The sequence below is a fragment of the Aegilops tauschii genome, chromosome 4 (genome assembly GCF_002575655.3).
Source record: "Aegilops tauschii subsp. strangulata cultivar AL8/78 chromosome 4, Aet v6.0, whole genome shotgun sequence".
Taxonomy (NCBI): domain Eukaryota; kingdom Viridiplantae; phylum Streptophyta; class Magnoliopsida; order Poales; family Poaceae; genus Aegilops; species Aegilops tauschii.
In genome coordinates this window covers 403349483-403421571 of record NC_053038.3, presented here as the reverse complement: position 1 = coordinate 403421571, position 72089 = coordinate 403349483, and positions in this window count along the sequence as shown.

Below are 72089 nucleotides of genomic sequence, written 5' to 3'. Positions count from 1 at the left end.
TCGATCCGAGCCGGATGTGCACCAAGGACATGCCGCACGAGGAGGTTGCCTATATGGTGAACTACCTCGCGAACTGCAAACTCTCCGAAGAGTGGCAGTTCGGCAAGGAGCCATATAGCCGAGCCAATCCGCCGCCCACGGTATGTTCTCCTTGTCCCTTCTTTTTCTCTTAGCTTTGTCGCCGAGTTCCTTTGGCCGACTCTGACTAGACGGCTTGTCTTCGACAGAGTCCTCTTCTTCGGCCTGCCAGCGGGTCGGATGCGGAGCGCCGATTTGTCCCCGACCGGACGCAGCACGACCTGGAGGACCCCGACTTGGGGGCGGCCGCTATGGACGACAACACCGAGCCGGGTGGTGGCCAAGCCGGCGGCGAAGCAGGCGGCTCCGGGCATGGAGTCACCTTCGACGACTGGCCAGACGGCGATGAGGCCGTAGTCGTCCCGCGCCGCCGGCCGGCATCTGGACGTGGCGCGGGTTCCTCCGCTGCACCGCCTGCTCGGGGCGGCGGGCAAAAGCGTCGCGCCGCCCAGGGTTTGTTCGGCAGTCAGACGAAGAAGCCCAGGGGCGGGGCGGCGGCGACTAGGCGGGAGGAGGCGGCCGCGAAGGCGGCTCGCTTCCGCAAGACGGTGAAGCAACCACAGACGGTGTCGGCGTAAGTTCGAACTCTTTTGTGTACTCTTTTTTCTCTTTCTTTTCTTTGGTGGTTCCTGAATCCTTGTCTTTTTCTCCAAACAACCAGAGCTCCATTGTCGCTTGAGCGGGCGGCTGCCGCATCCGTCGTCGAGTCGCCGAGGGGGTCTGGGAGCACCACTCGCCGCGTGGACCCCCGTGCCGACCTTCAGGAGGCGACGGAACGGAACGCGCGGGAGGCGCGGGAGGAGCGGGAGGCGGAGGCACGGAAGGCGGCGGCCGCCCAGGCGGCGCAGGAGGAGGAGGCGGCGAAGGTGCGCGCTGACGCCGCAGCCAAGGCCCAAGCGGAGGCTACAGCTGCGGCAACGGTAGAGGGGGCCTTGTTGGTCACCCCATTGCGCGTCGCGGCGCCTGGGGCCCCGGAGCCCTCGCCAGAAGGAGCCGGCGGCGACCAGCCAGGGCTGGAGAGGGACGACGACGTCGTCATCCTGGAGAGGGCGCCGGTGCTGACCCCTCCGACTGGGGCGCCTCAAGGCGGCCGGCCTGATCTGCCGCCTGCGCAGTCGGCGGGGGGCGAGCCGGCCGCGAGGACTGAGCTGGCGTTCCGGATGCCGCCGAGCCGGCGCACGGGGAAGGCTGCGTCGGAGCCACAGAAGGCCGCGTCGGAGCCGCAGCCGGCCGCGGGCTCCAGCTCGTCGGCCCAGGATGTGGAGGTGGCCAGCGCTACCTCGGGGTGGACGCCGGGAGGAGGGACGGCCGTGATGAACGTGGCCGCGCAGGACGTCCGGACCAGGCTCCAGGCCCAGGCTACGGCGCTGAGGCAGTACACCGACGAGTTCCTTGCGACGCGGGTGGCCATCCGGGTTAGTCTTCTTATCTTGCTTCTTCTTGATCTTGATTTCTTCTGTGGGGGCGCATCAGCGCACCCACTGGGTGTAGTCCCCGAGTTCCGAGTCGGCTGCTAAGCAGGCGGCTTGGAACGTCTTAGTGGATTTGGCTTTGCTATTCTTGTTCTTACTTCGATCTTCTGTCTATCTTGCAGGACTACCACAATTTTTGTGCGGCCGCCTTCAGCTCCCAGGCTCGGGAGCTGACCCAGAAGACCGCCGACCTTACTGAGAGCCGGGGTACGTGCTTTGTTCTTTATCTCACGTGGGGGCGCGTCAGCGCACCCACTGGGTGTAGTCCTCGAGATTCGGGCCGACTGCTGAGCAGTCGGGTCGGATCTTCCTTGACGACTTCCTCTTACTGTTCCTTCTTTTTCTGTCGTCTCTGCAGCGGCCAACGCCGGTCTGAGGGCACAGCTGGGAGAGTCTCAGACTGCCCTTCGTGCCAAGGATGCCAAGCTCGCCGCCTTGGTGCAGGAACGCGACCGCCTGGCCAAGATTTTGGCCGACCAGGAGGAGGGCCACAAGGCAGCTCTGAAGGCGGTGCAGGACCGCGAAGCTGCCCTCCAGGCCGAGTACGAGACAGAGGCGGCTGGCTGGGCTGAAGCAAGGCAAACTCTGATCACTGGCTATGGTCAGATCGAGGATCTGGTTGACGGTAAGCCGCCTACTTCTTCGTCCTTTCTAGCCATCTGCCGTTTTTGGCTCGTTTTCTGACTTAGTGTTCTACTCTTCTTTCTTTTTCTTTCATGCACAGAGTATTTCCCTGGCTATTCTACCGCCGGCAACCAGATCATCGAGGCCCGCCGCCAAGCGCGAAGGCAGGCTGGCTTCGAGATTTCGCCAACCGCTGGCCGTTCGCTGGAGGAGCAGCTCTTGGCGATCCAGGCCCGTCTCCAGCCGGCTCACCGACTGCTCCGCCGTCTTCAGCGCGCCGGGGCACAAGTATTGGCCGCCCTCTGGCCCGGCCAAGTGGTTCCTCGCACCCCCAGTCGGACTGCCGACTGGCTGGAGGTGGCAGTCGGCCGCTTCGAAGCCTGGAAGGCCTCGGCGGCTCGGTCTGGCGCCAGGCGGGTGCTGGAGTTCGTCAAGGCCTGGTATCCCGGCCTGAGCCTGGATCAGCTGGCTACCTGGCGGCAGCAAGCCGACACGGAGCTGGAGCCGACGCGGCCGGCTATCATCCGGCGGGCTTCGGCGATCGTCGACTACACCGACACCAGCGTCTTCGCCCCTGAGGTAGATGACAACGGTGTCGCCCAGCCGGAGGAGTGGTTCGGGCTGAACCCGGCAGACGGTGAAGACTCGGCGGAGGAGATCGACTCCAGCGACGAGGGCAAAGAGGAGGAGGAGGAGGGTGAAGACGCCGAGCCGGCTGGTGGAGCAGCCGACCAGCCTCAGCCTGACCGCACCTCCAGCACCACGTCACGCGCGAGTGCGTCGCCTGCCACTGGTGGTGACCAAGCCGAGACCTGCTAGGCGGCAACTCCTTCAGCCGGCGACGCCATCTCCACCGACCAGCTCGGCTCCCGCACCGCGCCCTAGTTTAGTCTGCCATCTTTTGTTTTCCTGTCTTGTCACTTTTGGAACAATATTCTGTTAAGTCTGAACAATTCCACCCACTGGGGGTGTATTCGAACTTATGTCCGTTGCCAGCCTGTTGGGGGCTTTATATGTATATATAACTTATGCATGCATTTGGCTTTTCCTCGTACTTTGCTTTTTATCCTTCTGCTGTTTCCTTTGCCGCCCTCCCTTGGTTGCCGCCTCCCCAGTCAAACAGTTGCTCTGCAATCTGTAGCTGGAGTAGTGCTTGGCCAATTGGGGGGGGGGGAAGTACTCTAGCTTTGCTGGACTAGAGCTAAGTGTTTAGGAAGCCAGCCAGCCGGCTGTTCTGACAGCCGGCAAGCGTGGTTGGAGGCCGTCTTTTTGCTATATAAGTTCGTTGGTCCTTACCCGTTTTTCGTGTGGGCATCCTTTCTGCCTTGCCTCTTGCTAGTCGGACAGTCGGTTCTTCGAACTGCGACTTTCAGCAAGAGAGGACTCGGGAGCCGGCACACTACTTGTCTGACTTCGGGTAGAACTTTTAATATAGCTCAAGGCGGCCAGTCCCCGGGCCGACTAGTCGAACCCGGTGCCCAACAAGAAATCAAATGTAATAATACATTCATGGGTATGACACTCGTCATTCATAGATAAATAAAGGCAGTCCCCGAGTACTGTTCGGGGGGCCTGTTGGTTCGTACTTAATACAAAAGGGTAGCATGATACATACTGCTTTCAACTGTAAAATCTTCTCAGGAGGTTCGCGTTCCATGGTCGCTCCGACTCCTTGCCGGAGTCGTCTCTCTTGCGTGCTCTTGGTTTTTGCGCGTCGATCAGGTAGTAGGAGTCGTTGCCTAGGGCCTTGCTGATGACGAAAAGGCCTTCCTAAGGGGCCGAGAGCTTGTGCTGGCCGGCTGTTCGCTGGATCAGCCGGAGCACAAGGTCGCCCTCTTGGAAGGATCTTGGCTTGACCTTGCAGTTGTGGTAGCGGCGCAGCCCTTGCTGGTAGATGGCGGACCGGCTGAGTGCTAACAGCCGGCCTTCTTCCAGTAGGTCGACGCCGTCTTCTCTTGCTTCCTTGGCCTCTGCCACCGTGTACATGGTGATCTGAGGCGAGTCGACCTCGATGTCTGTTGGGATGATAGCCTCGGCACCATATACAAGGAAGAATGGAGTAAAGCCGGTTGACTTGTTGGGTGTAGTGCGCAGACTCCAGAGGACAGCCGGCAGCTCATCAAGCCATCAGCCGGCCGATCGCTCTAGTGGTACAACCAGTCGGGGCTTGATGCCGGAGAGGATGAGTCCATTTGCTTGCTCGACCTGGCGGTTTGACTGCGGGTGGGAAATAGACGCTAAGTCCAGTCGGATGCCCTGCGTCGCGCAGAAACGTGCCAGTGCTCCTTTGGCAAAGTTCGTGCAGTTGTCGGTGATGATGCTGTGCAGCACGCCGTACCGAGTAGTGATGTCAGTGATGAATGTCACGGCAGTCGGCTCGTTCAGCTTCTTGATCGGCTTTGCTTCGATCCACTTTGTGAACTTGTCCACAGCGACAAGTAGATGCGTCAAGCCGCCGCGGGCTGTCTTGAAAGGGCCCACCATGTCCAGTCCCCAGACGGCAAAAGGCCAGGTGAGGGGAATGGTCTTGAGTGCAGAAGCCGGCAGGTGTTGCTTGGAACTAAAAACTTGGCATCCTCTGCAGCTCTTGACTATCTCTTTAGCATCTTCCAAGGCAGTCGGCCAAAAGAAACCATGGCGGAAAGCCTTGGCCACAAGTGATCTTGAGGCTGCGTGGTGGCCGCATTCGCCTTGGTGGATATCCTTGAGGATTGCCACTCCTTTTTCTGGCTTGACACAACGCTGGAAGACTCCAGTGACGCTGCGCTTCACAAGCTCTCTGTTGATTATTGCATATGCTGCGGCTCGTCGTTGCACTAGTCTTGCTGAGATCTCATCAGCCGGCAGCTCTCTGCTGACTAGGAACTTGAGGATGGGCTGGGCCCATGATGGAGCTGTGACTTCTTCTTCTGTTAGTGTAGCCACCATGACTCGGGTGGGTGGGTTGGGTGGTGTGGAATTGGAGTCGGCCACCGCTTCTTGTGTCGTTGCAGTCCCCGGGCCGACTGCTGCAGTCCTCGGGCCGGGTTCTGAAGTCCCCGGGCCGGGTGCGACTACGGCATTCCCCGGGCCAGTTGTCGAAGTCCCCGTGCCACCTGCGGGGTTCCTCCAGTCGGATCCGGCTGCATCTGGCGCAGGCGGTACGAAGATAGAGTCCGACTCTGGAGACGGCTTGATGGACGGCTTGAGGAGGCGCTGGAGGGAGATGCCAGTCGGTATGGCTTGTCGGGTGGAGCCGATCCGTGCTAGGGCATCTGCTTGGTCGTTGTCGGCCCTTGGCACGTGAAGGAACTCGCACCCTTCGAAGTATCCGCTGATCTGTTGGACGAGGAATCAATAGCTCGCCATGTTCGCGTCCTTGGCGTCCCAGTCGCCAGACGACTGCTGGACCACCAAGTCTGAGTCGCCGTAACACAGGATCCGGCGTATGCCGAGCTCTTTGGCTAGCCGGAGCCCATGTACGAGCGCCTCGTACTCGGCCACGTTGTTGGAGGCGGCGAAGTGGATCTGCAGCGTGTACTTGAGCTTGTCGCCTTTGGGAGAGGTGAGGACGATGCCGGCTCCCAAGCCGGTGCGCATCTTGGACCCGTCAAAGTGCATCCGCCAATGGGTAGAGTCGGGAGCCGGCGGTAGGTACTGGGTCTCGGTCCAGTCGACAAGGAAGTCGGCCAATGCTTGGGACTTGATGGCGGTGCGGGGTTGGTAGAAGATCGTGTAGGGCGCCAGTGCAATGGCCCATTTGGCCACCCGGCCGGATGCATCCCGGCTGCCTATGATCTCGGCAAGCGGGGCGGTGCACACGACCGTGATGGGGTGCTCTTGGAAGTAGGGCTTCAGTTTCTTGGCGGCGAAGTATACCCCATAGCACATCTTCTGGTAGTTGCGGGTAGTTCTGCTTTGAGCTGGATAGCACTTCGCTTAGGTAGTACACCGGCCTCTGGACTAGCTGGGCTCGGCCTTCTTCCTGGCGCTGGACCACACCAACAGTACTGACTACTCGGCTGGTCGCGGCAATGTAGAGGAGCATGGGCTCCTTCTCAGTCGGCGCTGCCAGGACAGGCGGAGTGGTCAGCATCTTCTTCAACTCATGGAAGGCTTGGTCGGCTTGGCCATTCCACTCGAAGTGAGTGGACTTCTTCATGAGTCGGTACAGGGGGAGAGCCTTCTCTCCTAGTCGGCTGATAAAACGATTCAGGGAGGCCAAGCAGCCGGTGAACTTCTGCACATCTCGCATTTTGGTGGGAATCTCCATCCTCTCGATGGCCTTGATCTTGACGGGGTTGCACTCGATGCTGCATCCGGCTATGGAGTCTATCATTTGGTCAATCCGTGGCAGAGCAAACGGATCCTTTGGGCATGCCTTGTTCAGGCTGGTGTAGTCTATACACATACGCCACTTGTTATTCTTCTTCAGAACCAGAATTGGGTTGGCAAGCCACTCTGGAAAGAACACTTCCATGATAAAGCCAGCGGCAAGGAGCCGGGCTATCTCTTCTCCCACGATTCTTCACTTCTCTTCTGACAGTCGGCGAAGGGGTTGCTTGACCGACTTTGCGTCGGCGCGGACAATTAATTTGTGCTCGGCGAAATCCTTCGGGACACCCGGCATGTCCTTTGGGGACCATGCAAAAATGTCTCGATTCTCACGGAGGAAGTCGACGAGCTCGCCTTCCTATTATCTGTCCAAGTTCGCCCCAATGACAGCGAACCTCTTCGGGTTCTCCGGGTCCAGAGGTATCTTCTTTGTTTCTTTGGCAGGCTGGAAGGAGCCCTGCACGTCACAACCTTTGGGGTTGGGGGATAGGGCCGGCTGCTTGCCGGCCATGGCCACAACCCGCTCCAGCATCTTCTTCTCTTCTGCCACCACGAGGGACTCGGCCAGCCGGCTGCTGGCCATGGCACACTCGATGGACTTCTTGTAATCGCCGGCTACCATGATGATCCCCTTTGAGCTCGGCATCTTCATCTTCAGGTAGGCGTAGTGGGGCACAGCCATAAACTTGGCCAGAGCAGGTCGGCCAAGCAAAGCATGATAGGGGCTCTCCAAATCCACTACCTCGAACCAGATCGCTTCCCGGCGAAAATGATCTTTATCTCCAAAGAGAACATCCATTTTAATCTTGCCGATTGGGGAGCAAGACAAGCCGGGAACGATACCATGAAACACGGTCCGGCTCGGCATAAGCTGCTTCGCCTTGATGTTCAGCTTCTCCATGGTATCGCGGTACAGTATGTTGATACTGCTTGCGCCATCTATCAGGACGCGGGAGAATCGGGCAGCTCGCCTCTCCGTTGCGAGGGTGACATCCAAGACCATTGCATAGGAGCCAGGAGAGGGCATCACCTCTGGGTGGTCGGCCTGGCTCCAGCTGATTGGCTTCTCTGACCAGTGCATGAACTCGGGGGCACTAGAGGCGACTGCATTGACTTCTTGATGCTGATGGCGCCGACTGCGCTTGTCGTCGGCTTGACTAGTGAAGACGACGTAGGCGGCGTGCTCTTCAGGGAATTCGTCTTGGATGGCGCCGACCGCCGGTCGAGCCGCCGGCTACTGGGGGGCTGGAGGCGGCGGATCGGGAGGCGGAGGCGGCAACAACCCCTTGCCCTTGGAGATTCGCGTGAGCCAGTGGCATTTTCGGGTCGTGTGGTTAGACAGCTTCGCGCCGCTGTGGAACTTCCAGGGGGCGTCAAGAGCCTGCTCGTAAGAAAAGGCCGGCTGCCAAGCCGGCCTGCCGCCCTTCTTCTTGGGAGCGGGCCGTTCTTCGGGCTGCTCATCTTCTACCGTGGCCACCTGCCGACTGGTGGAAGTCGGCATGGGGGCGTTGCGCTTGTGATCATTTTGGTAGGGGCGCCGATTGGGGTCGCCAGCCGGCGTCTTGGGAGCCGGAGCAATCACCTTCCCCGAGGCGTCTACTCGAAGCTCGGTCTTCATCGAGGAGTCGGCCGTGGCGTACTTGTCCGCGATGACCAGCACCTCGTCGAGGGTAGCCGGCTCGTCGCAGAGGAGTCGGTGCTTGAGGAGGGTGCCCTCTCGGCACCCGGCGGTGAAGTACTCGATGGCCTGAACCTCGTGCACCCCCTTGCAGGAGTTGCGGAGCTCGGCCCACCGCGTGAGGTAGTCGCGGGTCGACTCGTTGGGCCCTTGGACGCAGAGGGAGAGCTGGCGAGGCTTGGAAGGCTGCTTGTAGGTGCTGGTGAAGTTGCGGACGAAGACTTCCGTGAAGTCCAGCCAACTATTGATGCTGTAGGGCTTGAGGCTGTTGAACCATGTGCGTGCCGTGCCTTGCAGCATGAGGGGGACGTACTTCACGGCGACGCGCCGATTGCCGTTGGCTATGCTGACAGCCGTGGAGTAGTCGATGAGCCAATCTTCCGGCTTCACTGAGCCGTTGTACTTGGGCGTGTCTCTGGGGAGCGAGAACCCTTTGGGGAAGGGCTCGTCGCGGATGCGGGGGCCAAAGCATGGCGGGCCGACATCGTCTTCTTCTTCTAACCCCAAGGATCGAGCAAGGCGGTCGATCCAGTGGCGGGCGTCGTTCTCGCCGACTGCTTCTCGGCGGCCGAGTCGGTCGCCAAGAGTCGGGTGCGTGATAGGCGGTGGGGTGAGAGGTCTTTCTCTTCGAGGCGGGGGAGGAGGCAGATTTCCTTGGTGCTCCACCGCTCGCGGGCGGCCTTCGGCGTCGCGCTCGATGGTGATGCGAGTCCGGCTGCGGCTAGCAGCCGGCTCCTTGTCTTTCTTCTGGCGGGCGCCGCTCGCAGTCGGCGAGCGGGATGTCGCGGCGTGCTCCCGGCGCGGGGGATGACTATCAGCACGGGCGCCGGCTTCGTGCCGTTCTGCAGCAGCGTCGATCAGCTGCTGGATCCGTCTTGTCATGTAGGGGAGCTCATCGGCTCCCAGCCCACTGAGCTCTTCTGCGGCCGCCTGAGCGGCTCGCAGATTCTCGAGCGGGGTGGCGTAGACAGGGCGATCTGCCCCCAGCATGCTGGCGATGGCCGCGCCGCGCTTCTGGACGAAGCCGGCTCGGCTCGGGCCGCTAGGCGGCGGCGTACCGAAGGCGGCGCGATCGACTTCGTGCTGGTGGGCCTTGGTGAGGCGTCTCATGGAGGCTATCTTCTGGCCTTCCGCGATGAGGGCGAGGCGGCGTGCCTCCAGGGTCTCGGCGTCGGCATCGGCCGGGATGGGGACGGAGAGGTCGTGCATCGCCGCTTGCAGGGCGTCGTGGGCGTTCTCGCCCGAGTTGGCGACATGGCTGATGACCAACACCTCGGTGACAGCGCTGCTGCCGCTGTCAGCTCGAGGGAGAGGATCGTCGAAGACCACCACATCGGAGGGGTAGGCGTCGAGCGATGCCGTGTCGAAGTCGACGAGCATCGGGTCGGTGGAGCCGACCGACTCCAAGTCTGCAGCAGGCTCGCTGGAAACGTGAAGCTGGTCGAGGAGGCTGACGAGGCGGCTCTCGGGGTAGTCCGTGCCTGCGTCGGAAGCAGGCTCGTCGGAGATGCGAGTCTTGCCGAGAAGATCGGCGAGGCGGCTCGCTGCGCAAGCATCGTCGACGCCTTGCAGCGCGTCGAGGCAAGCGCCATCGGGCGCAGCAGGCTGGCTGCGCTCATGGGGGAGGAAGAGGGTTCCCGTCCAGAACAGGTCTCCGGACGACGGTGCACCTGGCCCCACGGTGGGCGCCAAATGTCAGGTGGTAGGTGCGACATATGCCAACAGGTGGCTTATCATTGTGGGTGCCAATAAGACGTCGCCGGTGCCTAGAAACGGGATGAGGCGAAGACATGCACGCCGGCGAATCTTACCCAGGTTCAGGGCTCTCCGAGGAGATAACACCCCTAGTCCTGCTCTGCGGGGTCTCCGCATGATCACTAAATCAGGAAGTGTGGTTACAATCACTCCTAGAGCTGTTGGGTTCAAGGGAGAAGAAGAACAAGGCTAGCTCTTGCTTCTCTCTCTCTATGGTGTGTGTGTAATGCTAAGAAGCCAACCCTTTGCATGGGTGCCCCGGGGGGTTTATATAGGCCTACCCCCCGGGGGTACAATTGTAATCCGGCTGGGCACTGGTCCCAGCCATCAGTGTCTACGCTCGCCGGCTTCTCCGTCGGCTGTTGGGGCCCGCCGACTGGTGGGTCCCGCCGGCTGCCGGCCTCTTGGTCGACAGACCGGCCCCAGCGCCTAGGGTCTGGTCGGCGGCTGCTTACTGTAGCCTCGCCCCTGATGACGAGGGCTTCGTTGAGGTAAGCGTGGCTACAGTGGGCCGCCTCGAGGGCTCTCACTGTAGCCTTACCTCGTCTTGTCTACTTAATGTGGCACATGCTTCGAGGGAGGGGGTAGCCGGCTTCTGGGGGCCGGCTACGCCCCTGGCCGACTGGGGGAGGCCGGGCCGCCTTCGCGCCTCTCTCTGGCTGAAGGGGCCCGCCGCCCGTGGGCCGTACTGGTGTCTGCCATGGGTAACGTCGAGGCTAGCATGGCTACAGTGCCCAGCCGGAAGGGAGATGGCCGTCCCGTACGGCGTCCTGTGGCCATGCCTGCCTCGGGCTTCGGGGGTAGTGGGCCGCACTGTGGCCACACCCCGTCTTGTCACCGTTATGTGGCGTAGCTTTGGTGGTTGCGGTCTTGGCCGGCTTCTTGAAGTCGGCGCTCTTCGAGGCCGGCTTCCTGGAGTCGGGCACCCCGTGGTTATCCTGGGGGGAGGTTGCTGAGGCTGGGCCACCTTCCGTGAGTCGGCTTCAGAGGTAGCCGGCCAGGGAAGGCGGTCCAATGCTTGGAGTGCTTGAAGGCCCAAAGGCCTAATAATTTTTTGGAAGAGCCAGGGGCAGTCGGTTAGGCTACCCGTGGCCATTTACTCCGACACACAGCATCTGGGATGAATGGCTTGCCCGACACCTCGGCCAAGAAAAGCCGAAGTCCATGGCAGCCCTTACGGCACTCATAACCTGCTTTTGCGCGGGCGAAGATAGCTGGCTAGCCCATAGCAATAACAATCCAAGCGAACCTGGCACTGCGGAAACCAGAAATAGCAACGGCAAGCCCCGACGCAACAGACACAAGCGTCGAAACAACGATGATAATACCGACGACACAGCGGTCAACGCCGGATTCAGTGGCTCCAAGTCCGGCCAGCGGAAGAAGCCGTTCAAAAGGAACAATTCGGGCTCATCCAGCTTGGACCGCATACTCGATCACCCGTGCCAGATACATGGCACCCCCGACAAACCAACCAATCATACCAGCAGAGACTGTTGGGTTTTTAAATAGGCCGGCAAGTTAAATGCCGAGAACAAGGAGAAGGTGTCACAAAGAAAGGACGACGACGAGGAGCCCCGTCCACCAAACACAGGGGGACAGAAGAAGTTTCCCCCTTTGGTCAAAATGGTGAACATGATATACGCTACCCACATCCCCAAGAGGGAGCGCAAGCGCGCGCTCAGGGACGTCTATGCGATAGAGCCAGTTGCCCCAAAATTAATCCATGGTCATCATGCCCGATCACCTTCGATCGCAGGGATCATCCGACCAGTATCCGTCATGGCGGTTCAGCCGCACTGGTCCTCGAGTCCTCATGGACGGGGGTAGCAGCCTGAACCTGCTCTATCAGGATACAGTGCGCAAAATGGGCATCGATCCCTCAGGGATCAAGCCCACAAAAACTACCTTTAAAGGAGTCATACCAGGTGTAGAGGCCCGCTGTACGGGCTCAATCACACTAGAGGTTGTCTTCGGATCCCCAGACAACTTCGGAAGCGAGGAGTTGATCTTCGATATCATCCCCTTCCGCAGCGGCTATCACGCACTGCTCGGACAAACCGCATTTGCTCGATTCAATGCGGTGCCACACTATGCTTATCTCAAGCTCAAGATGCCTGGACCACGAGGTGTCATAATAGTCAATGGAAACACGGAACACCCCCTCCGTACCGAGGAGCACACCCCTGCTTTAGCGGCAGAAGTATAGAGCGGCCATTTTGAGCAGAACCTTAATTCAGCGGCCAAACTCCCGTACACTGTCAAACGAGTCCGGACTACTCTGCAGCAGGATAGCCTAGCTCGTCAAGAGCTCGACTAGCAATTTGGCCTCCGTCCTAGTCCCGACCAAGTGGCGGCGTTCGTACCGCGCGTACATAACTACGCAGTCAAAATACCATGGGCATAGACGGAGGCATGACTAGATGGCGGTCCATAATACGGCTCGACCCCTCCTGGACACATACTTTCACTTTTTCCTTTTTCAACTTTTTCAGGTTTCTTTTCCACAGCCTTCTCAGACGGCCTGATCACCGGTCCTTTCGAAGGATAGATACGCCAAGATGACAAGAAGTATAGACGTATAGGGGAATTTCTAGGTGGTCTGTTTAAACGATCACTCTACCTGTTTTCAGGCCCCACATGCAGCTCTCCCTTGTTGCTTATTAATAGCCCTATTGCTTATTGCACTACTTGTACAAATACGCTTTGACGTATTAATCAAACTATAATGGAAACAGTTTGTGGCCCAACTTACGTGGCATTAGCTTACTATTTCATTTTATTTTGTTAATCTTCTCACATTGCACCCGTACACTTTGGTACACTTTAATCCGCCAGGGGCTTCATTGCGCCCCATAATACGACAATAAAGTCCGAACACTTTTTACAGTATAGTTCGGCACCCCGAATTTAGCATTATATGCATCGGCTCCAAATCATGTCTTTGGTCAATAGTTGGGTTGCCCGGCTCCTGTGCTTACTACCTTATGTTCCGCTATATTGGCTAGGGTAGTAAAGGGAGAACTACTGCGATTGTGTCCTGGTTCATCCGGATGAGCACCTCAGTAGAGAAAGCCGAAAACTGACTGTCATGATGCGGCGAGAGCCAGTCAGCTCTTCGGAGGTTTCAAATCTTTAGCGATTTTTTCCGCATTATGGGATGGATCGGTTCTTACCCGATCAGATGTTTTACATCACCCCAGTTCGGATACTAGGGGTTGCGCCTAAATTTTTATTGTCAAACTCCTATGGCTAAGTGAGAGTGATAAAGCCACATAGTCCGATTGCCTGGTTCGTTGCGCTAAACACCTCCTTCAAGGACCAAACAATTGGATCAAGAGTGTTTAGATTACATCCTGAACACCCCCGTACTAACTATGTGGGGGCTGAAGCCGACGACTGGCCAACTCTCAGATTTCATAAAAACGGCCGCACATGAGGTAAACTTCTAACAAGCATTATATTAAATAATCGACCTTGTTTCATAATACAGGGCGAGATAACATGAATGTATTCATTCAAACATTACATCTTTTGCACATTGCTCCGCTACAATGCAGGATCCCTCCAGGACATTGCTAAAATATCGCTCGGGCGTGCGGTGCTCCTTGCCCTCGGGCGGTCCCTCGGTCGCAAGCTTGACGACATTCATCTTCGGCCACTGCACCTTGACACGGGCGAAGGCCGTCCGCGCACCTTCAATACAGACCGACCGCTTGATGGCGTCAAGCTGGGTGCAGGCATTGACCAGCCGCTTCACGAGACCGAAGTAGCTACTGGGTATGGCTTCGGCAGGCCACATCCGAATTATTAAGTCCTTCACAGCCAGTTCGGCCACCCTATGCAGTTCGACCAGCTGTTTTAGCTGATCGCTAAAGGGCACCGGATGTTCTGGCGCAAGGTATTGCGACCAGAACAACTTCTCCGTCGAGCTCCCCTCTTTGGCTCGGAAGAACTCCACAGCGTCAGAAACACTGCGCGGCAGATCCACAAACGCCCCTGGAGAACTCCAAATCCGAGTTAGTAAGCGATACCTCTTCTTCACATACTTGCTTTGCATAATAAAAGCCTTACCCGCCGCAATTTTCTTGGCCTCGTGGATTTCCTGGAGGGCGCCCTGGGCTTCAACCCGAGCCTTTTGTGCGCTCTGGCGAGCCTTTGCGAGCTCGGTCTCCTGATCCGTAATGTCGCGCTCCAAGGACTCGCATTTCTTGACGGCGTCCTGGAGCTCCTGCTGGACCTCACACACCCAGGCCTCGTGCTTTTCATGGGTGGTTTGCTCCTTTGCTGCTTTCTTTTTGGCCTCGGCCAGCGCTTTCTTGAGGGTATCCACCTCAACAGCTGCTCCTACACATATCATGGTGCCAGGATCAGCACAAGTCATTCATCCTTTCCGGATATACATAAGGTTATTGCATACCTTGCTTGTCCTCCAGCTGCTTTTTCACACGACCGAGCTCTTCCTCGGCCCGCTCCAGTCTCTGCTTTAGTCCGGAGACCTCAGCAGCATGAGAGGTTGCGGCCAGCAACGACGCCTGCTTATTCACATAAGACATATTTAGTTAGTTTCCTACGAAAATTACTTGATCCTCTGTCCGGCTTTTCTTTTCGAACACCGGACAGTGTCTCAGGGGCTACTGTCCATACTGTGACTTTCTTTTTGTACCGCTTACCTCAAAGCCTGTCAGCAGGCTGGTGCAGACTTCGGTCAGTCCGCTCTTAACGGACTGAACCCTCTCAACCACCGTACCCATAAGGATACGGTGTTCCTCCATAATGGAAGCGCCTCGTAGCGCTTCCAGCAGATTATCCGGTGCCTCTGGTCGGACGGAGGTCACCGGCGGAATAGGCACACCTCCTTCTTTGAAAGGAGGTTGCTCGCCGGAATCCGGAGCCGTATAGGTCTTCGGGACCGTATTCGGCAGGGGGCCAAACTGAATATGGCCCCCATCGCCAGTCTCCATGGGGATTTGCTCCCCCATGTGTCCGGCGGCCGAGGTTTTACCCTCCGGTGCCACCATGACGGCCTCCTGAACCTCTCCCTGGCCTGGGAAGGTCCTTCAGGATAGCACCTCAGCGTCACCCTTAGCCTTGGGAGAGTAAGCGACCGACGGTAACTCGCTGGCCATCGCCTTTGAATCCAGTGAACCTCCTGACGAGGATCGCAGGGAGCTGTTGTGGGCCGGACTGCAATTACATAATTTAACATGTTAAGACTATGAAGTGGAGAGGCCGGATATATGGACGCATCCGGGTTTTCTAGTACTCACGATTCGGCCAGGGGCGCGGTTCCGGGCTGCTGTCGATCTCCCATGCGGAGTTATCCACGAGGGAGCCCTTCCCCCTCTTGGACGCCTCTGCCTCTAGATTTGTGGAGGCCGCCCTCTTCTTCCTTCCCCCTCAGGGGGAGTTGCTTTCTTCTTCCTCCTCATCATCGTCTTCGGCGGCGGAGGAGTGAGTCTCGTTGTCTTCGGACGTCATGTCCGAAGCGCCCTTGCGGCGGAGGCCACCCCTGGCCAACTTGGCCTTCTTCTCCGGCGCCTTGTAGGGTGCCGGAACCAGCATCTTCGTTAGAAGCGGGATGGCTGGTTCCTCGGGCAGCGGAGCCGGACACTTAATCCGCTCTGCCTTCTTTGTCCATCCCTGAAAAAATAAGTAGTGAAGTTTAGGTATCTTCCCTGAGTAAGCAAGTAAAGGATACACCTTGAAACACGAAAAGCTTACCGCGCTGGCGGGATGGGCCGGGGCGTGCCCACGGTCCTCGGTTGTCTCCGGCGGCGTCTCGTTGCCCTTGAAGAGCACCTTCCAGATATCTTCGTGCGTAGTTTCGAAGAACCGTAGCAAGGTCTGGTGCTCGGCCGGATTGAACTCCCATAAATGGCAGGTCCGGCTCTGGCATGGAAGGATCCGGTGAACTAGCATCACCTGGATCACATTGACGAGCTTGATGTTCTTGTCCACCATGCTCTAGATGCGCGTTTGCAGCGCTGTCAGCTCGTCCGATGAAGACCAATTCAAGCCCTTCTCTAGCCAGGAGGTGAGCCGCATTGGGGCCCGGATTTAAATTCGGGAGCCGTGGCCCAGGTGGCGTCGTGAGGCTCTGTGATGTAGAACCACCGTTTTTGCCACTCTTTGACGGTCTCCACAAAGGTACCTTTGGGCCATGTGACATTGGGCATCTTGCTCACCATGGCACCTCCGCACTCCGCGTGTTGGCCGTCCACCACCTTCGGCTTCACATTGAAGATCTCGAGCCACTGTCTGAAGTGGGGTGGAATGCGGAGGAAGGCCTCACACACGACAATGAATGCCGAGATGTTGAGGAAAGAGTTTGGGGCTAGATCATGGAAGTCTAGCCCGTAATAGAACATGAGTCCGCGGACGAAAGGGTGGAGAGGAAACCCTAACCAGTGGGCGAAGTGGGGGATGAACACCACCCTCTCATTGGGCTTTGGGGTGGGGAAGATCTGCCCCTCGGCCGGAAGTCGGTGGGCAATTTCTTTCGCCAGGTACCCGGCCTCCCAAAGCTTGGTGATGTCCTTCTCCTTGACGGAGGAGGCCATCCACTTGCCTTGCGCTTCAGATCCAGACATGGTCGAGTGCTTTCTTGAGGCGGAAAAGATGAGGACTTGGGCGCTGGAGCTCAAGAACGGGAAGGCAGAGAAAGAGATGGCATGGGTGAGAGAAATGAATCCTTATCTCCTTATAAGGGCGGTGAATATCAAGCGCCTCCTCACTCGCCTTAAAACTCGCCTGTTCCCAAGGGTTGTGCATATGGCACGGTTGGATTACCCACGCTCGTATTGATGAGAATCCCGCAATAAGGGGACATGATCTCTGCTTTGACAAGACGTGCCAATAGAAACCGTGTCTTGAAATGTGAAGCGGCAGGCAGAAAAATGGTTCGAAATAATAACCGGGCAGAGACGTGATGTCACGCTACAAAAACTTGTCAGCAGATTGGACTCGTGAAATATTATACTCTCTACGGTTGTGTGTGGTACTTGTTTTGCAGAGGCAGACATGTTTGTTGCGTTCAAAGACCGTGTTGGAGTATTCAGAGAAGGAACCCGCCTTGCAATGCCGAAGACAATTTGCGCACCGGACTCATCATCATTGAAGCTTGGTTTAGGGGCTACTTAGGGAGTCCTGGATTAAGGGGTCCTCGGGTGTGCGGACTATAGTACTTGGGCCAGAATGATGGGCTGTGAAGATACAAGACCGAAGACTCTCTCCCATATCTAGATGGGACTCTCCTTGGCGTGGAAGGCAAGCTTGGCATCCGATATGAAGATTCCTTTCTCTGTAACCGACTTTGTATAACCCTAGTCCCCTCCGGTGTCTATATAAACTGGAGGGCTTAGTCGATAGAGGCATCATCATAATCATACAGGCTAGACCTCTAGGGTTTTAGCCATTACGATCTCATGGTAGATCAACTCTTGTAATACTCATATTCATCAAGATCAATCAAGCATGAAGTAGGGTATTACCTCCATAGAGAGGGCCCGAACCTGGGTAAACATCGTGTCCCCTGTCTCCTATTACCATCGACCTCAGACGCACAGTTCGGGACCCCTTACCCGAGATCCGCCGGTTTTGACACCGACATCATGCGTGCAATGCCACAAGCTAGAGAGTACTAGTAGAGTACTAGCACTTTACGTACAGAGCCATATTGCACAGTTCCCAATGCCGCGCCAGGCTTTTCCGGCTGCTCGGGCTTAATTTGGAGGCGCTAGTTTAAATATGCTACTAGCTGATGAGGAAGCTGCAAGCGAGGTGCGGCTAGGGCGAGCACGCGAGCCACGAGATGATGGGAAGGAAAACCCGTTCACGTGGCTGGGCTATCCAGTGCACCCAGATTGTGGTTCGACACATCCGTTCAACTTCAAAACTCAAACTACCCATGCACAATATTGGCTCGCAGCGAAGTTACTATTTAAAAAAAGGCTGCCGTGCGTTCGGCCGGGATCGAACCCACAAAATGAGGTATACACTCCCGCTACCACTAGTAGTACTCGTTGGAGTAAAACGCAACCTAGAATCGCCTTTTGTCGCCAGTGGTACATTGTTCCTTAAAAGAAACCACTAATAATGCAAAGAAACCACTAATAATGCCGAGAAACTACTACCACTTGCATACGTGGCAGACTTAAGATAAGACTACTTTATCAACCATTGTACATGCCCTTACCAATCATCCCTACCAAGAAACGACTACTCTACAAAGTGCTGTTATAGGCACGTTTCAACCCATGTCGCCCCTTAAGTCAACGCCTTCTATTCGACCGGCAAGTTAGGCGTTACGACTTGTGGGACCTACATGTCAGTCTGCACAAAAATCCCCGAGTGACCTCCTACCTCCGGCACGTCCACCTAGTCATCCTCGGCCATGGGACGCAGCTACCGCCGCCGGCAGAAGGCGAGGTCAAAACCGCCGGCGGTGCGGAGCCCATCTTGCGGCAGCCCGGATGCCAGCTTCGTCTGGTGCTCGCGGCCGCTAGCTAGCCAAGATAGCTCCGTCCAGCTGCTTGTCTGCAAGGTTTGCTAGCTAGATTGGCACGACGACATGGTGGCTTGCTCTCACGCGCCGCGCTAAGGCCAGCCATCTGGCTCGAGCGAAGGCCAGCGCGGCAGCTTGCTCGCGCGTGAGTCACGCTCGGGCCAGCCTGCCAACCCGTGCGGAGGCTAGCGCGACGTCCAGCTTGTCCGGCGGAGCGGCGGCCAACTCCCTCATCACCGGAGCCACTGACGAACACGCATCAGTACTGTTTGAAGTAATGTTCAGGAAAATAATGATTTGAGGGGGAATATAACAGGATAGAAGGTCAGATGTGGGTCCCGTGTGTCAACGGTCAAACAAAATGTGTTGATTTAAGCTGCCTCGTCAGCATGTACGTGTGGGCCAACCCTGTCATAAACGGGTTTAAACGAGCCTAATCGGCACTAGGTAGTAGTTTTTGGGACGGATTAAGAAATTTTGGGTATGTTTTTGCTATTTTTTGTACAATAGTTTCTTCCTAGGGCTAGTTGAAAGTGGTAGTTTTTTGTTAAATACTCTACATATTGTAAGTAGGAGTGAAAGTTAAGCTTTGGAAGCCAATAAGCAAGGCTAGTTACATAGTGCCTATGTGTACGTGATTGAAAGTAAATATCAACCATGGGTGACTAATATCTTGATGGAAAACTTGAAACTATGAAAATACTAGCATTTTTTGGAATGGTTGGAAATACTAGCAATGTTCACGTGCGTTGCAACGGATCATAATTAGAATAATACTTATTCACAAAATTGATACAAAACAATCTAATTTTGATAGACATACTAGCAAGAGGCCCATGCGTTGCATGGAATATCAATATGCATTTATACGAGCTGTTTATCTCGTGGGAAACGAAGATGAACGAGGGAAGTCCTTATCTGCAAATGTGGAGAGGGGTGCGGGTATCTTTTTGCAAAATTGTCATAGTTTGCTTTCTATCCGTCAGATATAGACCGGACGGTCTATATTGCAGGATGGCAGGCACACCATCATCACCAACTCTGTTTTTTGTAAGAGTGTAGATATCACACGAGATATATTATGTTCAATCAGAAAATATTCCTTGGGCTGTTTTGGTGAGGTGAGGGAGGGGTGTGGTTGATTTTAAGATACTAATTATGGGTTTTTCTGCAAATTGGTAGATAAGTGGGATGTTGGTGAGAAAAGGCAACAACTTACCTCACAGTCGTTAGATGTAGATCTAATGGTCAGAAATGACGGATGGCAGACACATCATCATCACCAACTTAGTCTTGTATAGGAGTACTAGCAAGATGTCCGTGCATTGCACGGAACATCAAGATGCATATTTTTATAAAACACTTGTTGTGATTGACACATGTAGGAGTAATCCCATGTGTAAAAACTAATGATATCTCGTGAAAGAGGATATAAGGTGAAGAGTAGTGGGGCGTGGTGGTGATTGTTGGTCGGACTGAGTGGAGGCAAGGGGATGGACGACGCCGGCAGCGGCCACCAGGCCAGTTTGTTCCAGAGGCTTCCTTTTTTAATTGCTCAACAATGAGGTTGTTGGAGATAAGGATGAACGAGGGAAGGCCTTGTCTGCAAATGTGGAGAGAGGTGCGGGTACCTTTTAGTTTAATTTCCACCCGTCAGATATAGATCGGACGGTCTATTGCAAGATGGCACGCATACCATCATCACCAACTCGGTTCTTTTTATAAGAGAAGAAATATAAGTATGGAGATACAAATGTATTATCGATACTAGCTTGTTTCCGTAAACTAGGATCTACATTCTATTCAACGGCTCAGCATGTGGGGCCTTAGCACAATGACTTCTCGACTGTGTAAAACAAAGGTTTTCCCGTCGCCGAGAAGGAGGGGGTGACGGCGGCGCGCTTTCGGCTTGCTCTAGTCCTAGTAGTCATACTAGGTGGTCTACGCACGTGTAGATTTATTCTTTTTCATGTCTCGTGTTCGCCGTACTGCCACAACTGTTGATGAATAGACGGTAAGTTATTCACAGGGAAACCCTTGTTGAGCGTGTTTGTGAGAGAGAGAGAGAGATAGTGTGCGTGTGTGATATGTCTAGAGACTGAGGTAATGATAATAGATTCTTTGTGTCTATGTGGGGAGAGGATAGAGAGAGACATGTACATGGGGCTTTGTGTTGTGTAACGTGGAGACACATAGACATAATCAGAGAGTGAGTGTGTGAGATACACATGCGGGCATGGGGAGAGATGTGTGAGTTAGAGAGATGGAGAATTTTGGTGTGCATCTGAGCTAGAGAGGGGGGTATATACATATCTAGAGCTGTAGAGAATATGCAAGGTGTGTGTCTTAAAAGAAGGGTCCAGATAGCTAGATGGGTGTTTGTGCGTGTTTGTGTGTGTTTGTGCGCACATTTGCGTGTGAGAGGGAGTGTGTGCATGTGGAGTAGAGAGACCACTAATGATGTAAACCTAGTATAAGGGAAGGTGGAATGGTGTGACATGTGTGTCAAAGAGAGACAAAGGCATGTGTAGTAGCGGGATAGCATGGGTGCGGGCGGGGAGCAGACTATTTGGAAGAGACATCGAGTGTGTGTGGGAGAGGGGTGTGAGAACGAGAGAGAGAGAGAGAGGAAAAGAGGGGGGAGAGGGGTCGTTTGTGTCCATAAGTGGCGTATAGATAGGGAGACAATGTTGATGTTGTTCGAAATTGGCATATGTACGGAGACGCAAGGGAAGCGAGTCATCGTGTGTGTGATAGGGACTTCATGAGAGATCAAGAATAGATGGTGTAGAGAACTGATAACCCACAAGTATAGGGATCAATTGTAGCCTCTTTCGATAAGTAAGATTGTCGAACCCAACGAGGAGCTAAAGGTAGAACAAATGTTCCCTCAAGTTCTATCGACCACCGATACAACTCTACGCACACTTGACGTCCGCTTTAGCGGAAACAAGTATAAAACTAGAAGTACTTTGTAGGTGTTTTTGGATAGGTTTGCAAGAATATAAAGACCGCGTAAATAAAAAGTAGGGGCTGTTTAGATAAAGACACAACTAAATTAGTTTTAGTAGAGAGCTTTTTGTTACGAGAAAGTTATTTGTCCCTAGGCAAACTATAACTAGACCGGTAATCATTATTGCAATTTTATATGAGGGAGAGGCATAAGCTAACATACTTTCTCTACTTGGATCATATGAACTTATGATTGGAACTCTAGCAAGCATTCGCAACTACTAAAGATCATTAAGGTGAAACCCAACCATAGCATTAAAGTATCAAGTCCTCTTTATTCCCATATGCAAAAAACCTACTTACTCGGGTATATGCTTCTGTCACTCACGCCACCCACCATAAGCAAATCATGAACATATTGCAAACCCTACAGCGGGGATCCCTCACGCTTGTGCGACACGGAGAGCACCATAGGACATCACCAATAATAAAACATGCAACTCAAACCAATCACGATCATCAATTAACCCATAGGACAAAACGGATCTACTCAAACATCATAGGATAGCCATACAACATTGGGAAATAATATATAGCATTGAGCACCATGTTTAAGTAGAGATTACAGCGGGTAAGAGAGGGGTTACACCGCTGCATAGAGGGGGAAGAGTTGGTGATGATGGCGGTGAAGTTGTTGGTGAAGATTGCGGTGATGATGATGGCCCCCGGTGGCACTCCGGCGCCACCGGAAGCGAGGGAGAGAAAGCGCCCTCCTCCTTCTTCTTCCTTGACCTCCTCCCTAGATGGGAGAAGGGTTTTCCCTCTGGTCCTTGGTCTCCATGGCGTGGGAGGGGCGAGAGTCCCTCCGAGATTGGATCCGTCTCCCTGTCTCTCTCTGTTTCTGCGCTCTCAGATTCTGCCCTTTCACCGTTTCTTATATATCTGGAGATCCGTAACTCCGATTGGATTGAAACCTTCACCCAGATTTTTCTCCGAAAATTAGCTTTCTTGCGGCCAAAGAAGAGCAGAAACCGCCTTATGGGGGGCCCACGAGGGTCAGGGGCGCGCCCCCTGCCTTGTGGCCCCCTCGGGCACCGTCTCGCGTTGATTCTTGTTCCCATATTTCACAAATATTCCAAAAATATTCTCCGTCTGTTTTTATCCCGTTTGGACTCCGGTTGATATCGGGTTTCTGCGAAACATAAAACATGCAACAAACAGGAACTGACACTGGGCACTGGATTAATATGTTAGTCCCAAAAATAGTATAAAAAGTTGCCAAAAGTATATGAAAGATGTATAATATTGGCATGGAACAATCAAAAATTATAGATACGACAGAGACGTATCAGCATGCCCAAGCTTAATTCCTGCTCGTCCTCAAGTAGGTAAATGATAAAAAAGATAATTTTTGATGTGGAATGCTACCTAGCATAATCTTGATCATGTAATCTAATCATGGCATGAATATTAAGACACAAGTGATTCAAAGCAATAGTCTATCATTTGACATTAAGACAATAATACTTCAAGCATACTAACCAAGTAATTATGTCTTATAAAAATAACATAGCCAAAGAAAGCTCATCCCTACAAAATCATATAGTCTGGCTATGCTCCATCTTCACCACACAAAGCATTCAAATCATGCACAACCCCGATGACAAGCCGAGCAATTGGTTCATACTTTTTAACGCGCTTCGGCCTTTTCAACCCTCATGAAATACATGAGCGCAAGCCATGGACATAGCACTATGGGTGGAATAGAATATGATGATGGTGGTTGTGTGGAGAAGACATAAAAGGAGAAAGTCTCACATCGATGCAGCTAATCAACGGGCTATGGAGATGCCCATCAATTGATGTCAATGCGAGGAGTAGGGATTGCCGTGCAATGGATGCACTAGAGCTATAAGTGTATGAAAGCTCAAACTGAAACTAAGTGGGTGTGCATCCAACTTGCTTGCTCATGAAGACCTAGGGCATTTGAGGAAGCCCATCGTTGGAATATACAAGCCAAGTTTTATAATGAAAATTCCCACCAGTATATGAAAGTGATAACTCAAGAGACTCTCTATATGCAGAACATGGTGCTACTCTGAATCACAAGTGTGGTAAAAGGATAGTAACATTGCCCCTTCTCTCTTTTTCTGTCATTTTTTTGGGCCTTCTCTTTTTTTGGCCTTTCTCTTTTTTTTTAAATTTTTTTTTCGTCCGGAGTCTCATCCCGACTTGTGGGGGAATCATAGTCTCCATCATCCTTTCCTCACTGGGGAAATACTCTAATAATGATGATCATCACACTTTTATTTACTTACAACTCAATATTACAACTCGATACTAGAACAAAGATATGACTCTATATGAATGCCTCCGGCGGTCTACCAGGATGTGCAATGATCTAGTGTAGCAATGACATCAAAAAAGGGACAAGCCATGAAAACATCATGCAAAGCAATATGACAATAAATGCTCAAGTCATGTATATGATGATGATGGAAGTTGCATGGCAATATATCTCGGAATGGCTATGGAAATGCCATGATAGGTAGGTATGGTGGCTGTTTTGAGGAAGATATAATGAGGCTTATGTGTGATAGAGTGTATCGTATCACGGGGTTTGGATGTACCGGCGAAGTTTGCACCAACTCTCGAGGTGAGAAAGGGCAATGCACGGTACCGAAGAGGCTAGCAATGATGGAAGGGTGAGAGTGCGTATAATCGATGGACTCACATTAGTCATAAAGAACTCATATACTTATTGCAAAAGTTTATTAGCCCTCGAAGCAAAGTACTACTACGCATGCCCCTAGGGGGATAGATTGGTAGGAAAAGACCATCGCTCGTCCTCGACCGCCACTCATAAGGAAGACAATCAATAAATACCTCATGCTCCAACTTCGTTACATAACGGTTCACCATACGTGCATGCTACGAGACTTGCAAACCCCAACAAAAGTATTTCTCAATTTCACAATTACTCAACTAGCACGACTCTAATATCACCACCTTTATATCACAAAACTATTGCAAGGAATCAAACATATCATATTCAGTGATCTACAAGTTTTATGTAGGATTTTATGACTAACCATGTGAATGACCAGTTCCTGTCATCTCTCTAAATAGATATAAGTGAAGCTAGAGAGTTTAATTATTTCTACAAAAGATATGCCCACGCTCTAACAGGTATAAGTGAAGCAAAAGAGCATTCTACAAATGGCGGTTTTCTATGTGAAGAGAAACAGGCAATCCAAACTTCAAATGATATAAGTGAAGCACATGAAGCATTCTATAAAGCCATACTCAAAAGATATAAGTGAAGTGCAAAGAGCATTCTATAAATCAAAAAAGGACTATCTAATACCAGCATTGTGCATAAAAGAAAAGAGAAAACTAAATGCAAAAGACGCTCCAAGATTTGCACATATCACATGAACGAAACGAATCCGAAAACATACCGATATTTGTTGAAGAAAGAGGGGATGCCTTACGGGGCATCCCCAAGCTTAGACGCTTGAGTCTCCTTGAATATTTACTTGGGGTGCCTTGGGCATCCCCAAGCTTGAGCTCTTGCCTCTCCTTCTTCTCCTCACATCGAGACCTTCTCGATCATCGAACACTTCACCCACACAAAACTTCAACAGAAGACTTGGTAAGATCCATTAGTATAATAAAGCAAATCACTACTCTAAGTACTGTTGCAAACCAATTCATATTTTTTTGCATTGTAGCTACTGTAATATAACTTTTCCATGGCTTAATCCACTGATAGAAATTGATAGTTTCATCAAAACAAGCAAACTATGCATCAAAAACAGAATCTGTCTAAAACAGAACAGTCTGTAACAATCTGAACATTAACCATACTTCTGGTACTTCAAAACTTCTACCAAAATTAGGAAAAATAAAAAATTGGTATAGAAAGACAGTGCAAAAAGTTTCAGAACCATTTGACGTTCCAGTAAAAAATGTAAAATTGCGCACTACAGCCAAAGTTTCTGTCCTGCACCGCACAAACCAACAAGCATTGTAAACATCCTAAAGGCAAACCTTGGCACATTATTTTTATAATACAATGGAATTTTACAAGGGGATAATTATTTTTGTTGAAAAGTTTTTGTAATCAAGATTGACAAAGTTTCCGTGAGCATGAACAAAGTTCAAGGAGCTCTCCGATTTCAACAATGCTTGTCTTTCTCACTTTCACTTTCCTTTCTGAAAAGTTTTAGGTTCCCCTCTTTATTTTTAAACTATATAAAAGCACTCAACAGAAATAAATGACTCTCTAAAACTTCCGGATTGTCTCCCTGGCAGCGCTTTCTTTAAAGCCATTAAGCTAGGCATATAGTGCTCAAGTAATGGATCCACCCGGATCCCAAGGTATATCAAAGCCAATTTTAATTAACAATGATTTGTAATTTAGTGGTGAGCACAAAGCAACATATATCAAGCAATGAAGAAGTCTAACTCTCTTCCTATGCATCGGCATGTCATAAAAGAACAATTCATGCACACATAGTAAAGGCCAATGCATAGTATAAACAGTTTCTTGCAATTTTATCATGTGGAAAACATAGAGAGGTGGAGATGTAGTTCCTCTCTCATAATAATTGCAAGTAGGAGCAGCAAGCACATGCATATTATATCTATCAAAATCATCATGTGTAATAGTAAAACGCAACCCATCAATATAATCCTTAATAAGGGTAAACTTCTCCGACATAGTGTAGTTCGGAGAATTCAAAAAGATAATAGGACCATCATGCGTGGGTGCAATAGCAACAATTTCATGTTTAACATAAGGAACTATAGCAAGTTCATCTTCATAAGCATAATTCATATTGGCATCTCGGCCACAAGCATAGCAAGCATCATCAAAAAGGGATATTTCAAGAGAATCAACGGGATCATAACAGTTATCATAGCAATCATCCTTCGGTAAGCATGAATGGAAATCAAACAATGTATGAGTTGGAGGGTTACTCTGATTAGAAGGTGGGCATGGGTGATCAATCCGCTCTTCCTCCTTTTGTTCTTCGCTCTCGTCCTCATCTTTTTCATCCAATGAGCTCACAGTTTCATCAATTTCTTCTTCCATAGACTCCTGTAAAATATTAGTCTCTACTTGGACAGCGGAGACTTTCTCAATAAATGCATCAATATCGGCATTGTATTCATAATTCTCATAGCAATATTTAAGGATAGCTAAATTTTCAGGTCTATAAACAGCATCATAAAGATTTTCACACTCTTTAAATATAGATTCAATTTCATAAGCACCCATAAAAGCAACAAATTCTTCTATTTGTTCCACATCATAGTAATCATATATACCTCTAGCATAAGAAGCCAAGGGTTCATTATCATTAAATTTGCATGAAAAGGGAAGGTGTGGAGACTTCATCCTAGAGCAACAAGTATAATCATATCTCAAGCATAGTTGCCTAGCATACCACTTCAACATATAAATTTCATCCCATAATAGTTTCCCTTTTTGAGTCCAGAGATAATCCCTAAAGTATTCACGTTGATCCAACGTGTCTCCCATTACCAAATTGAATGGGGTTTTCTCAGGATTATCAAAGTAGTAAATAATATCTATCACATAACGAGCATCGAGGGTTTTAGGAGGTTCCCCATCTCCATGAGTAGCAAGTAAATCTAATTTTTTTTGGTATTTCGTGTTCCATATCCATAACTAAAGATAGAGAACAACTAAGAACAACAAATAAAAATTACTTAGTGATAAAGCAAACAAGCACACACGAGAATATTCACCCCACGCTATTGCTCCCCGGCAACGGCGCCAGAAAAAGGTCTTGATAACCCACAAGTATATGGGATCAATTGTAGCCTCTTTAGATAAGTAAGAGTGTCGAACCCAACGAGGAGCTAAAGGTAGAACAAATATTCCCTCAAGTTCTATCAACCACCGATACAACTCTACGCACACTTGACGTTCACTTTACCGGAAACAAGTATAAAACTAGAAGTACTTTGTAGGTGTTTTTGGATAGGTTTGCAAGAATATAAAGAGCGCATAAATAAAAAGTAGGGGGCTGTTTAGATAAAGACACAACTAAATTAGTTTTAGTAGAGAGCTTTTTGTTACGAGAAAGTTATTTGTCCCTAGGCAATCGATAACTAGACCGGTAATCATTATTGCAATTTTATATGAGGGAGAGGCATAAGCTAACATACTTTCTCTACTTGGATCATATGAACTTATGATTGGAACTCTAGCAAGCATCCGCAACTACTAAAGATCATTAAGGTGAAACCCAACCATAGCATTAAAGTATCAAGTCCTCTTTATTCCCATACGCAAAAAACCTACTTACTCGGGTATATGCTTCTGTCACTCACGCAACCCACCATAAGCAAATCATGAACATATTGCAAACCCTACAGCGGGGATCCCTCACGCTTGCGCGACACGGAGAGCACCATAGGACAACACCAATAATAAAACATGCAACTCAAACCAATCACGATCATCAATTAACCCGTAGGACAAAACGGATCTACTCAAACATCATAGGATAGCCATACATCATTGGGAAATAATATATAGCGTTGAGCACCATGTTTAAGTAGAGATTACAGCGGGTAAGAGAGGGGTTACACCGCTGCATAGAGGGAGAAGAGTTGGTGATGATGGCGGTGAAGTTGTTGGTGAAGATTGCGGTGATGATGATGGCCCCCGGTGGCACTCCGGCGCCACCGGAAGCGAGGGAGAGAAAGCGCCCTCCTCCTTCTTCTTCCTTGACCTCCTCCCTAGATGGGAGAAGGGTTTCCCCTCTGGACCTTGGTCTCCATGGCGTGGGAGGGGCGAGAGCCCCTCCGAGAGTGGATCCGCCTCTCTGTCTCTCTCTGTTTCTACGCTCTCAGATTCTGCCCTTTCACCGTTTCTTATATATCCGGAGATCCGTAACTCCGATTGGGTCGAAACCTTCGCCCAGATTTTTCTCCAAAAATTAGCTTTCTTGCGGCCAAAGAAGAGAAGCAACCGCCTTACGGGGGGCCCACGAGGGTCAGGGGCGCGCCCAAGGGGGCAGGCGCACCCCCTGCCTCGTGGCCCCCTCGGGCACCATCTCGCGTTGATTCTTCTTCCCATATTTCACAAATATTCCAAAAATATTCTCCGTCCGTTTTTATCCCGTTTGGACTCCGTTTGATATGGGGTTTCTGCGAAACATAAAACATGCAACAAACAGGAATTGGCACTGGGCACTGGATGAATATGTTAGTCCCAAAAATAGTATAAAAAGTTGCCAAAAGTATATGAAAGTTGTATAATATTGGCATGGAACAATAAAAAAATATAGATACGACGGAGACGTATCAAGAACAACGTGCGAGATTGAGAACGATGATACGTTAGGGAGCTATGGAAAGAGTCACGGCATATATGTATACAGGGAAGGAGCTGGGGCGGGTCCACATGTGGGAGAGATAGAAAGAGGAGTGTGGTGCACAAGGAGACAAAGTGTGCTTGTTTGCAGTGGGGGTGGTGTGTGAGGTGAGTGTGCGAGAACCACATAACTAGGGAGATAGACGTTTGGGGGCGACGTTTTGTGTGTATGAGAAAGATACACTCTACATAGTGCGTGTGCTTGGGAAAGAGAGATGCCGGGAGACCTGGAGAGTGGGGGAAGAGATGTGTGCATGCCCGAGAGACAAAGTGATAAGAGACCTATATTGGGGTCTGGACTTTACAAGAGAGGGGGGTGTTAATGTGCTTGTGTGTTCGTGTCTGGGGGAGAGAACGGCGTGTGTGTGTGGGGGGGGGGTGTTGGCTTCAGATAATGAGTTAGGTGTCTATATTTGAGGGACTTTAGCGTAATTGAGATATATATATGGTCAATAGTGTGTGCACTCATGGTTGATCAATTTGTTTCACATTTTGGACTATGAGATAACGATACTTCTAAACATGCGTGATATACCTTGATGTACCAGAATTACAAACCTAAGATTGGAATTTTGGAATTCGACTCCATTATTAGCTTTTGTAATTCATTTAAACGGAGGTACATTTTTTAAGCCGGGATTTCGTGATTTCAAATTCATATATCAAACCTAGAAATATACACATACGGGCATGTTCAAACTTTATAATCATCCACTTTATTCATACACATACACATTTTTGCTTTTGTCATCATATTTAGGATAAACACATTTGGAATTCATTTGAATTGGACCGTATGATGGTATTTACTTGTACTAGCTCAATGATCCATATTTGAATTGAACGGACAATCTAAATTTCGAGTTGGAGACATTGATTTTCAAAACTTGCACTTTTTTGGGTGCAAAACAAATAAATTCTCGGCCATGATATCATAGTTGGCCGTAGAAGAGCAGAACACTTATAATTTCAGGTGCCAAAAGCTTTCAAACTTCCCGCTCACATCGAAATATCTCGCACCCGAAAGTTTAGCCCTGCGATATTCCTGTTTTACCCCTGCCACATGAACAGAAAAGGGCTGCTTTGGTAACTCCATTGTTTTCCCCACTTTGCCCCAACAGTCTTCCCTAGAGCCCCTCCCCTTCCCCTCCCCGACCCCTCCCCCCAACCACGGCAAGCCGCCGAATCTAGTCCTCCGCCGCAGCGGTGGACCTCACACCCCGCCGGATCTACCTTCTGCACCTTGGAACCCCCAACTGCCAACTCACCACTTCACCGACCGGCTTGTCCACCGCTCCAGATCTCCTTGACCGCCATCATGGTCCACCGCACTGGATCTTCTTAACCGGCGCCCTCGTCCACCACTGTGTAGGCCCTTCACTGACTCCCTCGTCCGCCCCATCGCTGGCCCTTCATACAAGCCCTCGTTCGCCACATCAGATCCGCCTCACCGAAAGCACTGTACACCGCGCCCGTCGAAGGCTTCATCCACTGCACCGGACCCGCTCCATGGACGCCATATTCAACTCCACCGGCCCTGCTTTACTGACGCCGCAGCCTCACCAGGCTATTGCGATTTGTACTACTTCGGTTTTTCTCTTCTTTATCGTGCAACTATTCACTTACCACAGATGAGCTTTCTTGTATGTCGATAGGCGCTGCAAGCGAAGCACCGGAGCCGCTTCAGCGACAGTGACAGCCTGCCCAAACTCAACCGCAACATGAGCACCATCGACGATCCTTAGCTATCAAGTATGACAACGATACCCATACGCCGCCGAGAATGAGGTACTATTATCCAACGACCGGCGCCTACGTTCACTTTCTTAGCATAAGCACCGCACCTTTGAATTTCTTCAGGGCATCATTCAGTTTTTCATGAGACGCGTTATTTTGCTTGCACCTGTAGGGCCATACTTCTGGCAGTGAACATGTTACATGTGCTAAATTACATACCAATGCACATATAGTTAATATGCTTTAGTTTTGTCCTAAGTATTACTATACCTCCTAGATATCACTACCTACTATTTTACTTCTTGCATGCTATATTTATGATAATGGTGTTGTTCTGATGCCACCTGTTGGTTCCATCAGCCTGCTTCATGTTCTCTATGCTTAATTACACACCAGCAAACTAGCATGTGGTTCTGCTGTTTTTTGTTTGTTTTACCCTACATTTTCTGATGCTAGCTATTACATCACTGCTCTGAGCCTCTGTTCATTACTTTTTTGTGTGTTCTTGATCTTCCCAAGTTGCATGACTAATTAAAAACTAGCCAGTCTTTTGGGTATGAAACCCATTTGGGCGAGAGTAGTACTAGGATGGGTGACCTCATGGGAAGCCTACTCCAACTTGTTTGGGATAACAAGCTTCATAAGTAAGGATTAATTATGGAGCTGCCAACTCCATCAAGCAAAATATTTGTTCTTTTGGGGCTGGCACCTCGAACAAGCATAAAAATATAGTGAAGCAGATATATTGTCGTGTAAGCGCACACCCTTCTTTCATTAGTTTAGATGAACCATTGATGATCAATTCGAACCAGTGCATGCGATTAAAATTAATTTTACCTAAATAGAGGGTGCAGAATAAACTACAACAACTAGATTTGCAACCACGAGATGCTGACGATATCTTCAAAGAACATTGCAACAGCAGCGAGGCTTCACAACAACATATGGTAAGCCAGTGTGTTTTAGTACATGTGAAATGTAATGTGTGTGGGCCGCTTTCTTGGCTTGTGCCCTATACCTGAGTTGCCCAATATGTCAGCAGTGCCTGCTGTACTATCGTAAAGAAATGCGTGCCTAGTTCATTTGAGTCCTTAACTTTTCCATTGAACTTCATCACAAGACTGTCTTCGTAGTTTATATGAGGTCACACTGTTAAGTATTTTCTCAGATTATTTGAACTGCTTAGATGCCTTGGCAACTTAAATATAGCGGTGGTACACTGCCTTTCAAGTTTCATCTTACCATTTTAATTTCTTTCTGGCTGATGCTTCTTTGAACCATTTAAATATAGCTTGCCATGCTCGGAAATAATTCATATGTCATTTACCATGTAAGCTTACTGCCTTAATCATGTGATAACTATCTCTTACTTATGTCTAGCGGAAACCTTTTAGGATGCTGTTCACACTAGGACACAATGCACAACCCCAGAATCTATTTGTGGAAGCAGTGCGCCATCCATGTTACCAGATGGTAGCAGTTCAGAGGCAACACCGCCGGAGAGCAGTCTGAGCACATATATTATAGTTCTTGAGGCTCTACTAGAGGCAAAAAGAGATGGTGTTGCTGCCATGAATGAGGTAATCTTGATCTTGAGGCTGGAAATTATGCAATTAGCTACACACATTATGCAAGCAACCCAAGAATTGAAGGAAGTAAGAATGCTGCATTTGAAGACGGAGGAGGTCCTGCTGTTTCTGCTATCTGAAGCCCAGGGTAATCCCAGTTCTTCTTTAGATACCAGTTGAAATTGTCAATAGATTATTGTACTTGCATGTTGTGTCATGTCTCTGAATGGATTATGTTGTAAGACCCCCTATGTTGTCCATGTGTTGTAATGATCCGAATTTTTTAGGCGAGGTAATCCTCAGTACTTGTATGATTGACATAAGGTGAACTGTTTTTTGTGTGAGCATATTGTATTGAATGAAATAACTGTTTGACTTAAAGTGTATCCAACCTACTGAATTCAAAGATCACGGCATTTCTAAATCATAATCATATATAAAGTGGAATAAATCTTTGTTGTGGTTTTGAAGAAATAAATAACAAAACATAGAATTATCGATGGATATTCGTAAACGAATACAAATTGGATTTGAATTTAGTTGCCAGGGCCCAGGGCAAACGTGAATGCTAATTCTCCCAAGTTTTGAACGGAGCGGCTAAACACATACTATCATTTGTGGGCTGCCCGAAGCAAGTGTTTGCGAGATGGAAATTACTGTCTACGCCTGACACTTTGACATCCTTATTGACCGTATTTACACTGCCGTCGATAGGGGTATACTAGTAACTTCAATCAGACGTGACATGACCGCCTCTGAGCCCATTCCGACACGGTGGGCGCCAAACGTGGGCGGCAAAACACATTTGATTCAAGCTCGTCTGAAAGACATGTGTCTCTCCCTCCATTTCCCCATTCATACACGGTGGGCGGCAAAAAAAATCTCCTCGCCCAAAATCGATGTAGGCAAATATTTTAAATAGGGGTAGATGTGTAACTTCCCTCAGACGTGACACAACCGCCCTACCTGTCAGCCCCGTTCATACACCGTGGGCGGCAAAACACCCTCTCCTCGCCCGAAATCGCTACCGGCAAATATTTGGGAGATGCGAGATTACCGTCCTATCCCCAACCGACGTGATGTCCGAAATTTTAAATGGGGAATAAGTTCGTAACTTTCCCACATTTCAGACAAGCGCGTCGCAAATTTGAGATCCCCCTCCCCCTCCATTTCCCCATTCATACACCGTCGGCGCCACAACAACCTCCCCACTGCGGCCAGCCTCCTCCGTCCGCCACCCCATCCTCCACCTTGCTGAAGCCGCTACCCCGTCGTCCACTGCAAGAGATGGACGTCTCTCATCCACGGCGCCGGACCAGGATCCTTTCATCGCGTCCTCTCGCTTCATCGGCGCCGTTGTCCACCTTTCCGTTGCCGCTCCTACGACTGCCGCGTCCACGGCAATAGGATTTATCCCCCGACCCGGCCGTCTGCCGTCTAAAGTCTTCTTCCCCACCGCCGGCAGCCATCACACCCGCAGCACCCTCAATGTATCAGCAAGGGCCTACACGGTGTCGCAAGAGAGGTGGTACTCTTCCATATGTGCTTAAGTAATTGATCTCACCCGGAAAATAGATCATAAATTTTTTACTGTACTTTTCTTGTCCGTACCAAATCGTAGTGGCTAGTTGAAAGCAAACATTGGTTGCGAAGTAGCTTTATCCGGTTTGCACCTTCAGATCCGCCATGGCACGGTCACTATACTCATAAAGCTTATGGTTTCCCCCCTTTATATTCACTACCATCATCGTAGGTGCTTCGTGTCGTGCTAGCACTGCTCCTCAAGACCTCAACCCATCAAGCAAAACAACATGCCACTCATAGTTCCAAAGCTTACGTGTTGAAATACGAATCTGATATGATGCTCATATTACTAAAACAGAGAATGTTTAATTGGTCACCTAATGTTCCTATATTCGTTTCGAAAAGCATGTGCGCCACCCACTGGTCCAGCTAGTTCCACTTTCCTGATTTTACTCTTGATGCTTAGGGTTTTCCCCATTTATCTACTCTACTATGATCCGCATAGGTGCTTTCCGTCGTACAAGCATGATTCCACCCATCAAGCTAAACAACACATGCCTTAGTTGTTCAAATATGATTGTGATATGATACTGATATTAGTTAACAGACACATTTAATTGGTTAGCTAAAGGTCCCACTTGAGTTTCCAAATGCATGTCGTGACATATAGAGAGAGAGAGAGAGCAGAATTGCATTTCTTTGTCACTTGTTGACTGTACTTTTTTGTCCATACCAAATCTTAGTTGTTATTTCAAAGCAAAGATCGGTTGCTAACTACCCTTTGCATGGTTTGCAGCTTCAGATCTGCCATCCCACTGCCACGGTCAACACTATACTCATCATGCTTACGGTTTCCCCATTTTATGATGACCACGACCAGCCTACGTGGTTCGTGTCGTAATAGCACTTCTCCACCCATCGAGCTAAACAAGCTTAGTTGTACAAATTCAAATATGATATTATGCTGATATTAGTAAAACTGAGAGATGTTTAATTGGTCAGCTAAATGTTCCTACTTTAGTTTTGAAATGCATGTGAGCCACATATGGAGAGACCAGAAGGAATACTATTTCTCTATGTGCTCTGGTTCATCATGGGTGGGCAACCGACATTGTATAGAAAGACTTGTAATATCTTCAATCTGCTTGCTCTTCTGCTCTTCTTTCAGATGATCCTCTTCTTTTCTTTAATAAGTATGTTCCTTGTTGGGAAGAGTAGTAGAGACATTTGCGGTCGACTGGTCAGGTCGAGTTGTTCTCACTTAGTATATTTCAAATCTGTCAGGTCAGGTCGACTTGTTCTTCTTTACTATATGTTCTGTCATCTGCGAAGTATCATCACTTCTGGAGCTCTCATATTTTGAGTAGTAGGCCACATTATATCAATGGACATACCAAGTTACAACATGCATGGCATCTCTCAGAAGAATTGCAGAGATAGCACAAAGGGGTTTACAGGGAGGCAGTATTGGATTAGAATCACTTCTGCATTACGAAGATAATCTCACTTGTTTTTATGTTTTCATGCATGTCAGGTACTGAACATTATCAAAATGAATATGAGAATGGGCGCACGAGAGGAATATTGCGGAACAATCCATTAGCTAACAAACTTGGCATGGTGGAGGATGGCCTATCTTATTCACCCATCAAGGTGCTTGCTCTAACTTGGAAAGGTTGTATTGGTCGCACATATTTTGCATCTGACCTCTTGCATTACTTCTACTTTGTTACACCATCTGCTTAGTTTAAGCATCATATATGAGTATATGCCATACCTATCCATTTTCTGTACCTATTCCATGTGTCGTCATACTATGTTTTTCCAGTCAAATGTTGTTCTTTCGTAATAGATGTCCAAAAGGAAGAGGGTGAGTGCAGATCCTCAAGGAGTACAAACTAGGTATTTGGAAAAGGTAGTGATACCTGATAAATTAGATAGATCAGCAGCCACAGAAAACACAAGCCCAACTGTACCACACTCTACCCCTACTCCACTGGCCAAACCCCTATTAGAACTGCTGACAGCCCAGCGTCAGGTAATGTCTATGATATCAATTCAAAATTTGAACTCCTAAATTTCTGCATGTGCCTTACCTTCTCTCTTGTATGAAAACTAATTTCAGATGAAGCTCCTTGCTCAAAGGATCATAGGATCTCACAGCAATGCTGGGCTCTGCATTGCTCTTGTCAGTGCCTCTTGCCCTTTGTCAGCATACGTACACTCATTGCTGTTTGATTATGTAGCATCACTATAAATGTTCGCTTCTTTATCCTTCCTTTGCTTGAAATTATAAGATCTATATTTACTCTTAGATAAATGTAGAATTAACACAATGGTTATGAAGTTTTGGATTGCTCATGTATGTACCTGTTGTCATATATTCCCTCTGTATCGAATTAATTGTTGATCGATTGGATGTATTTAGAACTTAATAGTGCTAGATACATCCATTTGAGCGCCAAGTAATAACGGATGGTGGTGGTATTACTGTACTTGCATCACGAGATAGTTGATTGTCTAGCATTACTCTACATCTTATCTGCCCTGCCCTCCACTTTCTCCAAATTATCATATCTACATTTACTCTTACCAAAATGTTGAATAAAGCCAATGCCACTGCACACGTTGATGTCTGCATTCCTCTTGTCAGTACCTTTTGCCTTGCAACCCTGTACTTAATTAATTGCTATTTGGTTATGTATCATCAGTCTGCACCTGAGCTTCATTATCCTCTGTTTCTTCCAACATTATTTGATCTATATTTACTCTTTGCAAAATGTAGAAAAATGGCAACGCTTATAAAGAATTTTCTTTGGGGAATTTATTGAATTATCCTTCCATCAACATGGAGATGGGCTTTGTCCAGCCCGTGTTAACATGTAATGTAAGTTCATCCTTCTCAAGCCTTCAAACTTTGTTCTAGTATAGAGTTGGATAGGCATCAGTTCCTCCACTGTTGTTTACTTTGCTGTTTACATCTGATTGGATGTTTGCAACAACTACCAGTTTTAAATTGTAGTTGTAAAAACATGTTCCTTATGCAGAACAGATCCATTTATTTGCTTATATAATTGTGAAACCTGTTACGTGTCTCCTTGTTTCTCTTTTACAGCCGTATCTCTTATGCCAGCCAGAACTTTACGGAAGATAGTGAGCCAAATCATATTGAGGACAGTGAGATGCCCCAAGGTCCTGTCTTGATGAAGACAGTGAGTTGAAGCTACTCACCAGCAGGTGTGGGACAACCTCTATGCAGTCGCTACCTCAATCAGTTCGACTGCTTCAGTCTCAACTTAAAGCGGAAAGGCTTGCTTCAGCTCAGCTCCGACTTGAAGTCAAAGATGCAAAGAAGATGCCAGAGGACTGCCATGCGCACTATCGTGCCATACAACTAGGGATGGAGCATCTATCGTTGACACAACTGAGGTCTCATCAACTTGTTCGGCTGCTTGCGAGGCCCGTCCTGTAAAGGCCTAGTGCCTTCTGAAGTACTCTCAGTTTTGTATATTCTTTTGTCGGCGTGTTTATATGCACTAGTGGCGACCTTTGATGCCCAGTGTATGTAATCCGCGGTCACGTTGCACTTTATTATCACCGGTAGCGAACTTTGATTCCAGTGGATGTAATATGCCGTAATTTCTTTATTGTATAGTCTAGATTTTTTTGAGTGGCTATTGTATAGTCTAGGTTTATTCTTTGGTCGGTATGCTGTAATTTGGGCCGGAAGGTTCAGTGGATCTCAGTGTTGTCGGTCTTCAGGCCGGCCCATTACTCATATGGGCCAAAACGTGGGCCTATAATCATCTTGGGCCGTTAGCAGGTCTAAACCTATAGTAGTTTCCCGCCTTTAACAGGCCGAGTAAAGTTCTAGCCAGCTGGGCCAGAGAATACCATGTGCTTTTAACAGGCTAAAACCTAGATTGGGCCAGCGTTGGGCCGAAAAATTCACGGGCCAATACAGGCCAAAACTGCCTAAGGCCCATGTTTGGCCCAAATAGGACGAGCAGTTAACAGGCCAAAATATATCTCAGGCCAGTTTGGCCCAATAAAATTATGGGCTTTAAGCAGGCCGGTATCCACGTGGGCCATAGGCCCAAAAGTTATCAGATGGGCTATAAGCAGGCCTGATTCAATGCGGGCTGTAATTAGGCCCAACTGTTCCACGGGCCATTAACAGGCCGATAGGCCTGTTGGGCTGAAATTTATCCACGAAGACTACGGGCCGTTAAGAGGCCTAAAGTTACTTCGGGCAAGAAATAGCCCGGTTTCTGCATGGGCTGTTAAAGGGCATAAAGTTAAACCGGGCCGACAATGTCCTAGATGCACCACGGGCCGCTAACAGGCCGAAACTATTATCGGGCCGAACTGGTTAACGGGCATTTAACAGGCTGAAATACAAACCTGTCTTAGAATGGGCCCAAAAGAACAGTGGCGTGTTAACGGGCCTGATTCGATATGGGCCGTAATTTGGCCCACAACACAAGAGGATGTGAATGGTCCTGATCTGCTATGGGCCTCAATTTGGCCCTAAAGATGGCAGGCTGTTAACGGGCCAGCCCACTAGTGTCTGAAAAAACATGGTGGGCGTTTAGCTGGGCCAGCCTTTTCACCGGAATGGGCCTCTATTAGGCCGTGCCACGTGTCGATGTATCATAGGAGCCTCATGTCCAATGAGTGGATGACATCTGTCCGAACGTTGAGCCAACACGTGTTTCCTCCGGCCAATGAGAATTTTACACGTGGAAAATCCCCATTGGTTCGGGTTGTTAACGGGTTATCGGATCCAAAACCGGACCTGATAGCTTAATGGTGACCCGTTACGGTCGATGCCATGTGTCGGTCACCCTTGACGGAAGCACTTCTATGACGCGCGATTTATCGTCATGGAAGTGGACACTTCCGTGATGATAATTTTGGTAATGTCATGGAACACTTCTACGACAGCACAGGTATGACTATCTTGATTCTGTCATAAAATTGTGATGGATGTACATGCATGATAGAAAACATGACCTACTGTGACAAACACGTATCATCAGGGAAGTGCCTTTTTTTGTAGTGTATGTTGATGCTTAATGCTCATCCTTATATTAGTCTTCTCAAGTGCTTTGCCATGACTCACACATATCTTTTTGTTGAGCCTATTCTTAAGCTGCCTCCTTTACATGTTGCTCAACCATGTGTTTGTTGCAACTGCTAGGCTTTGTTTCCTATATGCTTTCTTGCACTCGTTGTGAGGTTCTATTGATTTTGGGGGAGCTATGATCCTATTTTGTGCACTTTGTATCCAAATACAAAAATTCTTATTTTTGCACAAATCATGGGTGTTAGGGAACGTAGCATGCATTTTCAAAAATTTCCTACACTCACGCAAGATCTATCTAGGAGATGCATAGCAACGAGAGGGGGAGAGTGTGTCCACGTACCCTCGTAGACCGAAAGCGGAAGCGTTTGTTAACGCGGTTGATGTAGTCGAATTTCTTCTCGTTCTGACCGATCAAGCACCGAACGTATGGCACCTCCGAGTTCTGCACACGTTCTGCTCGATGACGTCCCTCAAACTCTTGATCCAGCAAAGTGTCAAGGGAGAGTTCCGTCAGCAGGACGGCGTGGTGACGGTGATGGTGAAGTTATCCGCGCAGGGCTTCGCCTAAGCACTACGTGAATATGACCGGAGGCGTAAACTGTGGAAGGGGGCGCCGCACATGGCTTGGAACAATTGATGTGTGTTTTAGGCGCCCCCTTCCCCACGTATATAAAGGAGGGAGGGGGAGGAGGCCGGCCCTAGGCGTGCCCCAATTAGGAGGAGTCCTACTTGGGCTCCTAGTAGGATTCGGCCCCCCTTTCGTTTTACCGGAGGGGGAAAGGGGGAAGGAGAGAGAGGGGGAGAAGGAAAGGGGGCGCCGCCCCCTCTCCTAGTCTTATTAGGCTTCCTTCCCTGTGGGGGGTGTGCCACCCCTTTGTGGGCTGGTGTGCCTCCCTCCTATGGCCCATATGGCCCATATCTTCCCCTGGGGGGTTCCGATAACCCCCCCGGTACTCCGATATGTACTCGATACACTCCAGAACACTTCTGGTATCCGAATACTATCATCCGATATATCAATATTTACCTCTCGACCATTTCAAGACTCCTCGTCATGTCCGTGATCTCATCTGAGACTCCGAACAACATTCGGTCACCAAATCACATAACTCATATAATACAAAATCGTCATCGAACGTTAAGCGTGCGGACCCTACGGGTTCGAGAACTATGTAGACATGACCGAGACACCTCTCCGGTCAATAACCAATAGCAGAGCCCAGATGCTCATATTGTCTCCCACATATTCTACGAAGATCTTTATCAGTCGAACCGTTATGACAACATACGTTATTCCCCTTGTCATCGGTATGTTACTTGCCAGAGATTCGATCGTCGGCATCTTCATACCTAGTTCAATCTCGTTACCGGCAAGTCTCTTTACTCGTTCCGTAATACATCATCCTGCTACTAACTCATTAGTCACAGTGCTTGCAAGGCTTCTTATGATGTGTATTACCGAGAGGGCCCAGAGATACCTCCCCGATACTCGAAGTGACAAATCCTAATCTCGATCTATGCCAACCCAACAAACACCTTCGGAGATACCCGTAGAGCATATTTATAATCACCCAGTTATGTCGTGACGTTTGATAGCACACAAGGTATTCCTCCGGTGTCCGGGAGTTGCATAATCTCATAGTCAAAGGAATATGTATATGACATGAAGAAAGCAATAGCAATAAAACTGAACGATCAATATGCTAAGCTAACGGATGGGTCTTGTCCATCACATCATTCTCCTAATGATGTGATCCTGTTCATCAAATGACAACACATGTCTATGGTTGGGAATCTTAACCATCTTTGATTAACGAGCTAGTCTAGCAGAGGCTTACTAGGGACACTGTATTTTGTCTATGTATCCACACATGTATCAAGTTTCCGGTTAATACAATTCTAGCATGAATAATAAACATTTATCATGAAATAAGGAAATATAAAATAACAACTTTATTATTGCCTCTAGGGCATATTTCCTTCAGTCTTCCACTTGCACTAGAGTCAATAATCTAGTTCACATCACCATGTGATTTAACACCAATAGTTCACATCATCATGTGATTAACACCCATAGTTCACATCGCCATGTGACCAACACACAAAGGGTTTACCAGAGTCAATAATCTAGTTCACATCGCTATGTGGTTAACACCCAAAGAGTAATAAGGTGCGATCATGTTTTGCTTGTGAGAGAGGTTTAGTCAACGGGTCTGCCACATCCAGATCCGTATGTATTTTGCAAATTTCTATGTCTACAATGCTCTGCACGGAGCTACTCTAGCTAATTGCTCCCACTTTCAATATGTATCTAGATCGAGACTCAGAGTCATCCAGATCGATGTCAAAGCTTGCATCGACGTAACTCTTTACGACGAACTCTTTATTACCTCCATAACCGAGAAACATTTCCTTAGTCCTCTTAGGTAACTAAGGATAATTTTACCGCTGTCCAGTGATCTACTCCTGGATCACTATTGTATCCCCTTGACAAACTCATGGAAGGTACACAACAGGTTTGTTACACAACATGGCATACTTTATAGAACGTATGGCTGAGGCATAGGGAATGACTTTCATTCTCTCTCCATCTTCTGCCGTGGTCGCTATTTTGAGTCTTACTCAACTTCATACCTTACAACTCAGGCAAGAACTCCTTCTTTGACTGATCCATTTTGAACTCCTTCAAAATCTTATCAAGGTATGTAATCGTCGAAAGTCTTATCAAGCATCTTGATCTATCTCTATAGATCTTGATTCCCAATATGTAAGCAGCTTCACCGAGGTCTTTCTTTGGAAAACTCCTTTCAAACACTCCTTTATGCTTTTCAGAAAATTCAACATCATTTCCGATCAACAATATGTCATTCACATGTACTTATCAAAAAGGCTATAGTGCTTCCACTCACTTTCTTGTAAATACAGGCTTCACCGCAAGTCTGTATAAAACTATATGCTTTGATCAATTCATCAAAGCGTATATTCCAACTCCGAGATGCTTGCACCAGTCCATAGATGGATTGCTGGAGCTTGCACATTTCGTTAGCACCTTTAGGATTGACAAAACCTTCTGGTTGCATCATATACAACTCTTCTTTAATAAATCCATTAAGGAATGCAGTTTTGATATCCATTTGCCAGATTTCATAAAATGTGGCAATTGCTAACGTGATTCGAACAGACTTAAGCATCGATACGAGTGAGAAAATCTCATCGTAGTCAACACCTTGAACTTGTCGAAAACCTTTTGCGACAACTTGAGCTTTGTAGATAGTAACACTACCATCAGCGTCCGTCTTCCTCTTGAAGAACCATTTATTCTCAATGGCTTGCCAATCATCGGGCAAGTCCACACTTTTGTTCTTATATATGGATCCTAGCTCAGATTTCATGGCCTCAAGCCATTTATCGAAATCTGGGCTCATCATCGCTTCCTCATAGTTCGTTGGTTCGTCATGGTCTAGTAACGTGACTTTCAGGACAGGATTACCGTACCACTTTGGTGCGGAACATGCCCTGGTTGACCTACGAGGTTCGGTATTAACTTGATCTGAAGTTTCATGATCATCATCATTAGCTTCTTCTCTGGTTGGTGTAGGCATCATGGGAACGGATTTCACTGATGTGCTACTTTCCAATTCGAGAGAAGGTACAATTACCTCATCAAGTTCTACTTTCCTCCCACTCACTTCTTTCAAGAGAAACTCCTTCTCTAGAAAGGATCCATTCTTAGCAACAAAGATATTGTCTTTCCGATCTGTGATAGAAGGTGTACCCAAGAGTTTCTTTTGCGTATATTATGAAGACGCACTTCTCCGATTTGGGTTCAAGCTTATCAGGCTGAAGCCTTTTAACATAAGTGTCGCAACTCCAAGGTGTACCCAACAGTTTCTTTTGTGTATATTATGAAGACGCACTTCTCCGATTTGGGTTCAAGCTTATCAGGCTGAAGCCTTTTGACATAAGTGTCGCAACTCCAAACTTTAAGAAATGACATCTTAGCTTTCTTGCCAAACCATAGTTCATACGGCATTGTCTCAAAGGCATTTAGATGGTGTCCTATTTAACGTGAGTGCAGCTGTCTCTAATGCATAACCCCAAAACGATAGTGGTAAATCGGTAAGACACATCATAGATCGCACCATATCAAATAAAGTACGGTTACGACGTTCGGACACACCATTACGCTATGGTGTTCCAGGTGGTGTGGGTTGTGAAACTATTCCACATTGTTTTAAATGAAGACCAAACTCGTAACTCAAATATTCACCTCCGCAATCAGATCGTAGAAACTTTATTTTCTTGTTACGATGATTCTCCACTTCACTCTAAAATTCTTTGAACTTTTGAAATGTTTCATACTTGTGTTTCATCAAGTAGATATACCCATATCTGCTCAAATCATGTGTGAAGGTCAGAAAATAACGATACCCGTCGCGAGCTTCAACACTCATCAGGCCGTATACATCAGTATGTATTATTTCCAATAAGTCATTGGCTTGCTCCATTGTTCCGGAGAACGGAGTTTTAGTCATCTTTCCTATGAGGCATGATTCGCAACTATCAAATGATTCATAATCAAGTGATCCATAATCAAGTGATTCCGAAAGTCCATCCGCATGGACTTTCTTCATGCGCTTTACACCAATATGACCTAAACGGCAGTGCCATAAGTATGTTGCACTATCATTATCAACTTTGCATCTTTTGGCATCAATATTATGAATATGTGTATCACTACGATCGAGATTCAATAAACCATTTACATTGGGTGTATGACCATAGAAGGTTTTATTCATGTAAACAGAACAACAATTATTCTCTGACTTAAATGAATGACCGTATTGCAATAAACATGATCAAATCATATTCATGCTCAACACAAACACCAAATAACATTTATTTAGGTTCAACACTAATCCTGAAAGTATAGGTAGTATGCGATGATGATCATATCAATCTTGGAACCACTTTCAACACACATCATCACTTCATCCTTAACTAGTCTCTGTTCATTCTGCAACTCCTGTTTCGAGTTACTAATCTTAGCAACTGAACCGGTATCAAATACCCAGTGGTTGCTACGAACACTAGTAAATCACACATCAATAATCTGTATATCAAATATACCTTTGTTCACTTGGCCATCCTTCTTATCCGCCATGTATTCGGGGAACTTCCGCTTCCAGTGACCATTTCTTTTGCAGTAGAAGCACTTAGTTTCAGGCTTGGGTCTAGCTTTGGGTTTGTTCATGGGAGTGGCTACTTTCTTGCCATTCTTCTTGAAGTTCCCTTTCTTTATCTTTGCCCTTTTACTTGAAACTAGTGGTCTTGTTAACCATCAACACTTGATGCTCTTTCTTGATTTCTACCTTCGCCGATTTCAACATCATGAAGAGCTCGAGAATCTTTTCCGTTATCCCTTGCACATTATAGTTCATCAGGAAGTTCTAGTAGCTTGGTGATAGTGACTAGAGAATCTGTCAATCACTATCTTATCTGGAAGATTAACTCCCACTTGATTCAAGCAATTTTAGTGCCCAGATATTCTGAGCACATGCTCACTAGCTGAGATATTCTCCTCCATCTTGTAGGCAAAGTATTTGTCAGAGGTCTCATACCTCCCGACACGGGCATGAGTCTGAAATACCAATTTCAGCTCTTCGAACATCTCATATGCTCCATGACATTCAAAATGTTTTTGAAGTCCCGGTTCTAAGCCGTAAAGCATGGTGCAATAAACTATCAAGTAGTCATCATATCGAGCTTGCCAAACGTTCATAACGTCTGTATCTGCTCCTGTAATAGGTCTGTCACCTAGCGGTGCATTAAGGACATAATTCTTCTGTGCAGGAATGAGGATAATCCTCAGATCACGGACCCAGTCCACGTCATTGCTACTATCATCTTTCAACTTAGTTTTCTCTAGGAACATATCAAAAAACATAGGGGAGCTACAACGCGAGCTATTGATCTACAACATAATTTGAAAATACTATCAGGACTAAGTTCACGATAAACTGAAGTTCAATTAATCAAATTACTCAAGAAATCCCACTTAGATAGACATCCCTCGAGTCATCTAACTGATCTCGTGATCTAAATCAGCTAAACCATGTCCGACCATCATGTGAGATGGAGTAGTCTTCAATGGTGAACATCTCTATGTTGATCATATCTACTACTTGATTCATGTTCGACCTTTCAGTCTCCAGTGTTCCGAGGCCATGTCTGTACATGCTAGGCTCGTCAAGTTTAACCTCAGTATTCCGCATGTGCAAAACTGTCTTGCACCCGTTGTATGTGAACGTAGAGCCTATCACACCCGATCATCACGTGGTGTTTCAGCACGAAGAACTTTCGCAATGGTGCATACTGATGTCGCTTGAAGCTACGTTGGTGTTTCCCCAAAGAGTAAGGGATGATGCAGCACAACGGCGGTAGGTATTTCCCTTAGATATGAAACCAAGGTTATCGAACCAGTAGGAGAACCATGAAACACAACGTAAACAGCCCCTGCACACAGATAACAAATCCTCGCAACCCGACGTGTTAAAGGGGTTGTCAATCCCTTCCGGGGTGCGGCGCCTCAAGATAGGCAAACAGACGTGAGATAAATTGTAGTAGATTGATAGATCGAACGCCAAATAAAATAAATCGAAATAAAAGGCAGCAAGGTATTTTTGGATTTTTGGTTTAATAGATCTGAATAAAAAGTGCAAATAAAATAGAGCGCAAAGCAAATAATGAGAAAGAAGACCCTGGGGCCGTCGATTTCACTAGTGGCTTCTCTCGAGAAAGATAGCAAATGGTGGGTAAACAAATTACTGTTGGGCAATTGGTAGAACCTTAAATAATTATGACGATATCCAGGCAATGATCATTACATAGGCATCACGTCCAAGATTAGTAGACCGACTCCTGCCTGCATCTACTACTAGTACTCCACACATCGACCGCTATCCAGCATGCATCTACTGTATTAAGTTCATGGAAAATGGAGTAATGCAATAAGAACGATGACATGATGTAGACAAGATCTATATATGTAGAGATAGACCCCATCGTTTTATCCTTAGTAGCAATGATACATACGTGTCATTTCCCTTTCTGTCACTGGGATCAAGCACCATAAGATGGAACCCACTACCGGGCACCTCTTCCCATTGCAAGATAAACAGATCAAGTTTTCCAAAAAAACCCTAATATCGAAGAAGAAATACGAGGCTATAAGAGATCATGCATATAAGAGATCAAAGAAACTCAAATAACTTTCATGGATATAAAAAGATATGACTAATCATACTCTCAAAGTTCATCAGGTCCCAACAAACACACCGCAAAAAGAGTTACATCATATGGATCTCTAAGAGACCATTGTATTGAGAATTCAGCGAGAGAGAGGAAGCCATCTAGCTACTAACTACGGACCCGTAGGTCTACAAAGAACTACTCACGCATCATCGGAGAGGCACCAATGGAGGTGGTGAACCCCATCCGAGATGGTGTGGATTGGATCTGGTGGTTCTGAACTCTCCAGTGTCTGGATGAATATTTTGTCGACTCCCCTAGGGTTTTTGGAATATTGGGGTATTTATAGAGCAAAGAGGTGGTCCAGGGGGCACCCGAGGTGGGCACAACCCACCAGGGCGTGCCTGGGCCTCCTGGCGCGCCCTGGTGGGTTGTCCCCTCCTCGGGACTCCCCCAGGTGCAACCAGGGCCCGTTGTGTTCCTTCTGGCCCATAAAAATTCTCCATAAAGTTTCGGGGCATTTGGATGGCATTTGGACTCCGTCTGATATTGATTTCCTGCGATGTAAAAATCATGCAAAAAACAGCAACTGGCACTTGGCACCATGTCAATAGGTTAGTACCAGAAATGATATAAAATGACTATAAAATGATTATAAAATATCCAAGATTGATAATAAAACAGCATAGAACAATCAAAAATTATAGATACGTTGGAGACGTATCAGCATCCCGAAGCTTAACTCCTACTCGTCCGCGAGTAGGTAAGTGATAAAAACATAATTTTTGATGTGGAGTGTTGTTTATCATGTCATATCATATTCTTTTCTTTATAGCATGGACATTTGGAATTTTATGTGATTCAAAGAAATAGTCTAGTTTTGACATAATAATTTAGATACTCAAGCATATCAACAAGCAACCATGTCTTTCAAAATATCAATGCTAAAAATAATTTATCCCTAGCCCATCATGCTCAACCATTGATCCATCATGAAACACACTCGAATATTAGCTACCCCCAATACTTAAGCACGATCATATTGCCTCCTAGTTGGTGCTTTTATAAGAGAAGATGGAGACTCAAATTCAAAAATAAAAATTTCATAAAGTAAAAGAAAGGCCCTTCGTAGAGGGACGTTGGGATTCGTAGCGGTGCCAGAGCTCAAAGCGAAAAAAATTAGAGATAAAAACATTTTGGGAGGTGCATCCATCCCGCCAACGAAAACGACTCAGAGTTCCGAACACTTTCCATGCTAGATATGCCATAGGCGGTTCCCAAACAGAAAATAAAGTTTATTCCTTTTTCCACCATTCTTTCACTTTCCATGGCTAGCCGTATCCACGGGTGCCTTCCGTACCAACACTTTCCAAGGAATTTATTATTTGACAACATAAAGTAAATTCATTTTTGCATTTCGGGACTGGGAATCCCTAAAACCTTTGCCTTACTCTCATACAATGACAAGTGAATAAACACTCATCGTGAGAATAACACATCCAGCATGGAAAATATTAGCCACCCATTATCGCTCCGCGAGCGAAACAAACACACAAAAGAGAAGTTTATTTTGAAAATTAGAGATGGCACATGCAAATTTTCTTAGAATGGCAAAAGAATACCGCATATAGGTAGATATAGTGGACTCATGTGGCAAAACTGGTTTAAAGGATTTTGGATGCACAAGTAGAGGTCATACTTGGTGCAAAATGAAGGCTAGCAAAAGATTGAGAAGCGACCAAGCAAGAAACGAATAATCTCGTAAGCAAGCATTAAGCATAATTAACACCGAATAATGCACCACAAGTTGGATATAATTTCGTTACATGACCATTGACTTTCGTGCATGCATAGGGAATCAAAAACCTTAACACCAATATTCTTACTAAAGCATAATTACTCATCAACATAACTCACATATCACATCATCATATCTCAAAACTATTACTAAGAATCAAGTTTATTTTGTCCAATGATCTTCATGAAAATTTTCACTTTATCCTTCTTGGATATCTATCAGTTTGGGACTAATTTTCATGTGTTGCTTTTCACAAGCTCAAACAAATATAAGTGAAGATCATGAGCATAATTTTTTTTTCTCTCAAAATAATTTAAGTGAAGCAAGAGAGTATTTCTTAAAAAATACTAAGCACACCGTGCTCAAAAGATATAAGTGAAGCACTAGAGCAAGCCCTAGCTCATAAAAGATTTAAGTGAAGCACATAGAGCAATTCTATCAAGTCTTGTAATAATTTTGGCTCTCTCAAATAAGTGTCCAGCAAGGATTGATGACTTAAAACACAAAATAAAACAATAAAAGACTCATATCATACAAGACGCTCCAAGCAATACACATATCATGTGACGAATAAAAATATAGCTTCGAGTAAAATACCGATAGTTGTTAGAAGAAAGAGGGGATGCCGATCGGGGGCATCCCCAAGCTTAGTTGGTTGCTCATTCTTGGATAATAGCTTGGGATGCCGGGGCATCCCCAAGCTTAGGCTCTTCTATCTCTCTTTCATCCATCGTAAGATAACCCAAAACTTGAAAACTTCAATCACACCAAACTCAACAAAACCTTCGTGAGATCCGTTAGTATAAGAAAGCAAACCACTACTATAAGTACTGTATCAAACCAATTCATATTTTATTTTTGTATTATATCTACTATATTCAAACTTTTCTATGGCAAAAACTCATCAAAGGAAACCATAGAGCCATCAAAATAAGCACACAACACAAAGAAAACAGAATCTGTCAAAACAGAACAGTCTGTAGCAATCTGACACTTTAGAATACTTCTGTAACTCCAAAAATTCTGAAAAATTAGGAAGACCAGGGTAATTTGTATATTGATCTTCTGCAAAACGAATCAGGGTAAAAGCACGTTTCTGTGATTTATGAAAATTATTTTCGTGAGTGCAAAAGTTTCTGTTTTTCAGCAAGATCAGACAACTATCACCCAAGAAGATCCTAAAGGCTTCACTTGGCACAAACACTAACTAAAACACAAAAAACACAATCATAACAGTAGCATAATTGTGCAAACACACAAAAACATAAAGCAAAAAGCAAAAATAAATTTTATTCATTGGGTTGCCTCCCAACAAGCCCTATAGTTTTATGTCCTTAGCTAGGCATAAAGCAAGGATCTAAGTATTGTCTTCCGAAGTTTTGGCAACTTTTGTAAGGGTTTTCTCAAACCCAGGAGGCTCTTTACGCTTCCCTAAATTCTCCGGAAATGAAACCATCTTAAGATCCAAAATATCCAATCGCTTGTTGCAAAGAGTAATCAAAGTATTCATGGGATTGATACTACCATTGAGGTGCTTGAGGGGTTCATTATATTTCTGTATTTCAACCATATGTTTATGCAAATCACCAAGTTTATTCAACATTTGAACTCCCTCAGGGGTAAAGGGAAACCCCTTCTTTTGAGGAGAAATTCCCAAAATTCCTTCCAAACTTTCATTGGCAGCGTTTGCATCAAGTTCAATAAAATTTCCTTTAGCGGCAAAATCCAGAAGTTGTCTATGATGCAAAGCTAATCCTATGTAAAAATTACGAAGCAGAACCTTAGCATCCCCCTTTAGATTGGAATCACGATATGATTCCACAAGTCTATACCAGGCATCTTTCAAATTTTCTCCTTGTCTTTGTTTGAAGTAAAGAACTTCAAAATATGGTGACAAAGGAGGAGTAGGGACGCTAGCCATCAGGACTGACAAGCAAGAGAACGGCGAACGAAAAGGAGAGGCGAATAAAACGGCAATTTTTTGTGAAGTGGGGGAGAGGAAAACAAGAAGCAAATGGAAAATAATGTAAATTGCGAGGAGATGAGATTTGTGAGTAGGAACCTGGTATATGTTGAAGATCCTCCTCGGCAACGGCGCCAGAAATTCCTTTTGATGTCGCTTGAAGCTACGTCGGTATTTTCCCAAAGAGGAAGGGATGATGTAGCACAGCGGCGGTATGTATTTCCCTCAGATATGAAACCAAGGTTACCGAACCAGTAGGAGAACCAAGCAACACAACGTAAACAATCCCTGCACACAGATAACAAATCCTCGCAACCTGACGTGTTAATGGGGTTGTCAATCCCTTCCGGGGTACGACACCTCAAGATAGGCAAACGAACGTGAGATAAATTGTAGTAGATTGATAGATCGAACGCCAAATAAAATAAATAGAAATAAAACGCAGCAAGGTATTTTTGGATTTTTTGGTTTAATAGATCTGAATAAAAAGTACAAATAAAATAGATCACAAAGCAAATATATGAGAAAGAAGACCCAGGGGCCGTAGATTTCACTAGTGGCTTCTCTCGAGAAAGATAGCAAACGGTGGGTAAACAAATTACTGTTGGGTAATTGATAGAACCTCAAATAATTATGATGATATCCAGGCAATGATCATTACATAGGCATCACGTCCAAGATTAGTAGACCGACTCCAGCCCGCATCTACTACTATTACTCCACACATCGACTACTATCCAGCGTGCATCTAGTGTATTAAGTTCATGGAAAAACGGAGTAATGCAATAAGAACGATGACATGATGTAGACAAGATCTATCTATGTAGAGATAGACCCCACCGTTTTATCCTTAGTAGCAACGATACATACGTGTTGTTTCCCTTTTTGTCACTGGGATCAAGCACCGTAAGATCGAACCCACTACCGGGCACCTCTTCCCATTGCAAGATAAACATATCAAGTTGGCCATACAAAACCCAAATATCAGAGAAGAAATACGAGGCTATAAGAGATCAAAGAAACTCAAATAACTTTCATGGACATAAAAAGACATGACTGATCATAAACTCAAAGTTCATCAGATCCCAACAAACACACCGCAAAAAGAGTTACATCATATGGATCTCCAAGAGACCGTTGTATTGAGAATTCAGCGAGAGAGAGGAAGCCATCTAGCTACTAACTACGGACCCGTAGGTCTACAAAGAACAACTCACGCATCATCGAAGAGGCACCAATGGAGGTGGTGAACCCCATCCGAGATGGTGTCTAGATTGGATCTGGTAGTTCTGGACTCTGCGGCGGCTGAATGAATATTTCGTCGACTCCCCTAGGGTTTCTGGAATATTGGGGGTATTTATAGAGCAAAGAGGTGGTCCGGGGGGCACCCGAGGTGGGCACAACCCACCATGGTGCGCCTGGGCCTCCTGCGCGTCCTGGTGGGTTGTCCCCTCCTCGGGACTCCCCCCCAGGTGCAACCAGGGCCCATTGTGTTCCTTCTGGCCCATAAATATTCTCCGTAAAGTTTTGGGCATTTGGACTCCGTCTGATATTTGTTTCCTGCGATGTAGAAAACATGCAAAAAACAACAAGTAGCACTTGGCACTATGTCTATAGGTTAGTACCAAAAATGATATAAAATGACTATAAAATGATTATAAAACATCCAAGATTGATAATAAAACAACATGGAACAATCAAAAATTGTAGATACGTTGGAGACGTATCACATACTCAGGGAGAACACTTATACCTTGAAATTTAGTTAAGGGATCATCTTCTAATGCTACCGCCGTACTAAGCAAAATAAGATACATAAAAGATAAACATCACATGCAATCAAAATATGTGACATGATATGGCCATCATCATCTTGTGCCTTTGATTTCCATCTCTAAAGGACTGTCATGATCTCCATTGTCACTAGCTTGACACCTTGATCTCCATCGTAGTGTCGTGGTCGTCTTGCCAACTATTGCTTTTACAACTATTGCTAATGCATAGTGATAAAGTAAAGCAATTAAATGGCGTTTGCATTTCATAGAATAAAGTGACAACCATAAGGCTCCTGCCAGTTGCCGATAACTTTTACAAAACATGATCATCTCATACAACAACATATATCACATCATGTCTTGACCATATCACATCACAACATGCCCTGCAAAAACAAGTTAGACATCCTCTACTTTGTTGTTGTAAGTTTTACGTGGCTCCTTGATGTCGCTTGAAGCTACGTCGGTATTTCCCCAAAGAGGAAGGGATGATGCAGCACAGCAGCGGTAGGTATTTCCCTCAGATATGAAACCAAGGTTATCGAACTAGTAGGAGAACCAAGCAACACAAGGTAAACAGCCCCTGCACACAAATAACAACACCTCGCAACCCGACGTGTTAAAGGGGTTATCAATCCCTTTTGGGTAACGGCGCCAGAAATTGCATGTTGACGGGAGAAAGTTGTAATAGATTGCATAAATAGATCGCAAATAAAATAAAGTGCAGCAAAGTACTTTTGTATTTTTGGTTTAATAGATCTGAATAAAAAGTGCAAATAAAATAGATCGCAAAGCAAATATATGAGAAAGAAAACCCGGGGGCCGTAGATTTCACTAGTGGCTTCTCTCGAGAAAGATAGCAAATGGTGGGTAAACAAATTACTGTTGGGCAATTGATAGAACTTCAAATAATTATGACAATATCCAGGCAATGATCATTACATAGGCATCACGTCCAAGATTAGTAGACCGACTCCTGCCTGCATCTACTACTATTACTCCACACATCGACCGCTATCCAGCATGCATCTAGTGTATTAAGTTCATGGAAAAATAGAGTAATGCAATAAGAACGATGACATGATGTAGACAAGATACGTTTATCTATGGCGGTAGATATAGATCCCATCTTTTTATCCTTAGTAGCAACGATACATACGTGTCGGTTCCCTTTCTGTCACTGGGATCAAGCATCGTAAGATCGAACCCACTACCGGGCACCTCTTCCCATTGCAACGTAAATAGATCAAGTTGGCCAAACAAAACCCAAATATTGGAGAAGAAATATGAGGCTATAAGAGATCATGCATATAAGAGATCAAAGAAACTCAAATAACTTTCATGTATATAAAAAGATATGACTGATCATAAACTCGAAGTTCATCAGATCCCAACAAACACACCGCAAAAGAGTTACATCATATGGATCTCCAAGAGACCATTGTATTGAGAATTCAGTGAGAGAGAGAAAGCCATCTAGCTACTAACTACGGACCCGAATGTCTACAAAGAACTACTCACGCATCATCGGAGAGGCAACAACGGAAGTGGTGAACCCCTCCGTGATGGTGTCTAGATTGGATCTGGTGGTTCTGGACTCTGCGGCAGTTGGATGAATATTGCGTCGATGCTTCTAGGGTTTCTGGATTTTTGGGGTATTTGTAGAGCAAAGAGGCGGTCCAGGGGGCACCCGAGGTGGGCACAACCCACCAGGGCGCGCCAGGGCCTCCCGGCGCATCCTGGTGGTTTGTCCCCTCCTCGGGACTCCCCCCAGGTGCAACTAGGGCCTGTTCTGTTCCTTTTGGCCCATAAAAATTCTTCATAAATTTCGGGGCATTTGGACTCCGTCTGATATTGATTTCCTGCGATGTGAAAAACATGGAAAAAACAGCAACTGGCACTTGGCACTATGTCAATAGGTTAGTACCAAAAAATGATATAAATGACTATAAAATGATTATAAAACATCCAATTTGATAATAAAAGAGCATGGAACAATCAAAAATTATAGATACGTTGGAGGCGTATCAACATCCCCAAGCTTAACTCCTGCTCGTCCTCGAGTAGGTAAGTGATAAAAACAGAATTTTTGATGTGGAGTGATGTTTATCAAGTCATAACATATTCTTTTATTTATAGCATGGACATTTGGACTTTTATGTGATTCAAAACAATTGTCTAGTTTTGACATAATAATTTAGATACTCAAGCATATCAACAAGCAACCTTGTCTTTCAAAATGTCAATGCTAAAACAAGTTATCCCTAACCCATCATGCTCAAACATTGATCCATTCATGAAACACACTCGAATATTAACTACACCCAATACTTAAGCATGATCATATTGCCTCTGAGTTGGTGCTTTTATAAGAGAAGATGCAGACTCAAATTCAAAATAAAAAATTGCATAAGGTAAAAGAAAGGCCCTTCGCGGAGGGTAGTAGGGATTTGTAGAGGTGCCAGAGCTCAAAGCAAAAAATTGGAGATAAAAACATTTTGGGAGGTGTATCCATCCCACCAACGAAAACGAGGTAGAGCTATGAACACTTTCCATGCTAGATATGCCATAGGCGGTTCCCAAACAGAAAATAAAGTTTATTCCTTTTTGCACCATTCTTTCACTTTCCATGGCTAGTCGTACCCACGGGTGCCTTCCATACCAACACTTTCCAAGGAATTTATTATTTGACAACATAAACTAAATTCATTTTTGCATTTCGGGACTGGGAATCCCTAAAACCTTTGCCTTACTCTCGTGCAATGACAAGTGAATAAACACTCATCGTGAGAATAACACATCCAGCATGGAAAATATTAGCCACCCGTTATCGTTTCGCGAGCGAAACAAACACACAAAAGAGAAGTTTATTTTGAAAGTTAGAGATGGCACATGAAAATTTGCTTAGAACGGCAAAAGAATACCACATATAGGTAGATATAGTGGACTCATGTGGCAAAACTAGTTTAAAGGATTTTGGATGCACAAGTAGAGATCATACTTAGTGCGAAATGAAGGCTAGCAAAAAGATTGAGAAGCGACCAACCAAGAAACGAATAATCTCATAAGCAAGCATTAAGCTTAATTAACACTGAATAATGCACCACAAGTAGGATATAATTTTCATTGCATGATTATTGACTTTCGTGCATGCATAGGGAATCACAAACCTTAACACCAATATTCTTACTAGAGCACAGTTACTCATCAACATAACTCACATATCACATCATCATATCCGAAAACTATTACTGAGAATCTAGTTTATTTTGTCCAATGATCTTCATGAATTTTTTTACTTTATCCTTCTTGGATATCTATCACTTTGGGACTAATTTTCATGTGTTGCTTTTCACAAGCTCAAACAAATATAAGTGAAGATCATGAGCATAACAAATTTTCTTTCTCTCAAAACAATTTAAGTGAAGCAAGAGAGAATTTCTTCAAAATTTTACTAACTCTCAAATAAATCTAAGTGAAGCAAGAGAGAATTTCTTCAAAAATAACAAAGCACACCGTGCTCAAAAAGATATAAGTGAAGCGCTAGAGCAAGTCCTAGCTCATAAAAGATTTAAGTGAAGCACAGAGAGCAATTCTAACAAGTCATGATATAATTTTGGCTCTCTCAAATAGGTGTGTCCAGCAAGGATTGATGACTTAAAAAAAACAAGAAAAGACTCATATGATACAAGTCGCTCCAAGCAAAACACATATCATGTGACGAATAAAAATATAGCCTCGAGTAAAATACCGACAGTTGTTGGAAGAAAGCGCGGATGCCACTCGGGGGCATCCCCAAGCTTAGTTGGTTGCTCATTCTTGGATAATAGCTTGGGATGCTGGGGCATCCCCAAGCTTAGGCACTTACATCCTTTCTTCATCCATCGTAAGATAACCAAAAATTTGAAAACTTCAATCACACAAAACTCAACAAAACCTTTGTGAGATCCGTTAGTAAAAGAAAGCAAACCACTACTATAAGTGATGTATCAAACCAATTCATATTTTTTTTTGTATTATATCTACTATATTCCAACTTTTCTATGGCAAAAACTCCTCAAAGAAAACCATAGAGCCATCAAAATAAGCACACAACACAAAGAAAACAGAATCTATCAAAACAGAACAGTCTGTAGTAATCTAACTTTGGCGAATACTTCTGTAACTCAAAAAATTCTGAAAAATTAGGAAGACCAGGGTAATTTGAATATTAATTTTCTGCAAAACGAATCAGGGCAAAATCTCTTTTCTGTGATTTATGAAAATTATTTTCGTGAGCACAAAGTTTCTGTCTTTTTCAGCAAGATAAAACAAATATCACCCAAGAAGATCCTAAAGGCTTTGCTTGGCACAAACACTAATTAAAACATAAAAAACACAATCATACCAGTAGCATAATTGTGCAAACACACAAAAACAGAAAGCAAAAAAGCAAAAATAAATTTTATTCATTGGGTTGCCTCCCAACAAGCGCTATAGTTTTACGCCCTTAGCTAGGCATAAGGCAAGGATCTATGTTTTGTCATGTTTGTCCAACTCTTCAATCAAACACTTAGAATCCCTCAAAGGTTTAGCATAAAGATTTTCAATAACAACACTCCTAGGAATAAATTCAAAGATTTCATCCTTGCAAAAAGGATCTCTTATCACTTGAACAAGATCAGGGTGGATACTAATCATCTTATGATCTCCTTTATTGCTATCACTAGAAGTTTCACCCTTGTTCTTAGATCTCTTACTCTTCACGGGAGTTTCCTCAATAATTTTAGTGGTAGTAAGATCCGTGCTTAGATTACTAAATATTTCTTCCTATTTATCAATCCGAGACGGACTTTCTTCTATTCTTTCATGGATTAAGGTACCCCTCTCTTTTAACAACTTAAAAATATCGCCCGCTTTTGACCCAAGATTAGTGGCAAAATTATGCATATTTTATATATAATTTCCATATGATCTTCGGTGAGCATTTTCTTTTCAATAGCATCTAGTCTTTCCATAACATGCTCAAGGGTCAAAATTGTTTCATTAACCATAAGAGGTGGTGAGCCCACTAAATTTCCCATAGCATTAAGAGCATCAAAAGGAGGACTCATTAAGAAATTTTCACCGGTAATCGTATCAAGGACGAATCTATACCAAGTGGTGATGCCAACATAAAAACAATGTAGAAGCACAATGGTAGATTGCTTACGGATAGATCTATTATGAGCATTGCAAATTCTATACCAAGCATCTTTTAAACTTTCTCCTCCCCTTTGTTTAAAGTTGAGAACCTCGTTCTCGGGAGTGCAAGCAATAGAGGAGGAATTATCCATTACGGCAAACAAGATTTTAGACAAACAGATCCTGCAAGAGAACGGCGAACGGAGAAAGAGAGGCGACTAAAACGACAAATTTTTGTGTAGTGGGGGAGAGGAAAATGAGAGGCAAATGGAAAATAATGTAAATTGCGAGGAGATGAGATTTGTGATTAGGAACATGGTTATGTTGAAGATCCTCCCCGGCAATGGCGCGAGAAATTCCTATTAATGTCGCTTGAAGCTACGTCGTTATTTCCCCAAAGAGGAAGGGATGATGCAGCACAACGGCGGTAGGTATTTCCCTCAGATATGAAACCGAGGTTATCGAACCAGTAGGAGAACCAAGCAACACAACGTAAACAACCCCTGCACACAAATAACGACACCTCGCAACCCGGTGTGTTAAAGGGGTTGTCAGTCCCTTTCGGGTAACGGCGCCAGAAATTGCATGTTGACGGGAGCAAGTTGTAATAGATTGAATAAATAGATCGCAAATAAAATAAAATGCAGCAAAGTATTTTTGTATTTTTGGTTTAATAGATCTGAATAAAAAGTACAAATAAAATAGATCGCAAAGCAAATATATGAGAAAGAAGACCCGGGGGCCGTAGATTTCCCTAGTGGCTTCTCTCGAGAAAGATAGCAAACGGTAGGTAAACAAATTACTGTTGGGCAATTGATAGAACTTCAAATAATTATGACGATATCCAGGCAATGATCATTACATAGGCATCACATCCAAGATTAGTAGACCGACTCCTGCCTGCATCTACTACTATTACTCCACACATCGACCGCTATCCACCATGCATCTAGTGTATTAAGTTCATGGAAAAACGGAGTAATGCAATAAGAACGATGACATGATGTAGACAAGATCCTTTTATCTATGGCGGTAGATATAGATCCCATCTTTTTATCCTTAGTAGCAACGATACATACGTGTCGGCTCCCTTTCTGTCACTAGGATCAAGCACCATAAGATCAAAACCACTACCGGGCACCTATTCCCATTGCAAGATAAATAGATCAAGTTGGCCAAACAAAACCCAAATATCGGAGAAGAAATATGAGGCTATAAGAGATCATGCTTATAAGAGATCAAAGAAACTCAAATAACTTTCATGGATATAAAAAGATATGACTGATCATAAACTCGAAGTTCATCAGATCCCAACAAACACACCGCAAAAGAGTTACATCATATGGATCTCCAAGAGACCATTGTATTGAGAATTCAGCGAGAGAGAGAAATCCATCTAGCTACTAACTACGGACCCGAAGGTCTACAAAGAACTACTCACGCATCATTGGAGAGGCACCAATGGAAGTGGTGAACCCCTCCATGATGGCGTCTAGATTGGATCTGGTGGTTCTGGACTCTGCGGCGGTTGGATGAATATTGCGTCGATGCTTCTAGGTTTTCTGGATTTTTGGGGTACTTATAGAGCAAAGAGGCGGTCTGGGGCCCCACCGAGGTGGGCACAACCCACCAGGGCGCACTAGGGCTTCCTGGCGCATCCTGGTGGGTTGTCCCCTCCTCGGGACTCCCCCAGGTGCAACCAGGGCCCCGTTGTGTTCCTTCTGGGCCATAAAAATTCTTCGTAAAGTTTCGGGGCATTTGGACTCCGTCTGATATTGATTTCCTGCGATGTAAAAAACATGGAAAAAACAGCAACTGGCACTTGGCACTATGTCGATAGGTTAGTACCAAAAAATGATATAAAATGATTATAAAACATCCAAGATTGATAATAAAATAGCATGGAACAATCAAAAATTATAGATACATTGGAGACGTATCAGCATCCCCATGCTTAACTCCTGCTCGTCCTCGAGTAGGTAAGTTATAAAAACAGAATTTTTGATGTGGAGTGCTGTTTATCAAGTCATAACGTATTCTTTTCTTTATAGCATGGACATTTGGACTTTTATGGGATTCAAAAAAATAGTCTAGTTTTGACATAATAATTTAGATACTCAAGCATATCAACAAGCAACCATGTCTTTCAAAATATCAATGCTAAACAAGTTATCCCTAGCCCATCAAGCTCAAACATTGATCCATTCATGAAACACACTCGAATATTAACTACACCCAATACTTAAGCATGATCATATCGCCTCTGAGTTGGTGCTTTTATAAGAGAAGATGGAGACTCAAATTCAAAATAAAAAATTGCATAAGGTAAAAGAAAGGCCCTTCGCAGAGGGAAGTAGGGATTTGTAGAGGTGCCAGAGCTCAAAGCGAAAAATTAGAGATAAAAACATTTTGGGAGATGTATCCGTCCCACCAACGAAAACGACGTAGAGCTACGAACAGTTTCCATGCTAGATATGCCAGGTGTGACGCTCGGGTAATTAAGCTACAGTAAACCCCTGCTAATGGTGCCACGTCATCACATTACTGTTGCTAATCATCACTTGATCCAAATCACTGTTCATGTTCAAACTCAAATTCAAAAGTCAAAAATTCAAATTTGCCAAACATGAAAACTAAAATGTTCAAAGTGTGGCAAATAATCCCTGGATATTTGTCATGTTGGAACCAACCTCTTTTGGATTCTCAAAGTGCCCCTGGAAATTATTTAGTGGTCCAGCAGCATTTAAAATTAGCCTTTTCAATTTCTAAAAATGGTTAGACAACTCCTTTTGGCCTCAAACTTTTTGTGACTCCTAGAAATAATGTACTTGATTTATGTGAGAAGTCTCAAATCTAACGAAACTCATTTAGTCTTACTTTTAAATAGAAAACAGTAGCTAACATTGGAACAGAATATATATATATATATATATATATATATATATATATATATATATATATATATATATATATATATATATATATATAATAGAGAAAAGAGAAACCATCCCCCCGGGCCACTTGGCCCATCTAGCTAAACAACCAGCCCACCTCCACCTCTCCCTCCTCCTCTACAGGAGACCAGGAGGGCGTGGCGCTCATCCACGGCCCCATGGCCATGGATGGCTGCCACGAGGCCCTCCCTTTGACCTATAAGGGCACCCCCCACACACCCCCACCGAAACCCTAGCCCCTCGCATCTCTCTCCCTCGCGCCCCCTCCTCCTTCTGCGCCCGCCGACGTCGCGGCGCCCTGACCGGTCCGCCTCTGCCCCGCCGACCTCCCCGTCATCCGCGGCCACCGTCGTCTTCGGCGTGTTGGAGCACGTCCAGGAGGTCCGCCGCGGCCGGATCCGTCCACTCTGGGGACCACCTCAAGCCGGGACAGTCCGTGTGCTCGCCGTCGAGCCCTTCTCCGCCGCAGACGTCAACAACTCGTCGGCGTTGCCACTGCTCCGGGCCGCCTCTAACCTTCTAACCTCGTCCATGAGAACCGGGGTGAGCTTCTCCCTTGGGTCCCCCTTTTAGCCGTTCGATTTGGTCGCCGTAGGCCATTATCTCCGTCGAGCATGAACCCCCGTGTACGTGCGTGCGCTCGCTGCCGCCTGTTACTTCTTCTGCTGTCATTGTTGTCGGTGCTGCCGGTTGTCGCTGCTGCTATCTCGTGCTCGCCCGCCCCTACTGCGTGTGTGTGCCTGCGCTGCTGCTCCGTTTGCTGCTGGCCGCTGCTGCCGCGTACCGCTGCCGCCGCACTGCAAAATGCTCCTTGCGTGCTTCTGCGCTGCCTTGCCTCTGTTTTGCTTGCTGCTAGCCACGGCAAAGGCCATGACCGTGGTGTGTGAGAGCGCAGCGTGTGTGTGCGTGAGTTGTGTGCGTGCGCCGTGTGTGTGTGGTGTGTGTGTGGCTGGCTTTTGCCACAGCCAGGTGTGGCCGGCCCTTGTTTGACTAGTATAGATTAGGATTTAAATTAGTAGATCAATTAGCTTAATGTGCAGATGACATGTGGGCTCCATTTGATTAGGTTAATGTTTTATTAATTTGGCTAGGTGTAGCCTATGACATGTGGGCCATACGCCCTGTTGACTGGTCAACCTTTGACTGGGTCAACACAGTCCCCTAGCCCCACATGTCAGCCTCTTTGGGCGTGTACACAGTGGGTACACGTAGCAATTTCCCTATTTAATTCGGATTAGCAGTAATTCCAGAAAATACTAAGATCTTTGAAAATTAATATAAAATAATCCGTAACTCGGATGAAAAAGTTTTATATATGAAATTTGCTCAGAACGACGAGACGAACCTGATTACGCAGTCCGTTCATCTGCCACACATCCCTAGCATGGCAAACATGCAACCTTCCCCCTCAGGTTCGTTTGTCCAAAAATGCCAAACTTCGGGAAACATGTTATCCCCTTCGCCGGTGACGTGTAGCCCCATGTTAGAACACGTCTAGCTCTGCCTGTTCTCCTCTTTATGCACTTGCTTGCTATGTATTTACTGTTTCTCCCCCCTCTTCTCTTCGGTAGACCCCGTGACGGCTGCCGATGCCGCTGTGATCGACTACGTCACCGACGACCCCTCCTTCTCGTCTGAGCAACCAGGCAAGCCCCGCCCTTTGATCATCCTGATATCGCCCATTCCATTCTCTCATGCTTGCATTATATTTTGCTACTGTTATTGTTTGCTCCTATTCTGATGCATAGCCTGCTTTTGTAACCTGCTCTTTGTTACCTACCTGCTTATCCTAAACTTCTTAGTATAGGTTGGTTAGTGATCCATCAGTGACCCCCACCTTTTCCTTGTTGCCCCTGCTTCATCATTGAAGACCCGAGCAACGGGATCAAAGACCAGGCCCCGGCACCGCACATCACTTTCCCCTTAGTTGCTCAACACTACTAGGTTACTATCGAGTGCCGAGGGTGAAACCTCTACAGCACTTCTGATGTTAACCCTGTAGTGTAGTTATTCGGTCGTGGTTATCGACGGTGATTCCGCCTTAACCACTTCCGATACGACTCTGTCGTGCAACCCCTCAAGTGTGAACCTCGGGGGTGGTTCCTCTTACGTTCACCTTGATGATTACATCGAGTGGAATTCACCGGGGGTGATTCCTCGGGTTTTCCCCTTGATGTTTGGACTCACGGATACTTGGACCTTACAACTGTTACTTGGAAAGGCGGGTCGACCCTGAGGGGTACCCGTGAGTGATGTGGAGATGGGTTGACCTAGAGGGTGCTCGCGAGATAATTACGAGGCGTGGCCAGGCATTCCTAGCCCTTGCCGCAAGTCCTCGAGACGGGGCAACGGGGTCACATCTTTCGTGAGTCTCTGCTTGTTACCGCGCATTCCTAATCCACTACGATTTGGATATTTGATCCGAGGGACCTCTGGCCTGATAGCACTAACCATCACGTGGGCATAGTATGGGCGTTCAGCATCGTATGCATCAGCCGAAGCTTAATAGAAGTCAGGACTGAGCGGCGCGCGCCGGGTTGGACTGCGTAAGCACCTGCCTTGTTGAAGGAGGTAGCTAGGTCTGTTCACCGGCTGCCCACGCAACATGCAGGAGTTCCTGGGGAGATGGCCCATGACCCCTGGGGGCATAGGTTTAGTACGGCGTGCTGGCCTCTCTATTAAACCTAGGTCGGGTTGCGGCGTATTATTTGGCCGAGGCCGGGCATGACCCAGGAAAGTGTGTCCGGCCGGAGTTAATCGAGCGTGGTGGGTAAGTTGGTGCACCCCTGCAGGGAAGAAAACATCTATCGATAGCCTGTCCTACAGTAACGGACACTTGGAGTTGTATCCCGATCGATACAACTATAACTGGATACTTGTGATGAGAATTGGTTTGTGATGATAACTGGATAGTATGGCTCTGGGATTGCTTTCTCGCAGGGAGTCGAGAAAGGATCTCTGGCCGAGGTTGATAAAACTTCTACTACTTTACTTTATGCTACTATTATCTCTTCTGATGCTGCAAGATGCTTGGAGCTGCTTGAAGATGCTAGTCTTCGATAGGCTAGGCTTTCCCCTTCTCTTCTGGCATTCTGCAGTTCAGTCCACAGATACAACCCATTTCTTTGATACCAATGCATATGTAGTGTAGATCCTTGCTTGTGAGTACTTTGGATGAGTACTCACGGTTGCTTTGCTCCCCCTTTTCCCCGTTTCTTCTTTCCGGTTGATGCAACCAGATGTCGGAGCCCAGGAGCCAGATGCCACCGGCGATGCCTACTACTACGTGGAGACCGTCGATGACCAGGAGTAGTTAGGAGGCTCCCAGGAAGGAGGCCTTGCCTTTTCGATCGTAGATGCTTTTGTGCTGGCCTTCTTAAGGCAAACTTGTCTAACTTATGTCTGTACTCAGATATTGTTGCTTCCGCTGACTCTTGTGTAATCGAGCTTATGTATTCGAGCCCTCGAGGCCCCTGGCTTGTAATATAAAGCTTGTATTATTTTAATTTGTGTCTAGAGTTGTGTTGTGATATCTTCCCGTGAGTCCTTGATCTTGATCGTACACATTTGCGTGTATGATTAGTGTACGATTGAATCGAGGGCGTCACAATAGGTGGTTCCCAAACAGAAAATAAAGTTTATTCCTTTTTCCACCATTCTTTCACTTTCCATGGCTAGCCGTATCCACGGATGCCTTCCATACCAACACTTTCCGAGGAATTTATTATTTGACAACATAAAGTAAATTCATTTTTGCATTTCGGGACTGGGAATCCCTAAAACCTTTGCCTTACTCTCGTGCAATGACAAGTGAATAAACACTCATCGTGAGAATAACACATCCAGCATGGAAAATATTAGCCACCCATTACCGTTCCGCGAGCGAAACAAACACACAAAAGAGAAGTTTATTTTGAAAATTAGACACATGCAAATTTGCTTAGAACGGCAAAAGAATACCACATATAGGTAGATATAGTGGACTCATGTGGCAGAACTGGTTTAAAGGATTTTGGATGCACAAGTAGAGATCATACTTAGTGCAAAATGAAGGCTAGAAAAAAGATTGAGAAGCGACCAACCAAGAAATGAATAATCTCATAAGCAAGCATTAAGCATAATTAACACCGAATAATGCACCACAAGTAGGATATAATTTTCATTGCATGATTATTGACTTTCGTGCATGCAAAGGGAATCACAAACCTTAACACCAATATTCTTACTAGAGCACAATTACTCATCAACATAACTCACATATCACATCATCATATGTCAAAACTATTACAAAGAATCAAGTTTATTTTGTCCAATGATCTTCATGAAAGTTTTTATTATATCCTCCTTGGATATCTACCACTTTGGGACTGGTTTCATATGTTGCTTTTAATAAGCTCAAACAAAAATAAGTGAAGAACATGAGCATCATATTTCTTTCTCTCAAATTAATCTAAGTGAAGCATGAGAGCATTTCTTAAAAAATAACAAAGCACACCGTGCTCAAAAAGATATAAGTGAAGCACTAGAGCAATTCCAAGGCTCTAAAAATTTAACTGAAGCATAGGAGCAATTCTAACAAGTCATAGCATAATTTTGGCTCTCTCAAATATGTGTGTCCAACAAGGATTAATGACTTAAAATAAAAATCAAAACAAGCAAAGAATCATATCATACAAGACGCTCCAAGCAAAACTCATAACATGTGATGAATAAAAATATTGCTCCAAGTAAAATACCGATGGTTGTTAGAAGAAAGAGGGGATGCCACTCGAGGGCATCCCCAAGCTTAGTTGCTTGATACTTCTTGAATATTATCTTGGGGTGCCTCGGGCATCCTCAATCTTAGCCTTTTGCTAATCATTATTCCTTCATCCATCGCGATCTCACCCAAAATTTGAAAACTTCAATCACACAAAACTCAACAAAACCTTCATGAGATCCGTTAGTATAAGAAAACAAATAACGACTTTAAGTACTATTGCAAACCCACTCATATTTTATTTTTGCATTATATCTACTGTATTCCAACTTTTCTATGGCAAAAAATCTTCAAAGGAAACCATAGAATCATCAAAACAAGCACACAACGCAAAGAAAATAGAATCTGTCAAAAACAGAATAGTCTATAGTAATCAGGGAACTTCGTATACTTATGTAACTCCAAAATTCTAAAAATTAGGACAACGTGGGAAAATTGTATATCAATCTTGTGTAAAAAAATTCAGAGCAAAAGCACGTTTTTGTGATTTATGAAAATTATTTTTCTGAGCACAAAAGTTTCTGTTTTTCAACAAGATCAAATCAACTATCACCCAACATGATCCCAAAGGCTTTGCTTGGCACAAACACTAATTTAAACCAGAAAAACACTTCTAATCAGCGGCATAATTGGGTATTTTATTGAAAACAGGAAGAAAACCAAAAAGCAAAAAGATAAAAGTTGGGTTGCCTCCAGCGAGCGCTATCGTTTTACGCCCCTAGCTAGGCATAATGCGAAGGATCTAAGTATTGTCATCTTTGTTTCTAGATCCATACGATGCCCTCATGAGTGATTCATATGGTGGCTTAATTCTAGTTATAGGGAAGTGTTCCATACCCTTCCTTAGTGGAAATTGAAATTTAATATTGCCTTCTTTCATATCAATCACGGCACCAATAGTACGTAAAAATGGTCTACCAAGAATAATTGTCCAAGACGGATTGCAATCGATATCAAGAACAATAAAATCTATGGGCACATAATTCCTATTTGCAAGAATAAGAACATAATCAATTCTTCCCATAGGCTTTTCAATAGTAGAATCCGCCAAGTGCCAATTTAAAGAACATTCTTCAATATCGGTAAGACCAAGCACATCACATAAAGATTTCGGAATTGTAGAAACACTAGCACCCAAGTCACATAGAGGAAAGCACTCATAATTTTTGATCTTGAATTTGATAGTAGGTTCCCATTCATCATGTAATTTTCTAGGAATTGAAATATCTAATTCCAACTTTTCTTCCAAAGCATTCATCATAGCATCAACGATATGTTTAGTAAAAGCTTTATTTTGTTCATAAGCATGAGGTGAATTTATCATGGATTGCAACAAAGAAATACAATAAATCAAAGAGCAGCTATCATAATTGAAGTCTTTATAATCCAAAAGAGTGGGCACATCACTAGTTAAAGTTTTGGCCTCTTCAAACCCACTTTTATCACTTTTCTCAACAAGATTTTCACCCTCCGAATTATCGGGATGCCTTCTAGCTAAAGTTGACTCTTCTTCAGTCCCTTTTTCATCAATCTTAATTTTACTAAACAAAGAATCAATAGAAGAAACACCAATCATTTTAAGATCTTCATCACTTTTATGAAAGCAATCACTAGAAAACGCTTTTTCTAAAAATTCTCTTCTAGCTCTAAGCATAGCGGTTCTTTTCTTACTTTCATCCATAGAAACATAAAGAGCCTTAATTGATTACTCAACCTTAGGCACAAAAAATTTCATCTTGAGATTTTCTACATCATGAGAAATTCTATCAATACTTCTAGACATATCATCAATCTTATTCAGCTTTTCTTCTATTGTAGCATTGAGAACTTTTTGAGTATTGATAAATTCTTTAATATTATTCTCAAGATCAGAGGTGTTCCTATTATTATTATAAGAAGGATTACCATAATTATTAGAGGAATTACTAGGAAAAGGCCTAGGATTAAAATTACCTCTATAAGCATTGTTATTGAAATTGTTTCGCGAGATAAAATTCACATCTATGGCATCACTATTTTGCTCAATCAAAGTAGACAAAGGCACATAATTAAAATCAATAGGAGCACTTTTATTAGCAACCAATTTCATAAGAGCTTCAACTTTTTCACTCAAAGAAGAAATTTCTTCAACCAAATTAACTTTTTTACTAGTAGGAGCTCTTTCAGTATGCGATTGTGAATAATTTGCCATAATATTATCAAGAAATTTGGTGGCTTCACCCAAAGTAATTTCCATAAAAGTACCACCCGCGGCGGAGTCCAAAAGATTTCGAGAAACAAAATTCAACCCCTGCATAATTTTTTTGTATGATCATCCAAAGATTTAACCCATGAGTTGGACAATTCCTTAGCATTAATTTCATCCTTTCCCAAGATTGTGCAACATGCTCATGTTCAAGTTGCTTGAAATTCATGATCTGGGTTCTAAGGGAAATAATTTTCGCGGGCGGAAAGTACTTAGTAATAAAAGCATCCTTGCACTTATCCTAAGAATCGATACTATTGCGAGGCAAAGAAGAAAACCAAAATTTTGCACGATCTCGCAAAGAAAATGGAAATTTCAACTTAAAAATATCATTGTCCACATCTTTTTTCTTTTGCATATCACATAATTCCACGAATGTGTTAATATGGGACGCGACATCCTCATTAGGAGTACCGGAAAATTGATCTTTCATAACAAGATTTAGCAAAGCGGCATTAATATCACAAGACTCCACACTAGTGGCGGGAGGAGCAATCGGAGTGCTAATAAAATCATTGTTGTTGTATTAGAGAAATCACACAACCTGGTGTTCTCTTGAGTCATTGTGACTACGCAACAAGATTGCACTCAAAAAAAGATCTGACGAGAAAAACGGCGAACGAAAAAGAGGGCGAATAAAATGGCAAATTCCTGTGAAGTGGGGGAGAGGAAAACAAGAGGAAAATGGCAAATAATGTAAATTGCAAGGAGATGACATTTGTGATTAGGAACCTGGTAGATGTTGATGATGTCTCCCCGGCAACGGTGCCAGAAATTCCTTTTGATGCGGATTGAACTATGTCGGTATTTCCCCAAAGAGGAAGGGATGATGCAGGACAGCTATGGTAGGTATTTCCCTCAGTGATGAGACCAAGGTTATCGAACCAGTAGGAGAACAACGCAACATCACGTAAACAACTCCTACACACAAAGAACAAATACTTGCAACCCGACGTAAGAGAGGGGTTGTCAATCCCTCACGGGTAATAAGATAGGTAAACTTGTAGTAGATTGGATAAATAGATCTCGCAGGAATGCGAGATAAAATAAATAAATAAAAACTGCAACAAGGTATCTTTGTGTTTTTGGATTAATAGATCTGAAAATAATAGTAAATAAAAATAGACCTTGAAGGCAACTATAATAAAGAAGAGACCCGGGGGCCGTAGATTTCACTAGTGGCTTCTCTCAAGCAAAATAGCATACGTTGGGTAAACAAATTACTATTGGGCAATTGATAGAACTTCAGATAATCATGATGATATCCAGGCAATGATCATTATATAGGCATCACGTCCAAGATTAGTAGAGCGACTCCTGCCTGCATGTACTACTATTACTCCACACATCGACCGCTATCCAGCATGCATCTAGTGTATTCAGTTCATGGAGAAACGGAGTAATGCAATAAGAACGATGACATCATGTAGACAAGATCTATTTATGTAGAAATAGACCCCATCTCCTTATCCTTAATAGCAACGATACATACGTGTTGTAACATCCCAAATTTCCAATTTGGAATGTTATACATACATCATCATTGCATATCATGTTTTGTTGCATTTTGACAAATCCTCGATAAATCCTAAGCAACTCAAGGACCCTCGGAGAGAGTTGGGGATTTTCTCGAATTTTTTTTCAAATTTGATTTTCCAACGAGGATTGTGGTTTTAATTATTTTCCTCTCCGGAAAAATATTTCAATTTTAAAAATAAACGAGGAGAAAATATGACTTCTCCAAAACAATTGAAATACTGGAGGAGAAATATTAAAATCATTTATTGGCATTTATTTGGATTTTATTTGCAATTTTTATTGCATTAAAAATATTGCATATTTTCAAAATATTTATTTTTGATTATAAAAATGTTCACCCTATTCTAGATTTTCTAACTAGACGGGGAAAATTTAGTTCATATTTTTCTGATTTTTATTTATTTTTCTACGTATTATTTTCCGTGGAACTTATTTAAAAAAAACGCCCGCGCCGACTGGGCCAAAGGCCCAGCCGACGGCCCGCTCGCGCCTTCCTCTTCCCGCACGGGATCGCCGCCCGAGTCCGGCCGCCGCACGACGCCCGCCGGCCGACCCCTTCCCCAAGCCGCCGCACCCCCCCTCCTTAAATACCCCCCTCTCTTTCCTCACCTCGAGCCGCCGCCGGAGCCCCTCGCCGCCGCCGCCCGCATCTCTCCCGCCGCCACCGCACGCGCCGCTCGTCGCCGCCGCCGGGAAGCCGCCGCCGCCGCCCCCTCGCGCCCCTCCCCTCCCCGAGCCCCGCCGCCTAGCCCCGCGCCCGCCGGAGCCCGCCGTCGAGGTACCGCCGCTGCCCCGATTCCCGTCGTTGCCGGTTTTCTGTTAAAAAAAAACCTCTTCGTTTTAAAAAAAAATCCTAGATCGGTTTTTTTTCGGTTTTATTATTTTACGAGCGTTCACCGAACCGTTCGTTTTAACGAACGCGTTCGTCGGTTTTTCTCTGTTAACGAACGTCCGTTCTTTAACCGTTCGTCCGTTTTTCTTTTTCGTCGGATTTTTTCTGCGATTTTCTCAGATTCGATTTCTGATCGAATTTTCAAATCTGTTTAACTTCTCGCTCGTTTATCGGAATCAGGTGATTCAAGCGCCTAGAGTTTCGTCTCGAAATTCTCTTTCCGATTAATCTACTCAAACAAGTTTTTGCTACAGTAAAATTTGACCTAGATCCAGATTAGCAAACGAAGTTTCTTTCTTTTGCCGTTTGACTTTCGTTGCTTCTTTCGAGTTGATTCTTTTTGCAAACCGGAGTTATTAAGTTGAACTTTCTGGTTGGATCTTTCATTCGAGTTTTACCTGTGCATTAGATGAGTACTGATTGTACGCTTGTTTGTTTGCGATAGAGTACCCGGAGTGTGCCGCTTGTTACTTCGAATCGCTAGGTTTTGCGGATCATCAGCAAGGCAAGTAACACTTTGATCCTATTCCGTTCATACCCAGTTTTTATTGCATTAGATCTGTTTTCCTCACACATTGCATGATTAGGATCTAATTAAACTATGGGTATTGGGAAGTAGTTGAGGTAGTACCTATTACCTGTTTTCTATTCAAACCCTTGGGAGTTACTTCTACGTTGCTTTTATTATTGCCATGCTATGCTCGTAGACGTGGATTGGGTTTGAGAGATATTCATGACAGATGTGAGATGTTTATTAATGGTTCAACTTAAGGTGGCAACTAAAACTCACATCTGGGTGGATTGAGGCACCTCGAGAACCCAGTGTTGTCTGTATGTATAAGGTCCGCCACCCAGGCTCAAAGGGATCATAAGATTATTCATGCTAGAAACTTCCGTGTGCAGCCACAAGCTATTATGGGCTCTAGCATAGCTGAGTAGGTTACAGGATCTCTTGAAGAGGTGGACTAGCAGATGTAGGGGAAAGTTGGTGTACCGGTCCACCCAGAGTAAAGAGTGATTGTTTCTCAAAGACTGTGTCTCGGTCATCCATTTCTCAAACATCATGTAGTGCGAGAATCAAGCGGAGGCGATCGAGTCTTGTGGGGAAAAGTGCGCAAACCTCTGCAGAGTGTACAAACTGATAATGATTAGCCGTGTCCCCGGTTATGGACAACTTGAGTATCTAGTAACTGGATCATCATTTGAATCTCATCACTGTGATACTTATAATTAATTTTGTTGGGATAATGATGACACTTAATTGGGATTGAGTTGGAGGTACCTTCTCAATGTTTCAACCACCATGATAGTTAAATAAAATTTATTCCTTCTGTAGTAGGATAAAATTGGCTTTTCGCAAAACTGTAACCATAGAGCTTTCCACCAGCCATATATGCATATAGTATAGCATTCTTATTGTTCATTGCTCTCTATGTGTTACTTTGCCAGCATATTCTATGTGCTGACCCGTTTTCGGGCTGCAACGTTTCATGTTGCAGACTTTTCAGACGACGAGTAAGGTGCCTTAGGTCGTGGTCTTATACTCAGTGATGCCGCTGGAGTTGATGGACTCACTTATCTTCCAAGTCTTCCGCTGTTATCATTATTAGATGGCCTTAAGCCATGATTATCATACTTAATCTCTTCGGAGATATTCGATGTAATAAGTGTGTGATTGCTACTCTGTTAAAAATCCTCCATTTGTACTGTGCGTGTCAGCATTACTGATCCAGGGATGACACTGGTGCACAGCAGCACAGACCATTTGAGGTCTGGTCGCTACAAAGTTGGTATCAGAGCACACGCTGACTGTAGGACACGACCACTAAGCTTAAGCCCTAGAAAGCTTCTCTCTTCTCATTTCTGACCCCTCTCCACTTTCTACTCTTTTAGGAATGGCGAATGCAAGGAGCAAGTTCATGCAACCAGATGAAGACACGCCGTTTGGACGACACTTGAAGGAAGTCACCAAGTACTTGAACATAGGAATACCAAGCGTCACCGGAACCTACAACGCCACATTACCTGAAGAGGAGAGCTGGAAGATTCAAGTTATCATTCCAGGAAGGACGTTTGTGCCAATTACTGAACCCATGAGTTTGGTTTTCGAAGCACCAACTTGGAGTTTAGGGAAGAGCATGGCCGCACACATCGCCATGGGACGCATTGGAGAAGTCTATCACCAGGAGCTTAAGGATACAATCTACCAAATTTGTGGACGTCGAGACGCGCAATGGTAGATGATCAAGACCAAGAAGGATGGATCAATTACAGCTTTCATCCAGGAGCAGAACCAACATATTCGACGCCAGGAGAATCAGATGTGCACGGACAAGGAAGAACTGAAGAAGGCATTCACGAAGATCAAGGAACTCCAAGAAGAACTCAAGGCTACACGCGAAGATTACTTGGAGGAAATCAACGCACTAGTAGGGAAGATTGACGACCTGGAGAATAAGATTGGAGCATTCGTAGGAAATCCAGTGCCAAAAGCAGAAGTCGACGAATGCACTTGTCCGGATAACTACATCATCATCGACGACACCGACTCGGAACCAAGTGAAGACGAATGGATCGATGAAGCTGGAGCAGACATCATGGAGTCTTCAACGGATCAGAATTTCTAGTAGACCACCATAACAGTAGTAGTTTTTCCCCCATTCAATAGTATAGTTCAAGCACTTTGTAACGCTAGTTAGATCGATTGTTTTGCCTTGTATGGATTGATTGAGTGATATTGATTGAATTTTTCTCATGAGCATATGGGCAGTGTTTTCTCTCTAGACCTCATTCTACTCTTAACTCTCATCTTTTCTAAACCTATCAGATGCCTCCGAGACGCGACACCGGATTTGTTTTCCCGCCAGAGATCACCCAGTTGATTCAGCAACAGAATGCCCTGATGCAAGTGTTAGTGCAGAACCAAGGCTACAACAACAACCCACCGCCACCACCACCTGTTGATCACTTAGCCCGTTTCTTAAGGCTAAACCCGCCGGTGTTTTCCAGTAGCACCGAGCCGATAGTAGCACATGA